The following is a 61589-nucleotide window of genomic DNA, read 5'->3' as shown; positions in this document are numbered from 1 at the left end:
GTACTGAAAAACTTTTTAAAAAAGTTCTATGGTACATTAAATAGTACAAATGAAAAATACAACTCGTCCCCCAAAAAACAAGCCCTCAGACAGCTATGTCGATGGATAAATAAAGGAGTTATGAAAAAAAAAAGCGTAGTCACTAAGGGGTTAAATAATTGAAAAAGAGAGCTGCTATTCAGTTTTACCAGTGGAATCAGCGGGTTTTCATTTTACAGAAACTTTCAATTACTTTCATGTTTGAACACTTTTTAAAAATTTGTTGCACAGGGTTATTGTCCCTTGGAAAAGCGCTTTAAGTGGCTCTGTGGACAAAACCTTGAAACTTTGGGTCCATGACCAGGAAAGTGTCCAGATCTCCATCCCATTGAGAACCTGTGATCAATCCTTAAAAAGCAAGTAGACAAAAACACACATTCTGATAAACTCCAGGCACTGATTAGGCAAGAATGGGTTGCTGCCAGTCAGAATTCAGCCCAGAAGCTGATATCAGCATGTCAAGGCAAATTGCAGAAGTCTTGAAAAATAAGGCTCAGCATCTGTATATATTGATTCTTTGCATAAACTTAATGTATTTGTCAAAAGTTCTTAAAAACTTATGAAATCCTCATAATTGAACTTCAATTAAGTAGACTTTAAGCTCTTAAACTGAAGCAGCAAAAAAACAAAATTGATCTGTCTCAAAACCTTTGGCCACGCCTGCATCTGGGTACACAGGGGACTCTATATAGGGACACGGGGGTGTATAGGGACAAGGCTCTATTACTATACAGAGACAGTGCATTTCATTATAGTATTGTCTAACTGTAATGCATTAAATGTGATAGAAACAGGATTGGGACCTACCTTTGGGGAGAAGTAAAGAAATTCCAAAAACGTTGTGTACATGATGGCCTTCTCTTCTGTCCATTTTTTAATAACCAAACCTCAGTTCAGATTCCCCCACCAAAACCCCAACCCCTCAAAAAGTGCATCCATTACAGCCAGCTATGATCTGTGGTGTATGGACCGTTTTAGGCCGCCTTCACACGGGTCCAAAATGCTGCAAAATTTACTGTACAAACCATGTGGATAAAATTTAAGGAAATCTTCACATGGTGGGTAAACTGCTCACAACGAGTCTGCAGCATGCCTATTACTGTGGAGTACTGCTGTTGATATCAACCATTGAAATACAAGGGTTAAATACGGCAGCAGATCTTCAATATGCCGCCATATCCGCACCATTTAGGTAGCGGTTTGGCCACCCCAGAAAGCCCGCAGTAAGTACACCCCGTGTGAAGGTGCCCTTGGGGGTTGAAAGAATTTCAAAATAATCAAGTAAATCTTGTCATTTGTAACGAGCCAACTTATCCGCAGCACTTTCAAGAAATGTATTTCCGGACAAATACGCCCTACAGAAGGTTGTGGTGCCTACAGATACAGTGGCATAAGTTGTCCATACGCTGCCATCTTAAACAGAAAGCTATAATACGTGGTATAGGAAAGTGCAGCAGACTATGCTTTACTAAGCTGCAAGAGGGGTATGATGACTCAGGCACTGGCGTCACGATGCACTATATTCTACCTGGTGTAGTGGGTGCGTGTTACGGGTACAGGTAGTTTTGCTTAAGTATTGACACTTATACTGCACTCTATATACCAGGGTGCTGGAGTCCGTCAGTTTGGGGCAGAGTTAGGTGAAATGTACTGAATCCAACCTCCGAATAAAAATGTTAAATATATGTTAAGCCTTTTATTAGGTTACTACAGATTATTAATAGAGATGAGCGAGCACCAAAATGCTCGGGTGCTCGTTACTCGGGACGAAATTATCGCGATGCTCGAGGGTTCGTTTCGAGTAACGAACCCCATTGAAGTCAATGGGCGACGAGCATTTTTGTATATCGCCGATGCTCGCTAAGGTTTCCTTGTGTGAAAATCTGGGCAATTCAAGAAAGTGATGGGAACGACACAGAAACGGATAGGGCAGGCGAGGGGCTACATGTTGGGCTGCATCTCAAGTTCACAGGTCCCACTATTAAGCCACAATACCGGCAAGAGTGGCCCCCCCCCCCTCCCAACAACTTTTACTTCTGAAAAGCCCTCATTAGCAATGCATACCTTAGCTAAGCACCACACTACCTCCAACAAAGCACAATAACTGCAGACTGTTGCACTGTGGACTGGAATACAGCGGTGATGTAACAGCCAACACAGAGCCAGGAAATAATTTTGCGCAAGCCTGCTGTAACACTTAGCTGGCTGCGTATGAATTAGGACAACTACCCCCAGCACAGACCCAGTACACTGAGGACAGTCACAGGCAGCCCAAATAGATTTTTTTCCCCAAATGTTTTTGGAAGGCCCTCTGCCTATATTCAATAAATATGTCTTCTGTCCCTGCCTCACCACCACTACTGGCCCTGGACTATGTATAATTACTGCAGGGCGCAATGCTCAGCACGGCCGATATCCCCCCCCCCCCCCCAAAAAAAGTGCAACACTGCAAAAAGCAGCCTCCACAGTACTGCACACGGTCAGATGTGGCCCTAAGAAGGACCGTTGGGGTTCTTGAAGCCTACAATAACTCCTAACGCTCTCCCTATAGCAGCTCCAGCAAGACAGCACTTTCCCTGAGCTATGTCAGAACGCATCTGTGGCGAGCCGCGGGAGGGGCCGATTTATATACTCGGGTGACACCTGATCTCGCCAGCCACTCACAGCAGGGGGGTGGTATAGGGCTTGAACGTCACAGGGCGAAGTTGTAATGCCTTCCCTGTCTTTCTATTGGCCAGAAAAGCGCGCAAATGTCTCAGAGATGAAAGTGAAAGTAACTCGAACACCGCGTGGTGCTCGCCTCTAGTAACGAGCATCTCGAACACGCTAATACTTGAACGAGTACGTTCGCTCATCTCTAATTATTACACACCAGTCATGTATGATGGAATGAGTCAGACTGCTGTGTGGTACCGTATACTCAATGTATCCTGTCTATATGTCCTTGGCGTGTTCATGTCGGGACACTTGTTGCTATAGTTGATTCTATACGTATGTCATACACTATGTTTCATGTTACACTTCACAGACACTACGGGCCCAATACAGCCAATTTCCTTATTTTCTTTAGCGATCATCTGTCTGCAGTAATTTTTTAAAGCTGCAAGAACCTAGCAATCTCGGGAAATGCACCCATTTTCGCGATGCATGAACACAAGATGCCCATCTGGTTACCATTGACTTTGCTGGCACAATAACCAGATAAAACCACATTCACGTTTTTTTTTTAACGCAGCATGAAAAATCAGCGCCCGAAAACTATCGCCGATGTTCGTGTTTTGACGGCGTGATTTTTTTCATGCGACCGAAAATCGCTCATGTGAATGAATGCCTTGGAATCCAATGCTTCACATGGTCGCTATTATCGTCCGACGTTTTATCGTGGCTAACGAAGGCCTGTTTCACTTAAGCGTATTAAAGGTGGATATCCCACTCTGAACGTGGATCTACTGACCCCAACTCAGAGAATCCCTATGTGAGTTCAGGGCAGTACATCTGCGGTCGAGCTTAGCATTCATTGTATTATGAGCACATAAATGTGCTGTAATACATTTGTGTGAAACCGGTCTATGGCTAGCTTCACAGGGGCAAGGGTGATATCCGGGCCATGAGTCATGACCAGATATCGCACTTTCCACCATGTGAAAGCCCCGGGGATGCGAGACTGGTCCATGTGAAAACAGCCTCGCATCACTATGGGGAATCCCTTCATCCCCTCGGGCTGGAGGGATTTCCCCAGCCACAGCTGAAGGGATTTCCCTGCAGTAACGGCAGAGAATTGCAGAGTTCTCCCATTGCTTTCAAAGAATATCGCAAAAAGATAGAACGTGCTGCGATTTCTCCCCCCCCCCCCCCCCCCCGGCAACATCGTGTGAGTGAAAAATTGCGAGTGATACCATTGAAAATCAGAATTCTGTGGTTTCACTCACTCTCGCAACACACAAAAAAGTGTGACTGTTTCGCCCGTGAAAACCAGCCTTAAAGGAGTCCTGAACAGGAAACCCCTCCTCCACTATTATCTTTGAATTCCCTAGAAGGGTATTTGGAGTTGCGTTTTCTAACCCAGAACATTCTTTTAACAAGAACATCGAGCACTCGGATAGGTGCAAAATATCAACTCAAACGTTACAATAGTCAAATCATAATAGTTTATTAATGTCATACAATGTAAACCTGCTTAAATGCAGCAATAATGCAGCCGTCGGCACAGATCATGGATGACACGTACCGGTGACATCATCAGCTCGATCAGAGACCGGCTCTCCAGCACCTGAATGTTAATAGGAAGCAGCAGTTCAGAGTGACCATCTATTCCATAAGCTCCATTCCAACTGGTGGTTATTATTGGAGATTTTCCGGTTTCCCGAAACTTTGAGAGAAGTTTTGGTTTCAGGTTGGGGCGGTGGAAGGGGAGTTTTTTTTCTTTTTTTATCCTAGCATGTTGAATGGTTGTGAAAAAACCTTGTTCCTCCCCAACAATCGGGGTATTCGCTGGTAAGGCTTCAGTTATTCACAGCTTTTACAGTTTGCAACAACTTCTAACATCTCCTTACTTATAAAGGATCTGCCAGGTTTACGGTTTTTCCCTTGCGGCAAGAAAAGTTCTGCAGACCACATTTTGGCCGACTTCACATAAACCTATGGGCAACTGTGCATCTTATATGAACTAAGCTTTTTTTTTCTGCGTCCATTGGCATAGTTTGCTGCACTTTTTTTGCCCGCAGTGAATGTCTTTTTGCGCATGGGACACCGGAGCATATTCAAATGACTAATTCATCTAATTAGTTCCAGATGTGTTCCATTGACTTCTATGGGTTACTTTGGTATGCAAATGTGCAGAAAGCGCATGTTCTATCTGTTTTTGCACGGCCGAAATGCGCACGCAAAATACAGAAATTTGTACAAGCTCATTGAAATCAATGGGTTCTATTCTCTGCATATTGCCTGTGCAAATACATCCATGTGAGGCTTTATTCACACCAGCCGAAAATCACGACCATCTGAGGCATTCGATTCCAATGCATTCGTTCACATGGGCGATCTTGCGAAATGTTTCTTTCGACCGATATACGCTGCCGGCTCCCATAGACTCCTATGGGAGCTGGGGGGGGGGGGGAAGGGAGGGGGAGGCAGTTTAGCTGCATCCAACACAGGGAAAAGCTTACAAGTGCGTCTGTTTAGGCATTTGAAGTCATTCTGAGGATTTATGCGGAGCGAGGGATTTCCGGGCTGCAGCGTATTTTTCCGCTAATACGTCGCACCCGGCCGTGTGAATGGACAAGAAAACGCTAATTAAGCTCCGGCTGTGATCGCATCTTTTCTTCACGCGATTTAATTGCGCATCCAGGCGATTGTCAAACCGCATACGCTCGTGTGAAGGAGCCCTGAAGCAGGCCTTTATCTAGCATCAAAAAGCACCATAACCCTGACAGATGGGGACTAGCGTGGGTGTCAGAGGCGTTAAAGGGGTTTACCTGGATTAGAAATAAGGTCTTGTCTTCTAGAAACAGCCCCACGCCTCTCCATAGGCTGCCCCTGGTACTGCAGCTCCACTGTATTCAAGATTATGGCGCTAAGCAGAAATAGAAGGTATAGTCCATGAATCAGTCTGGTGCCATTTCTGGAAGACCGCCAGACCATATTTGCCAATCCTGGTTAATCCCTTTAGAAGGCGACCAGTCGTAGTCAAGTCACCACCATCTGCCCTGTGATTCTGGTTTACACTTGAGCTTGGAGGCTAGGGAGAGTATTCGTAAAACTAACACGAGTGATGATTGCCATGTTGGCTGCTCAATGTGCCGCGCCAAAGATGGTTCATGTTCAAATATATAATGGATAAAGCCATATAAATAAAACCGCTCATTAAAAAGCAACAAGGGGACAAATCAATGCAACCGTACTGGTGGTGGTCTACAGTCTAAAAAATAGGCCTCCTTTTCTCGGTGCCACTTTTGTCCATGGGCTTTGTCTAGTATTGCATCTCAGCTCAATTAATTTCAATCAGGCTCAACTGCAGTACCAGCTGCGGCCCATGGACAAGAGTGGCGCTGTTTTTGGTGGGTTAAAAGAAAACCTTCTTTGTAAATCCCAGACAATCCCTTTAACTCCTTTCTTGAAGTCATCCGTGAAAGTTTATATTCCTCTATTTCTCTTTGAATTGGGCTTTTTCACATCTCCTTATTCCGCTATTTCCAATCCATACAACCCTCTATCCACATGTATTATTACACACTTCTCCAGCTCACCATCAGCCTATTAGACTTCCTCCAACTTTTCCTAATCTGTTCTTTTCCTTGTGCGCTTTCTTTTACTTCACACCAGTTTGGGGGATATTATATACAATATCCATTGTACAGAGATCAGTGAGAGGACGTCTGCCATGAGGATTTACTACCCCAAAGTAATTCCATATCTAAACTTATCCCTTACTCTACTTCATTTGGTGCTTCAAGTGCTGCTATGTCCCAGAAATCCCGTTTTTTCTAGGGTGCAAACAATATACAAAATTAGCTCCGAACAGGCCGATGGGAGGTCTGAGCTCGCTCCCTTTGGTCTTCCAAAGCCCCACTCCATGCTGAATGACTGCTATCTCTAGCTTCTGCTTGCTCCTTACATCCAGGACTTGGCGCATGCGCACACCAGGATAAGGGAGGCCAATGCCTACAAACCGTCAGTGTGCCTGCACCTAGTCCCGCATGGGCGCTGCAAGCTGAAGCTGGAGACATGTCATTTGGCAAGGGGTGGTGTTTTGAAGATCCAGGGGGAAGATCCCAAACCAGTGAAAGCCTGTGGACCACCCATCGGACTGTTTGAAGCATCCTTTTGAGCACAAAATTAGGTGCATTTCTACTGGCTTTCATATCGCTCACCAATACTTGGGATTGGTTTAGAGAGTTAAATCCCTATGACAGAGTTCCTTTACACTTCATGGGATAGGAGCGTCACCCCTGTAGTACGAGGACTGTACCTACCCAGAGATTCGGGGCTGAAAAGCAGATGTAATGGGCAATAAATTAACATGAAAAATATTAAAAAACACAATTCAGCTTAGTTTGACTCTGGTTTTCAGGTGTCAGAACAACGGCATGATGCATTACCAGTCATTACCCATTATATAAATATGGTCGTAGTTCCGAGTGTGAATGCTGGGTTATAATGAGGCAGCCTGGGGACGTCTGGGTATTTACACTGTTTGCAGTATGTAAAATGTGGGGTATACGCTCTGGCTTCACGCATAGTAATTATACCCTCAGGATAAACTGATAAAGTACAAGTGAAACTCAAGCTGATGTGCAATAGAATAAAACCCCAATAGACATCAGCAAAACTTCTTATACGGCATCCTTACAGAACAATTATAGCATCTCTGCTCTTCAATGACTACTAACCTGCTTATAACTATAGGCAGAGCAATTGTGCATACGAGCGCTGAGCAGTGGTATAACAAGTGGACTGGCACTTGCTCAAAGGACCATAAATTGGATAAGATCACCTGAAGAATCATTTAAGTACTTGTGATTGATCATGCAGTTGTTTCCACGTTTGTCGGCAGTAGATTCCTGGACACACGAGGGGAAGTCATAAACTAAAGGATTGTGTTGCCTACAGAAAATGCCCGATTGGACAAATGAGTGTTTGGCCCAACCGTCAGGAACAAAGATTTGGTCGAACATTTGTTAAGCGTTTCTCAACTCTCCCAGCAAGCGAGGATTTGAGAATATCCTATAGAAGAACACCGCCGGCGATTTCTGGGGTACAGACCATAAGCATGGGACCGGTGTAAGTCCTCGGATACACTAACTGTGAGAGTGAGTTGTGTCTGAGACGCTCGGGCACAACCCGCATTGGATAGCAGCCTGTGTGCTTTCCCCTATACACAAACACAATGCATTTACATGCGCGGGCATGCCTGTTTCTTGATCGTGAAGTGGATGGGACATGCCTAAAGGGGTTGTGTGCGGTCCGTGGATTAGTAAGGACAGCACACGGCCCACATACGGTACTGTGCACTTACCTAAAACAGGGGAAATCCTGACATGACTTGCTGGGGATACTGGAGTTGAGACACTGCTGTATAGCAGTGCATGTAGGGCTGCCTTCACACGGCCCAGAGAAATCGTAGAAGATTGGTGCGTTGTGAGATGGTTTCCTGCATGGCATCGCGATGCAGGAAACAAATCACAGCATGTTCTATCTGGCTGCGTAATCTCGCATCACAGCCCCATTGTTTTCAACATGAAACTGCCTTGTGTCCACGGGGCTTTCACATGGTGGGGAGCGCGATATGGGGACGGAGTTCACTGCTCCATATCGCGCTCGCCCGTGTGAAGTTAGCCTGGGTTTATCTATATGTGTCTCTAATTGCGGATAGCAGGAGTATTCAGCTTGTCTGAATGCACCCTAAGAGAAATCATACGCTGGTCCGTCCTACTGATAAATGCCCGAACCGTCCAATGAGCGACACGGCTGAGAAAGAATACAAGTGGAGCCCCATCCTGCGTACACAGCGGACTGTGGTGTATTCATGCTTCCATGAAAGGAACAATATCATTTCACTGGGATTGCAGCAGAGACTTTTAATTTTGCAGATGGAGGAATCTGGTTTTGACACCATTTAAAAAGGTATTCCAGGACTAAGATATGGATGACCTAGCTTGATGACCTATCAAATCGGTTTTGGGTCCACCGCTCAGGATCCTGCTGATCAGCTGTCTAAAGTGAGCGCCGCAAATACTTTACTGCAAACAAGGCACAGCGCCATACATTTCATAGTGGCTGTGCCTGGTATAGCAGTTCATTCCTATCCACTTAAATGGGACTGAACTGTTCTTAGGCTATAGGACCAATGAATGTGACGTCCCAAGTCTGAGTAGTGACTGCAGCGCTCAGCTGAGCACCATGGTCTTTTCAAAACAGCTGATTGACATAGGTCTCAAGAGATAAACCCCCCACTGATCAGATATTGACAGCTCGTCCTGAGGATAAGTCATCACTATCTTAGTCCTGCAAAATCCCATTAAAGTGGAACTCTGATGCGTCACGTGGTGCGCTGAGGCTTATACTCCTGGTGGGCTTGTGCTTATACACTGCAGCCAATCAGAACAAGCGGAGCTGTAATATAAACCATGAAAGGAAAGGGACAGAGCGGGATCCTGGCCCACCAAAGACAATAAGTAGTAGTTGAGGCTCCCCCAATGGGTATTGCCTTACTGTTTTTTTTCCCTATGGGCTCTAGTTTAATTGTGACATTCAAAAAGCAGCAATATACCGCAACAGTGACTCTTAAATCCCTTTGACTGCTGGTTGAGTTTGAGCAGATATGCAAAAAAAAAAAAAAAAAAAAAAAAAAAAAAGGACCCAATGCCACCACATTCCATCAAAGTCATTCAAATGGTTTTCTTATATTTGTGAATGTAACACACGCCATCCTGTAATGCCCATTTTAAAGGGCGACATACATCTTAGGAGCTAGGTGCTTAAAATCAAGCACTATTCACGCAGGAAAAATTAAAAATAGCCGGGGACCAAAATGCTGCAGCCGTTCCGCAGAGCCCTCCGCTGCTCAGATCAGCACTTTGTGGTATTAAATTATTAATGATCTGTCTCTTTAAAAGCATCCAAGAAAAATAATAAACCATAAACCTTGAAAAATCCAAGTATAGATGAGTCCACTGCACTTCCCATCGCCTAAAAGGGAGAGTCCTAATTTACTATTTTGTGATATGGCAGCAGTTTTAAGGTGCTGGTAAAGCTGCGGATGTCATTGATCTGCACGGTGTCGACCATTAGAGGAGACGCTGGGAGGAAAATAAGGTTTGTGATGTTTCCGTAAGAGGATTCAGGTTCCCCTGATGGAGTGTGAGAGGTGACAGCATCCGGTTCCTTCTCTCCAAATCCAACCACCTGCGAGGAAAATAATCCGGATTATGTACAAATCTGTGGTAATCAACTAGTTTCTGAGAATCATCAAGTGTCTATATAAGGCCCAATTTTTTTGAAGCTCCTGCTTTCCCAAAGAAACCACAGACCGTCTGCAATGCAATTGCGGACAGGCCGCGGATCGGACGGCTTCCATAGACTTCAATGGAAGCCTCCGTGCATGAACAGCACTGAATTGGAGCATGCTGCGATTTGTGGACCTTGTTGGTCCGGAAAACAAAACAAATCCAAATGCTTTAATTCAGCTGCAGATGCCCATATTTCCCTTGAACTGCAGATCGTCCGCCATTGGACATTGGAATGGAATTTTTCTGCGGATAGTCTGCAGAGGATATTCTACAGTAGATCCTGCAAAATCCTGACCGTTGTATTTTTTGTAACCGTGTGAGTCTTACGGGATGAGATCAGCGAGCCTGACTACAATGCCATACAAGAACACTCACATGTACACTCAAAACCTTCCGGTCGCAGCCTCTATGAACCTGGAACCATCTGACCATGTCTTCTTTATTAAAAGTCCTCAGGACATCGATCTGAAAAAGGACAATTAAAGAATTATGTAAAGCGAGATGAGAAACGGCGCGGTTCGTGTTCCAGAAATGCTTGGAGGGTATTTCCGCTCGGGGCAGATTTGCTGCTGCATTTTCTATGACCGTCTCATTCTTCTGAATGAGGTTTGCAGAAATATGCGTTTTTGCTGCCAAAAAATCATCAAATGAAAGGAATGGCTTTTCAATCATCAAAATTACTGCAGCAGATCTGCTGGGAGGGAGAGGAGTATATATTGGTGTATATTGGCTGTAGTTGTTGTTCTCTGCTGTCCCTCCGATCAACTGGTTTTGGGTCCTGTTGTTGGCCATCCAAGATGGTCAACAGTCTTCAGACTACTCAACCCCCACAGTTAGGGTACTAGTTCACTATATCTGTCTGATTGGTCAGACCTGCTCATGTGATCAGCACTAGTGATGCAGAGAATATTAGGAAGATAGAAACTTGCTGCAGATATCTTGGACAGACGAAAATGAAGTCCAGAAGGCGTGATTGGAGGGGCGGCAGAGGAGAACTACAGGAGGTAATATAGCCTCCCTCCCTCTTGTTCCTGGACAGAAGTTTGTCCCGAAACTGGAGGATCACTTTAACTGTAGTCATTTAGGTCCACCATAACAATACAACCCAGAAGTGAAATCGTGTGGCTTACCTCTTTTTCCAAGCGGTCGAAGAGGTATTGCTGAGTGAGGACCTCTCCCCAGTTCCTGTCCACCTCTTCCCCAAGGTGCGTGTCCTCACATTCCTTCAGCTTTATCAAAGCCTTAACCTAGAAAAAGACAGACAATGCCTGCGCTCAAAACAAGAGCAAAGTCCAAATGGCATCTCTTAGGTCACTATCCCAACAAGCATTAAGGTTTTCCTGAGAATTCCCGGGTTGAACTTGTGAGTGCAGCCCGACAACTAGCCCTAAATGTTCAGCGGTGGCGGTGCTGTGTAATAGCGCCCTTAAAGGAGTTATGGAGTCTTGGAAGAGGAAGACAAACGCATCGCTGTTACATTCAATATAAGTTTCCGGATCTTCATTATTTGTAGTCGTTCCAGGATGCTCAGCAAATCCTCCTACAGTTTCCACTTCCTTAGTGATATCTGGTAGAATACGCATGTCCAGCCGGTCAGATTTGGGGAGGCATTACACAATTATCACAGGACAACTGGAGGCTCCAGACGGCTGCTGGCCATCCGGTATCAAGGATCATCACGCAAGCGCTCAACAGTGTTCTGCCCATTTAGTGGAATGCTCCAGGTTAGAGTTCTTTTATCTGAGCTGACTAGCGGCCGAAAAATTGCTCAAATGAGCGATTTCCAACAGTTGGGTCCCACTTTTCCATGGAAAAGTGGGACCCAACAGGGTACTGAGCGAGAAATTGCTCATTAGTTGCTTTGTTTCAGCTAACAAAGTGACTAATGAGTGACTTCTTGCTCTGTGTGAACAGGCAGTCGTTCATGCATGAACTGCCTGTTCCCTGTGAATGGAGGCGGACGGAGATCTCCATTCACTGATCATCTATCTCCTCTGTGAGGAAGCATCGGAGCGATAGTCGTTGGGAGGACAGTCAGGAGCTTAAAAGTACCTTAGTGTCAGTAAACCTGATAACCTCTTGTCTAAAACCTTACCGCCCTACGGAGTCCCTCCTCTCTCTTGTTTCCTGTGCGCACAGATAAGAAGCCCCCCACCCACCATCTGTGCTTTCTTTATTGCTCTATGGATTACAATGTCTTCTGCTGCACTATAGTAACAATCCAGAGTCGTCAGATAATGTACGGCCTGTCCCGACGGCCGCGGATCTACTCCTCAGCAACCATTACCTGGGTTTTAAAGGCATCATCCGTTAAATTCTCAATTTTTTCCCCAAAGCAAACCAGGAATTCTTCTATTTTCTTGTCCACCACTTCAGAGCTGCGAAGAAAAACAAAATTTATCGAGTTGTGAAAAAAGTTGTGAAAAACACCCATTTAATAGAGGCTTCTGCACAGAGCATGCCTGACGGAGCCACAGGACATACTCCTGCACAGGTCTCACTATCGGTCCCATGACAGGTGCAGGAATGGATGGGATGAATGGCAGAAAGCTGCGTGTAGATCTTATGTCAAATGTGGCAGGACAGGAAAGAGACTTGTCCCCTTCAGCTGATCCTCATCTCGGCTGCTTGTCCTTCATCTACCTCTCACACATTAATAGACTGCGTTTCTATGTAGGCCCTCTGTAATCGGACTCCATTGTACTACTGGGCACCGGTCAATTAATACTAATCCTAAAGTAATGCAAGAGTTGCTCCACACCCTCTTCTTTACCCTCACCTCTTCTACGCGCCCCTGCAAGACGTCTCCCGTGAGTCTCCCTGCCTCTGGAATTCACGATCACAAAACAACAAGCAATCCTCTCCTCACCGCTCACACGAAAGTATTGGAAATGCGTATAAAGCGGGCTCTGTACGCCTGTGTGATACCTGGTAGCTGGCAGGCGACCAATGACATTGCCTTACGCTGTTCCATGTGTCGGAATTGTGTAATCCGCGAGCGCAAAATAGATTGCAGCATGTTCTGATTTGTCGCGTACATACGCAAGATGGAGCCCATTGTTCTGTGTTGTCGTGAGCGCGAGTACGCAGTTATGCACAGATAGGTGGCAGTACGCAGGGTCACAGCTATAAATGCCGCGTGTGCCCCACAATGCTTTACGCTTACGGCCATGTGAGCCCATCTAAAGCTGTATTTATAAGAGCTATTTTCACGTACGATTCCTGTAATCGTAAAAAAGGGGTAAAACAACAACAACAATCATTCCAATGGGGGTAAAACACACTAACAATTATTCTCTTGCAGCAATAGTGCGAGATAGAAAAACTGCACCCATGTTTGGGCGATTCTTCTCATGAATTGCCCTGGACTTCACCGCAGTTCACAGTCCTATTCAATGAGCAGTCGCTGTGCAAGGATAGTTTGTGAAGGAGCAGCAGCACCTAATTAGCGCTACCCCTCTTTCACTCTGAGGATCATGGGGGTCCCAGCAGTTGGACCCCCAGTGGTCAGGCCATCGCTTGCTTTAAGTGCTACCTAAACCCCGCTTGTTAATATAGGCATTGAACCTTCCGTAAGCCTCAGCGTCTCTTGTGTACTGCCAGAAATTTGCACCGACTCCCTTCTGTCTTCGCATCGCCGCGACCGCACTGACCCAGCACTTCTCCGCGGACATAATGTGTCTGTACATTCCTGCCATAATTTATGGGCGGATCAATATCATTAATGGATCTTAGAGCATCCAGACAGAACATTCTGTAACTCCGAGCTGAATACGCTGCAGAACCAGAATGCTGTCTGGACACTTCAGCCCACTTAAAGGGCCACTTCGGGAATTTAGTTTTTTTTATTCCCTTATTATGCAGCTATCCCCGCCCCCGTATATATAAATGAGCGAGTGTTACCTTGGTTACGGCTCTTTTACACGGAAGGATTGTCATTTAAAAAAAATAAAAATCATTGGATCGGGGCGGATTTGAACAATAATCGTTCGATGTAAAGGCGGCCAACAATTGGACGATGAACGAGAGAATTCATTCACTCCTCCTCATTTATACAGGTATAAAAATAATTGTTGGCACGCCGTTGCGTGTGAACAGCGATCGTTTAGTCGCTCGCCTTTATTGGTACAGTGAATGTAAACAACTGAACGATATGCGGACGCGATGGTGACGCGTTTGTGAACGATTTGTCTGCCTTCAAGAGCGAACTCAGTCTTCATTCCTTCATTCGAACAATTTATCGCTCCGTGTAATAAGGAGCCTTAGTTATTCCTGCCTAAATCTCGTCCTCTCTCCTCAAAATGTCATGTGATCTCAGTTCTGACCGACTCAGATCTACTTGGGGTTAGGTGTTCATTTTCTAGTCATGTTCTCAGTTTGTGTGATGCTATTCCATCAATCTACCGCTTCCACCGCCTGCAGGTGACATAGTCATTCCTATCACAGTTACGGATGATGATCACACAAATTCTGTCACACAGTTATAATAGAGGAGATCACAGCTCATCCACGTGATTGTATATTTATGGTCTGTAGCTTCTTTAGGTGAATATAGAAGGTAATGACAATTAAACTGTCCACCCCTGCAGGCAAAAATTGCGTAGGCTTAACTAAAGGTTGGGCTGATGCATCATTGGATTGATTGAAAGTGAAAGCAAAAAAAATCTCACTCAAGGTGGGGCTTAATAAGCATCAGACAGTCATGGAAGTGGCTGGAATACATAGACTGAGCTACTCGTACTAGTCATACCATCCCACTGCATGGTGAAAGGAAAGCATACATAGGCTAAATGCAAAATACTATATACATAAAGCACTGTCTATTACTGGATAATAATAATCTTTATTTATATAGCACCAACATATTCCGCAGCGCTTACAATACAGGATAAATAAAACAAGACCATGGTTACATAGTAATCAGTTGATGGAGACAGTAGAGGTGAGGGTCCTGCTCCAAGGAGCTTACATACTACAAATAGTGATACAGAAGGTAAAAGGGCTGGAGATGTGCACAGTATAGTGAGGTGGAGAATGGGTGATGCTATACACACAGACAATGGTCAGGCCGTATAGTGGCTGAATCGGTATGACTGCAGGAGCGGTTTATGATGGCTAGCAGGGATTGCAGTCAATAGGACAGGGCGCATGTTATCAGGCGGAATACAGAGGGGTTTGGTATAGGGTATATGGTATGCCTCCCTGAAGAGGTGCGTTTTTAGGACACGCCTGAAGTTTTGTGAGTCAGGGATTGCCCGGATATTTTTTGGTAGCGCGTTCCAGAGGACTGGTGCTGCTCTGGAGAAGTCTTGGAAGCGGGAATGAGAGGTTCTAATTAAAGGGGCACTTCAGTCTGGTTTCGTTAGCAGAGCGGAGGGTGCGGGATGAGTGGTCAATTGAGATGAGGGAAGCAATGTAGGGCAGCGCAGTGCTGTGGAGGGGCTTTATGAATGAAGGTCGCGAGTTTAAATTGTATTCTGTCTTTGACGGGCAGCCAGTGCAGTGACTGGAAATTCCATCGGCAATTTTTATCCCGGAATAAAGCAGCAAAGTGGACGAGATTTGCAAAAATCCGCTTATAGACATCCAAACTTATTTTTTCCGTTTTTTTTTTTCATTGTCGCATTTCAGGAGCCACATAACCTTTTAATTTTTTTCGTTAACACAGCCGTATGAGGGATTGTTTTACAAAACAAGTTGTATTTTCCAATGGCTGCATTTTTGGGTACATATAATGTATTGTAAAACTTTTATACCTTTTTTTTGGTCTAATTTTAGGTGGATTGTGGGGGAAAAATAGAAACAAAACTATTTCTGATTTCATTTTTATGGCATTCAGTGTGTGAAATACATAATAATATAATACGATTCTCTGGGTCAGTACAGTGCTGGGGATACCAAGTCTATAATGTTTTGCAGGGAAAAAACAAAACAAAAACACTTACAAATTTTTTTAAATTTTAAATAAAGATTTGCTTCTGTGTCCGCGCATTCCAGGAGCCATAACAATTTATTTTTCCACTGACGGAGCTCTATGGGGGCTTGTTTTGTGTGGGCTGAATTCTAGACTTCATTTATCTGATTTTGGGAACATATAACATTTTGATTGCCTTCTGTTCCATTTTTTTTCTAGAGACAACACGAACAAAATCTCCAACTCTGGTATTTTTTTTTATTTTTAATATTTAACGCCGATCACCTGCAGTAATAATGATATGTGAAATGCTGCAGGCCGGTACGATTAAACCACTACCACATTTATATAGGTTTGGAGGTTTTTTTGCAACTTTTTCAGCCTTTTTTTTAAGTTTTTCGTTTTACTGCTTAATTCAAAGACCCCTAACATTTTTCTTTTTTTGGCAACAGTGCTGTGTAAGGGTTTGTTTTTTTTTTGCAGGATGAGTTGTACTTTTTAATGATACAATTTGTCGATGCCATTTTTCATGGCTTGCTCTGTGCGGGTTGAAAAATCTTTTTTCTCTGGGTCATCATGAACACAGCAATACTACATGTGGTATTGGAAAAAATATATATTTTACATAGTAAAGGGGAAAAAGGTGCGGTTTGTTTGTTTTTATGACTTTTTTTTTTTTTTCAATTTTTTATTCTACTTTTATTTTTGCCCCACTAGGGGACTTGAATATTACCATCGTTTTTTTCATTCTACAGTCAAGCCTCCGGGTGCCATAGTAACCCATTGGGGCGCCCAGATTACATCACTTGGTTCCGATGGGTGACAGAAGGAATCCCTGTCCCTCTGTCTGCCTTTTACATGCAGCAATCGCACTGACAGCCGCGTATAAAGGGTTAAATAGCAGGAATCAAAAGGCGTCTTCAGTTCCTGCTATAAGAGCAAATGCCCGGCTGTCATCCAACAGCTGAGCAACCAGCCAGGCTGTTATCCAACAGCCAAGCACCCGCACCGGGCTTCTAATGTAGCGCCGTTTCTTTTACGGTGCAGCAAATTAAAGCCCCTTAACGGCCGTCTAAAGACGTATAGGTTGTTAAGGGGTTATTTAAGCAAAGTAGGCATTTTGCACACACATACAGCATGTTCTGAACCCGCAGGGTACACATGGCCATTGAATCCACACATATTGCTCTACAAGTCTCCATCACACTATTATTATATATCACATGGATCTGAATATCATCAGTAATTGTATCACTTTTCACTCACTTGAATTTATTTGCTTGCGTTTCTACAGTGACTGAAAATCCCAGGATTCCAGATGTATTTCTGCAGGTCGGATATACATGATACCTGTAGATGGGGGAGACAGGTGTAACTAGTTTATAAGTTTGTATGATCATCTATAAAATAGGGAGCTTAAGAACCACTTATTGAATATTCCTGCCCCCACGGCATCTTACCCAAGAGTCTGCTTGGTCCTCAGGAAGTCGAAGCACGGTTCCTCCATGTGCATCTGCAAAAAGTAAAAAGTCCGTCCTGAAATCCCAATGACATGATAGGACCATCATAGAAGCACGGATACCACCACCAATATTCTGGAATCAGATCGTTTTCTGAGGCCGCCAACATGTTCTTAAAACATTAGTTATGTAGGAGATCTGCTGCGTCTTCCAGGGTCTGATGGTAATGGTTCCCTCAGCCGTCAACATCAGCGTATTTCAGTGGAAACCCCCCAAAAAATCTACTCTGCTTTCTACACTTCCCACCTCTGCTGTCCCTCATCCATATGAATTATTATGTGTACCTTTACCTTCAAAATAGGGCGGTTTCAGACGACCGTATGCGCAATCACGCACGCTGCAGCGGTGAATGACTTTGATTTGCACACATTTGTAAATAGTACTGCAGTTCTGTGCTCGCAGGCAATGTTCACACTTGTGTGCAAAACACCCCTCGCCCTGATTTAAAAGGCTATTTAGCACAATTAGATCTAGACTCGTTTTTTCCCAGCGGTTCTGCGCAGAGTTTCACACATCCCCTTGCATATTTGCACATCTCCCATAGACTTCTATGCAGGAAAGTAGAGCAGGTCAATAAGAACAAACCCACTGATATCAATGGGTTATATTCTCTGCACCCAAATACGTCCGTCTAAAGCCACCCTTGGGCATTTTGTAGGATTATAGTCAAGTGTGTGATCAAGTAATTATACCAAATAAACCAGATATACCCCCAAAAAATAATCAAGATTTACATTTTTGGAAAATTGCTCAGCCCTATTTCAAAGCAGACTGGAGTTTCAAGATGCGCTGCAGAAGTACTTTTGAAGCAGCACAAAAAAATGGGCAACGTTGAGGACTGAAGATGTGGTGGTCGGTCAAGGAAACTCAGCGTAGTAGATGAGAGACATCGTGCTTATGTCCCTCTAAATTGGAAGATGTCCGCAGTGCCATCAACTCAGAACTGGCAGAAACCAGTGGGACCTGGGTACACCCATCTACTGTTTGGCCAGAAGTAGTCTTCATGGAAGAACCGAAGTCTAATAGCCATAACTTCTCCGTAGAAACTAGGCCAAGAGACTCAACTATGCTTGAAATAATAGGAACTGGGGTGCAGAAAAATGCAGTTTGTTCGCTGAACAGCTGGGGAGTGGTACAATAATGAGTGTCTGCAGGCAGTAGTGAAGCATGGTAGAGAGCAGTACAATAATGAGTGTCTGCAGGCAGCAGTGAAGCATGGTGGAGAGCGATACAATAATGAATGTCTGCAGGCAGCAGTGAGGCATGGTGGGGAGCGGCACAATAATGAGTGTCTGCAGGCAGCAGTGAGGCATGGTGGGGAGCGGCACAATAATGAGTGTCTGCAGGCAGCAGTGAGGCATGGTGGGGAGCGGCACAATAATGAGTGTCTGCAGGCAGTAGTGAAGCATGGTGGAAAGCGGCACAATAATGAGTGTCTGCAGGCAGCAGTGATGCATGGTGGAGAGAGGTACAATAATGAGTGTCTGCAGGCAGCAGTGATGCATGGTGGAGCAGTAAAGTAAGTTTTGGGCTGCGTTTCAGCAAATGGAGTTGGGGATTTGGTCAGAATTAATGAGGTCTTCAGTGCTGCAAAATACAGGCAGATACTTATTCATCATGCAATACCATCAGGGAGGCGTCTGATTGGCTGTATGTTTGGGGTTCTTGTCCTGCTGCAGGATACATTTGGAGCCAATGTCATTAGTAACTATCTTGAGAGTAAAGAAGAACAAGGAGTCCTGGAAGTGATGATATGCATCCACAGAGTCCTGTGCTCATCATCATCCAGTCTTTCTAGGATTTACATGAAGAGACAGAAGGATTTGAGCGAGCCGACATCCACAGAAGATCTGTGCTTAGCATACCTAACGCAGGAGGAGGTGCGGAAGCGTCTAAAGAAAACTAAAATTGATAAATCACCGGGCCCAGATGGATTACACCCAAGGATACTAAAGGAACTAAGTGACGAGATAGCTAGGCCGCTATACCTAATATTTCTAGACACTATCAAGACCGGAGTAGTACCATTGGACTGGCGCATTGCCAACGTGGTTCCAATTTACAAAAAAGGGAGCAAAAGTGAGCCTGGTAACTACAGGCCAGTAAGTCTCACTTCAGTAACGGGAAAAATTTTCGAGGGGATTCTGAGAGACGCCATCGATGAGTACCTCAAGGAGAACAAGGGAATAACTCCTCACCAGCATGGATTCATGAAGGGTCGCTCATGTCAGACAAATCTGATCAGTTTCTACGATGAAGTAAGCTCTAAGCTGGACCTGGGAGAATCTATTGATCTTGTATATCTGGACTTCTCTAAAGCCTTTGACACCGTGCCACATAATAGGCTAATATACAAAAGGAGGCAGCTCGGACTGGGCGAAAACGTGTGTAAGTGGGTAAAAAATTGGCTCAACGATAGAAAGCAGAGGGTGGTAATAAAGGGTTCGTACTCTGATTGGACCACAGTCGCTAGCGGGGTGCCACAGGGTTCAGTACTAGGCCCCACTCTGTTCAACATATTTATCAATGACCTGATAGAGGGGCTGCACAGCAAAATATCAATATTTGCAGATGACACAAAATTATACAATATAATTAATGCAACGGAGGACAATGTGCGGCTACAAACGGACCTGGATAAGCTGGGGGCTTGGGCAGAAAAATGGCAAATGAAGTTCAATGTTGAAAAATGTAAGACTATGCACATGGGCAGGAGGAACGGATGTCACAAATACTCACTTAATGGGGTACCACTAGGGAAAAGTGATATGGAAAAGGATCTAGGGGTATTAGTGGATAATAGACTAAACTGGAGTAACCAATGCCAGTCAGCTGCTGCAAAGGCAAATAAAGTCTTGGGGTGCATCAAAAGAGGTATAGGGGGGAGGGACGAGAACATTATCCTTCCATTATATAAGGCACTTGTCAGGCCTCACATGGAATACTGCGTACAGTTCTGGACACCGGTGCTCAGGAAAGATGTCACAGTGCTTGAGGGGGTTCAAAGAAGGGCAACTAAACTAATACATGGAATGACGGGACTGGAATACCCCGAGAGGCTATCCAAATTGGGTCTATTTACTCTAGAAAAAAGAAGGTTAAGAGGCGACCAAATAACCATGTATAAGTACATGAGGGGACAACACATGGATCTCTCCCGCGATCTGTTTACACCCAGGACCACGACGGTAACAAGAGGACATCCGCTACGATTAGAGGAAAGTAGGTTTCATCACCAACACAGAAAGGGGTTCTTTACTGTAAGAGCAGTTAGACTGTGGAACTCTCTACCGGAGGAAGTGGTGATGGCAAAATCCATAGAGGAGTTTAAAAAGGGACTTGATGTCTTTCTGGAGAAGAAGGATATTACAGCATATAAATATTAGGTTAAGTGTCAATCCTGGTATAGAGGCAGGTAGGAACTATTAGGGGTTGATCCAGGGAACAGTCTGATTGCCATTAGGGAGTCGGGAAGGAATTTTTCCCCCAAAAGGGCTAATTGGCTTCTGGCCTTGGGGTCTTTTGCCTTCCTCTGGATCAACACAGTAGGATAGACAGGCTGGACTAGAAGGACAATGTCTTCATTCGGCCTTACATACTATGTTACTATGTTAGCTCTCCAAGATGTCTTAGGAACAACCTCCCTGCCGGGTTCCTTTCAAAAACTGTGTGCAAGTGCGTCTAGAAGAATTAATGCAATTTTGAAGGCAAAGAGCGTTCACACCAAATATTGATTTGACTTATATTTCTCTTTTGTTCATTCACTTTGCATTTTGTTAATTCACAAAAAAAAACTATTAACGTTTCTGTTTAATCTATTCTTTCTTTGCAAAATGTCTTTTCAATACCCGCCTAAAACTTTTGCGCAGCACTGTACAACATATTGACCCAACAACCCTTAAATGACAAACTGATGTTTGTGTGGAAGTGGGAATCAAGCCTGCAGGCTGAGTTACTTAGAGATAGATGGCATCGTTGTTGTGACACCATTAGGAAAGCGAGCCATCAAGTTTCTCTTATGGAGACCTTAATAAAGATTCTCCATAGAACTCACTTAATTCCCCAACATCTTCATCGCTCCTTTCCTTCTTACTCTCCTCTATACTTCTGCGGATGCCAAAATATTGGTTCTCCACCGCACATCAGGTGGACGGGCCCCGAGGTAGCACAGTTATGGTTGCAGGTCCAGAGCATAATGAACAGTTTGTGAATCTGGTTCCCAAGTCTACAGCAAAATGTCTTCTAGGAGATTGTCCTCCAAGATTTAAGTATCAGGCTCATAAGCTTATTAAATATATATCTATGGCCATAAGTATACATATCAACCACCTTGTCCTTCTTTGAGGTTAGTAATAATAGAGTTTAAACTATGATGGCATAGGAAAAGATTCATGCAGAGCGGACAGACACCATGACCGCCTCATCTAATGCCTGGCAACCCTGAATTAATTAGTTGGATATATCGGATATTAGGTAAACTATCTCCACAATTTAAAGTGACACTTCGGGCCTGGACAGTCAAAGACGGCCGAACCATTTCTCTGACTACCTGATGCACATTGTGTATAGTATGCCTTGGTAGTCTAAGACACTACATGCTGCTTTGACTGGACAGCACCGCTCCTGGAGGACAGCACCGCTCCTGGAGGACAGCACCGCTCCTGGAGGACAGCACCGCTCCTCGAGGACAGCACCGCTCCTCGAGGACAGCACCGCTCCTCGAGGACAGCACCGCTCCTCGAGGACAGCACCGCTCCTCGAGGACAGCACCGCTCCTCGAGGACAGCACCGCTCCTCGAGGACAGCACCGCTCCTCGAGGACAGCACCGCTCCTCGAGGACAGCACCGCTCCTCGAGGACAGCACCGCTCCTCGAGGACAGCACCGCTCCTCGAGGACAGCACCGCTCCTCGAGGACAGCACCGCTCCTCGAGGACAGCACCGCTCCTCGAGGACAGCACCGCTCCTCGAGGACAGCACCGCTCCTCGAGGACAGCACCGCTCCTCGAGGACAGCACCGCTCCTCGAGGACAGCACCGCTCCTCGAGGACAGCACCGCTCCTCGAGGACAGCACCGCTCCTCGAGGACAGCACCGCTCCTCGAGGACAGCACCGCTCCTCGAGGACAGCACCGCTCCTCGAGGACAGCACCGCTCCTCGAGGACAGCACCGCTCCTCGAGGACAGCACCGCTCCTCGAGGACAGCACCGCTCCTCCAGGACAGCACCGCTCCTCCAGGACAGCACCGCTCCTCCAGGACAGCACCGCTCCTCCAGGACAGCACCGCTCCTCCAGGACAGCACCGCTCCTCCAGGACAGCACCGCTCCTCCAGGACAGCACCGCTCCTCCAGGACAGCACCGCTCCTCCAGGACAGCACCGCTCCTCCAGGACAGCACCGCTCCTCCAGGACAGCACCGCTCCTCCAGGACAGCACCGCTCCTCCAGGACAGCACCGCTCCTCCAGGACAGCACCGCTCCTCCAGGACAGCACCGCTCCTCCAGGACAGCACCGCTCCTCCAGGACAGCACCGCTCCTCCAGGACAGCACCGCTCCTCCAGGACAGCACCGCTCCTCCAGGACAGCACCGCTCCTCCAGGACAGCACCGCTCCTCCAGGACAGCACCGCTCCTCCAGGACAGCACCGCTCCTCCAGGACAGCACCGCTCCTCCAGGACAGCACCGCTCCTCCAGGACAGCACCGCTCCTCCAGGACAGCACCGCTCCTCCAGGACAGCACCGCTCCTCCAGGACAGCACCGCTCCTCCAGGACAGCACCGCTCCTCCAGGACAGCACCGCTCCTCCAGGACAGCACCGCTCCTCCAGGACAGCACCGCTCCTCCAGGACAGCACCGCTCCTCCAGGACAGCACCGCTCCTCCAGGACAGCACCGCTCCTCCAGGACAGCACCGCTCCTCCAGGACAGCACCGCTCCTCCAGGACAGCACCGCTCCTCCAGGACAGCACCGCTCCTCCAGGACAGCACCGCTCCTCCAGGACAGCACCGCTCCTCCAGGACAGCACCGCTCCTCCAGGACAGCACCGCTCCTCCAGGACAGCACCGCTCCTCCAGGACAGCACCGCTCCTCCAGGACAGCACCGCTCCTCCAGGACAGCACCGCTCCTCCAGGACAGCACCGCTCCTCCAGGACAGCACCGCTCCTCCAGGACAGCACCGCTCCTCCAGGACAGCACCGCTCCTCCAGGACAGCACCGCTCCTCCAGGACAGCACCGCTCCTCCAGGACAGCACCGCTCCTCCAGGACAGCACCGCTCCTCCAGGACAGCACCGCTCCTCCAGGACAGCACCGCTCCTCCAGGACAGCACCGCTCCTCCAGGACAGCACCGCTCCTCCAGGACAGCACCGCTCCTCCAGGACAGCACCGCTCCTCCAGGACAGCACCGCTCCTCCAGGACAGCACCGCTCCTCCAGGACAGCACCGCTCCTCCAGGACAGCACCGCTCCTCCAGGACAGCACCGCTCCTCCAGGACAGCACCGCTCCTCCAGGACAGCACCGCTCCTCCAGGACAGCACCGCTCCTCCAGGACAGCACCGCTCCTGGAGGACAGCACCGCTCCTGGAGGGCTCATGGAGGACACCACTGCTCAATCAAAGCAGGTGTAGTGTCTTAAGATGTCTTAGGGTGTTTTTACACGGAAAGATAAAAAAAAGATTTTAAAAAATGAAATAAAAATGTATCCCCCTATAAGTGAATGAGAAGGACTGAATGATCGGTGTTTAAAAAGATTGATTAGCATACGAGCCAATGATGATTTTTATGCTTGCATGAAATAGACAATAAGCGCACAAATTATCGTTCAATCGCTGACTGCGTTTACACTGAAGGATTATCATTCAAATTCAAACAATTCAACGATTTTTTAGACAATAATCGTTCCATGTTGAAGCACCTGAGTGACTCTCCGATGCACATTGTGCAGAAGTACGCAGCAGAGAAGCTAGCGAAGTCATCTTCCTTTGTCCAGGGCCGAAAAGTCGCTTTAACCTTGTACGGAGATGAAAACAGAACTTTAAATTGATCCTTGATAACCCTTTGATATCCTACTCCGTTTTTTTTTTGTTTCCCCCCTAAAAACCTGTTTGGATTAGATCTAAATAGGGATGAGCGAGTATACTCACTAAGGCACTACTCGCTCGAGTAATGTGCCTTAGCCGAGTATCTCCACGCTCGTCCCTAAAGATTCAGGTGCCGCCGCGGAGCAGGGAGCTGCGGGGGAGAGCGGGGAGGAACGGAGGGGAGATCTCTCTCTCCCTCTCTCCCGCCCGCTCTCCCCTGCTCCCCGCCGCAACTCACCTGTCAGCTGCAGCGGCCCCCGAATCTTTAGGGACGAGCAGGGAGATACTCGGCTAAGGCACATTACTCGAGCGAGTAGTGCCTTAGCGAGTATACTCGCTCATCCCTAGATCTAAACCTTTCCTTTTCCATATTATATCTCTCTATTCTGTTTGGTTGTTAGAATGGCGCCCCCTGTGTGTGGATGTATTGCTTGAAAGTTTATTCTTCTTTCTGCTAAAAAAACAATTAAACCTTTTGAAACTAAAAATCTACTATGCGGTGACCATGTACCTGGCCTCCAGGGACGAGGATTCGGAATACTTACCACCAGCAGCTCCATCAATGTGTAATCCCGTAAGTTCCTGGCACCAGACTGCAAAAAACCCCAAAATACATAATTAAAAAATAATTGCATATGATGATCACCCCCTTCCCGTTTCCTGCTTATTGGTAAGCTCACGAATCTCACACCTTCCCACCTGGTAATATACGGTGACCTCAGAGTTGGAGTCGCCTTTATTCAAAGACTTGATTTTACACAGATGATGTGAAGTTGGCAACTCAACTACCTGGAACTGAACCGGAAACTTGTTCTTCAGAGGCAGAAACTTCAGCTTGCTACAGAATAAGAGAGCTCATGTCAAATAGAGGAAGGAGAACTCAAAAAGTCATATCAAAGCTCACCAATGCCACCCAATGCTTCATCCAGCCACTTTTAGATTCTTCATTAGACGCCCGAGTGTAACGACTGGACTGCAGTTATAATTCCCCTCCATCAAAAAGTATTAAACTGACTGTCAAAGTAACTTTTTTTTTTACGAGGACAGAAAAGAAAGGATATTGTACATTCTCCGCAATGCAGTATGAAGAGATCTGGTTTGAAGGACTGCATTCAACTCTAGTTCTACTTAAATTATAGCAAAGCCTCGTGTTATAATTCAAAATGCTCAATAGAACAATTACACACTTCACCAGCAGGGACTGTAAGGTGTCATTGGTCAAGTGAAAGGGACTCGGCCCACAGTAGCATGCAGGCCAACACGCAACGTACAGAGCTGTGTGCTTCTGGCACCAAAGCAGCTCCATACATTATAACATGGCCTCAGCGATCAGCTGATTCATAGGAGTCACAGGCAGCGGACCCCCACCGACTAGCTACCGATCACCTATACTGAGAATGGGCCATCAAACCTAGAAGTGGGGCAACAAGATTTACGTACTTACCGTAAAATCTGTTTCTCTTCTTGTTCATTGTGGGAGAGGGGTGGACAGCTCAGACTGTGGGTATAGCTACTGCCAATAGGAGGCGAACACTAAGCAGAAAAAGTTTTAGCCTCTCCTAACTGTACCCCTCCTGCAGGCACCAAGCTAATCAGTAAGAGCAACAGAATAGGATATGAAGGAGGAAATACAGGTAGTGTAGAGTAGAAAACATTAAACCGTAACACAGAGAACCATGTGCAACTCCAGCGAAAACATTCCAACAAAAAAGGAGATAACAGACAAGTCTCAGAATGGAAACTGGGTGGGTGCTGCCCCCCATCCCCAATAAACGAGATGAGAAAAGGAGACTTTTGTACTTGCTGTAAACTCTCTTTATCATCTGTTTCATAGGAGGTGACAGATTGGACCATGGGACGTTCTAGAGCAATCCCGTGGGGTGGAGAAAATATGTAAGAAGTCATGCGGTCAGTTATATGGCCATCTGCAAAATGTGCCGACCAAGAGAGACGTCAGTGGATGCGAAAGTGTGAACATTGTAAAATTTTGCAAAGCTGTGTAAAGAGGTCCACTTGGCTGCTTTGCAGATCTGAAGGGCAGAAGTGCCGTTAACGCTCCACAGCCCAAGTCGAATGTGTAGTAACACGGAAGGGAGGATCCCTGCTCTTTGTATGCATCTACCATGGTTGACCTGATCCAATGTGAAATGACCACCTTGGAAGTCACAAGGCCCCTTATAGGACTGTCCAGAATCATGAAAAGGGAGTCAGAGCGCATGAAAGTTGAAGTTTTGGTCAAATAGATTCTCAGAGCACAAACTGAATGGAGCTTATGAAGAGAGCGTGGCCTCGGATGAAAGTTTGCAGGACAGAAGTTTGTAGAACAATGTCCTTATTGATGTGGTATGATGAAACCACTTTCGGCAGAACGGAGGGCAGAGGAGGAGGCTTGGCTCTGAGACTTGCGAATGGAAGTGACAGCCACTAAAAATGCCACCTTGTATGCCAAAAGGCGTGCTGGGATGTCTCACATAGGTTTAAAGAGATGTGACTATAGTGCATCTAGAACTTAGTTAAGGTCCTAAGATGGAGCTGGAGAATGATAGGGAGGATCATGTGCAACCTTCTGTATGAAGGTGCTGATGGCCACTTTAAATGCCAGAGGATGCTGAAAAAGGATGGACAGGGCCGATACCTGCCCTTTCAGGGGGCTGAGGTCCAAATCCATGTCTAGACTTGCCTGGACAAAAAAAAAAAAAGACAGTAGGTTGGAAAGAGAGAAGCACATGGGGTGAAAGCCACGATTTCCACACCCATTGGTAAACCAGAGGAAGAGGCGGATTTCTTAACTTTCATCAGTCTGGATGACAGGTCAGTAAAATCCCGAGCCCTCAAGATCATAGCTTCAACTGCCATGCCATTAAACGAAGCATGGCTAAACTTGGGTAGAAGAGTGGTCCCTGCAAGAGAAGATTGTCTGATCGTCTCAAAGTGGTAGACGCCACGGAGTTTTGCCGATTAGGTTCACTAGATCCACGTACTATGCGTGTCAAGGCCAGTCCGGAGCAACGAGCACCTCTGAAAGAACTTTCTATTTGATCTTCTTGAGGACACAAGAAATGAGTGGGAATGGGAAAAATATGTAGGGGGAACTTGAAACCTGTCCACAGAATTACAAAAGTGTCTACCACCCACACCTGGGGATCCTTCAACCCGGACACGAAGGTTGGAATTTTGCAGTGGATTCGGGAAGCCATCATAGAGATGTCCAGATGACTCCATCTGCAGCACAGGACTTGAAAGACGTCGGGATGGAGTTCCCCATTTTCCCAGGTGAACTTTCTCTCTGCTTAAGAAGTCTATTTAGTTGTCTATGCCCGATATGTGGACCTCCGAGATCACAGGGAGGTCTGCTTCCGCCCATGCTAGGATTCTTTCCGCTTCCTCCATGACTGAGCTGTGGGTTCCATCTTGATGATTGATGTATGCAACCGCCGTTGCGTTGTCCATCTGGACATGGACTGGGAACCCCAACAGCCGTTGTGAAAAATAACAGTGACAGTAATATGGCCCGAGGCCCCAACACATTAATCAGTAGGGACGACTCCTGTACTGTCCACATCCCCTGCGCTATGGATTTCTGTAACGTCCCTCCCCATTCGGGGAGACTGGCGTCCGTGGTCAGTACCAACCACTGCAGTGTCAGAAAGGATTGCCCCTGGCGAATCAGAGGGAATTCCAGCCATTCCAGTTGATGGGAAGATTAAGCATCTAAGGAAGTTGGATTCTCAGATCCAGTGAGATTTGTCCCATCAAGAGAGGATTGTCCACTGGAGAAGTCGGGCGTGAAATTGATTGAATGGGATCGTCTTGAATGAAGGGGTCATTAACCCCACAACTCTTATGAAATGTTGAATGGGCATTAGACGGACAGGACACACGCACGTACACACACGCACACCTACTGGTGTCAAAATACAGGAAAACTGTGGGAAAAAGACGGAAAAGATGGGCAAACGTTCATTCAGTGATGAAAGAGAGAAGTTAGGAGGAAGGAGAGAAAACATCCCACAGTGAAGTATACGCACCCATCCGTAGAAGTGACTCATTCTCCAGCAGCGTGTGCCCCACTGCTCACCTACTCTGTAGAAAAATGGAGTATTATCCACTGGTGTTAGACCATTCCTCCTTTTCTTATGAGAATCGGGCATAGAGCAGGGTGGTTGGCTCCATGCTGTGAGACCTCCTCAGTGGGGTAATAGGGAGAGTCTAAGGCCTGCCCTGTATTCCCGAAGGTTGTTGTAGAAAAAGGACCAAAGACCGTTAACGGAGAGGTCTGCCTTCTATGGACACCAAGCTAAAAACAGAGTAGCTTGGTTCCCTTCAGGAGGACTATAGCTGGTAGCAGGAGCAAACACTTTTTCTGCTTTGTGTCACCTCCTAGTGGCAGTTGCTATACCCACGATCCCAGCTGTGCCCCCCAATGACATGGACGAGAAAAACCACTATGATGTGGCTGCTGCACGGAGTGTGGACAATACGATAGATATGGGGCATTCAATAATATTAAAGGTGCATTCCAAATAAATTAACTAAAATAACAGGGTTGCAATATCACATAAATTGAAGGTGCTCATTCCTTTTTTTTCCTCTTACACACCTCCATTCCTAACCTGGTGCTGACTAGGACCAAAGCTAATTATCAATGGATGTTTATAGGAATACTTCTTAAAGGGGTTGTCTGGGACTTTGGGCATTTTTTTCTATCGATGGATAGAAAAAAACTTAAAGGGGTTGTCCCGCGCCGAAACGGGTTTTGTTTTTTTTCAACAGCCCCCCCGTTCGGCGCGAGACAACCCCGATGCAGGGGTTAAACAAGAACACCGGACAGCGCTTACCTGAATCCCCGCGCTCCGGTGACTTCTTACTTACCTGCTGAAGATGGCCGCCGGGATCTTCTCCCTCGGTGGACCGCAGGGCTTCTGTGCGGTCCATTGCCGATTCCAGCCTCCTGATTGGCTGGAATCGGCACGTGACGGGGCGGAGCTACACGGAGCCCCATTGAGAAAAGAAGAAGACCCGGACTGCGCAAGCGCGTCTAATTTGGCGATTAGACGCTGAAAATTAGTCGGCTCCATGGAAACGAGGATGCTAGCAACGAAACAGGTAAGTGAAAAATTTCTGATAACTTCTGTATGGCTCATAATTAATGCACAATGTACATTACAAAGTGCATTAATATGGCCATACAGAAGTGTATAGACCCACTTGCTGCCGCGGGACAACCCCTTTAACTTTAAGGATAGGTGATAAATAGATAAGGGGCAGGAGGCTGCCGATTGGGATTTCCACCGATCAGCTGACTCCCGGCACCAGTCAGTAGAGGCAGTGCAGGGAGCCGATCGCACTGTCCATAGTGCAGAAGTACAGGTTGGTATTGCAGAGACGGGTCCTACTGAATTCAATGGGAGTTGTGCCTGCAATACCAAACAGGGCCACTGCAATGTAGACAGTGCTATCTGCTTCCAGAGACGACCACACTAAAAGCGGTGCTGGGAAATAGCTGACTGACAGGGATCCTGAGCGGCAGATCCCCACCAATCATCTATTGATGCCGTATCCTGAGGATAGATCATCAATACAAAAAAAAAAATCCTAAAAGTTCCGGACAACTTCTTAAAATTTTCCAACTAAAGAAAATCCTCTGTCAGTCACAGAAATTACGCATATCACAGTTTTATATAGTCTCACCTTATAACATAATTCAGGAACTCTGCAGACTCCTGGATGAAACAAAACATATGATAAAGAACATTACACAAAATGTATCATCTGATAGTTATATAATTGCATAAAGAATAGGCTGCAATGCAGAGTAAATACTGCTCATTATACAGAGGCGCACATAGCAGCTGATTGGTATTCCAGTGCTTCACCGAGCGGAGCAACGTCTCTTACCTCTGTATCAATCAATGTGCTGCAAACTGGAAATACAAACAGCCAAATATCTACTTTAACTCTCTATTCAGTCTAGAAATGAATGGATGAAAGAAATGTATAGATTCTATAATATATATTCTATATACAGGACAATGTGCTCTGAAGGTGCAGAGTTGTAGAACTGCCATCCACCTTACACTCACCTTATTGGTGAAGTTGCCCTGGACCAAGCCCTCTACATATAGCCGAGACTTAAACTGTTCGACAAAAGAGAGTAGTTGTTCCAAAGTCAAGCCGTTCAGAATAGTGTGGTACTTTTCTATCATGGACCAGCGATCATGTTCCAAGATCAGGAGCCGCACGTCCCTGTAAGAGAGGAAATCTGTTAAGGCTGCCTGTCCACGGGTGATTGTTCATCGCGTTACCCACGCAGCTGAGGCATCCACGAGTGGAGAATCATAGCGATTCTCCGCTCGCGGAATCTAAATCCAGATAGGCTCACCACTGAGACCTGGCAGCGCTACCCCCTCGTCCCCCGTGGCAGAATATCACTGGTGCTATTCCGACGGCCATGGACAGGGGGCCTAAATCTCAGCATGCCGATGAGATTGCCTCTACTGGAAATTTGGGTGCTGAGCTGCACCACTAGTACTTACAATAAATTAGTGCCACCTTCCGTATACCTCCTGGCAAAGGCGGACACTAAGGTTGGGTACACATTGTGTTCTGGGCGCATTTATGCTGCAGTACCATGGACGCATGTCTTGGCCTAAACTCCAAGCATCACGTATCCCTATGATGCTCAGAGTTCGGGTCAGGATACCCGTGGTCAGGTCGGGAAATTTGTATATATTACAGCCACACAAATGTGCCCAAAATAAGCGGGCATGTCGCCGACCTAAACCTTTTTCTTGAAAAAGTTACTTATGAACCAAAGATCATTTTATTTAAGGTCTCAATACCCCTTCAACAGATTAGTCTACCTGCACATCATGTACTTACTTTCCAAGTTTCTCGGGTTTGATGAGAATGTTGTAGTAAGTCTTTTTAAGCTGTTCTGTGATCATCTCATAGACGTCAGAAGAAGCCATGAAGTCAGCCAGGTGATCGATGATCAACTCAAAAAGTAGCTAAAACAAAGTGGTAAAGAATGATGGGGGAAATATCAATATCTTATATTACGATACAATGCCTAATGTCTACTGGGTAAGAAGGTGAAGCCTTGAACAATCCTTCAAAACAAAGACCTATCCCATTTCAAGAAGCTTGTACGATTATGTCAGAGAATTACATAAATGGCAAATCCCTTGTGATTAGTGCAAAAGCACCGGTTAGCAGTGTTGGCATTCCGACCGGTCAGGGTAAGTTCACATATGGCAGATTTGTTGCAAAAAGGTCTGCAACTGTTCCATTTATGTGAATGCAGATTGAAGAAACCCATGCGCTTCCTACAGACACAACCCCATCCAGATGAATGGAACAGATTCTTAATTGCAAAAATGTATGCCAGCCGCATGCATCTCTCTTAAGATCAGAGCCATCGCACCCCTGAACCAGCTCTATGGGATGGTCAGGAGTTCCAGAAACAAACAAGTAGGCTGTTTTACATAGTTTCTATAACTCCCATGGACTGATGTGAGAGTTATGGAAACAGTGTAGCCCTGCTCTGCCGTTTTTGTACTTCTGGCCACCCTGGATGCAGTTTACTGAGCAGTATTCCCATCATGGCCACAATGGCCTGAGAGGGCATTACCCAGTTAACAATGATAAGTGTATGGGTAACTGATAAAGAATGTATTAGAATACACAAAGTTAAGGTTGCTCTAAAAGCAGTTTAATTTTATAGGCAGTAAAATAATCTTAAAGGGGTTGTCTCTTCACGAACAACACCTCTAATATCCGATGCAACGATCAGGTGATTGACATGGATCCGACTCCCAGGACAATCAGCATTTACATTTTCGGATGGAAGATGCAGCCCAACAGGAATTTCCCCTGCAGCCTCCACTACAGGAAAAAGTGTAACATTACATGGTGAGCAATGAAATGAATGATCCTTCATGTAATGCATAATAAGATTGCTATTACTAACTGCAAAACCTCTTTCTCGTCTTGCTCAATAAGAAACACGGCAAGACCTTAGTTGTTAGATAGCCCCTGCCACTAGGTGGCGGACACTAAGTAAAATGAAGTGTTAGCTCCTCCTAGCAGCTATACCCCTGAGCCAAACTAGTTTGTGTACAAGCAGTAAGAGAAACAGTACATCAAAATGCACAAGCCACACGGCAGAACACCAATCACCGCATTGCGGCTGGCAAACGCAAGGCCGCATGAAACGCGAAAAAAAACGCATGGCGAGCACAGTGGCACAGGAGTGGGTCCATGTTACAGGGCAGGGCAGAAAGGGGAGAGATACTCACTTATTTACTTACCTACTCTGCTGGGTGTAATGATGCTGGGGAATGAATGCTTCCTCATATCCAGCAGTGAACCCCATCTACTTGCCGACCTATGGAGAGGGGGAGTGCTCCAGGATGGGGAACCCCCAGGCTGGCGGGTCACTATCAAGCAGAGTTGATGTGCCTCCTTTTCTTCTTGGAGGAGGTCAGACAACGTGCTATCTGCCCCCCTGGTGTGGGAACAGCGAGCATCCTGCCTGCTAGGTGTTGTCCACATCCATGTGGTCCTGAAGACCGTTAATTGAAGAGGTCTGCCTCCTACAGACACTAAGCTTGGTGCCTGCAGGAGGGGTATAACTAGGAGGAGGAGTTAACACTTTCCTGCTTAGTGTTGCCTCCTAGTGGCAGAAGCTATACCCACGGTCTTTAGCAGTGTCCCCCAATCATGCACATGAGTAAATGAACCACTAGGAAAAATGTGGAAGACTTTTAAGGAATGGCTGGAGACACAGAATAGAAAAGCCAATTAGAAGCCAACTTAACTGCAAAGCCTGAAGAGACCACCTTGTGCATCCAAGATGTGCGAGAGCCACATGTCCTAAAAGAATAGGAGCTGCTGCCCCCCTCCCGGGAGTTTGAGGTATGGACCGCCATTCATGTGTAGCAAGGGTGCCAGGAAGAATGTGGTAAAGGAGAAGGAAAGGGGGAAGAAGTGTCCAGAAGAGGGAGGAACACATGTAAGAAATGGTGGCAGTAAGAGGTGAGGGAAAACTGCAGTGTGAGGAAGAGCAGCAGGGTCAGATACTCAGCTAACTGGGATACAGAAGGAAGAGCTACGGGGACTCCAAAATCCAGCAACCCCTCACCTCCCCTTGGTGAGGGGGGAGCATTCAGGATGGTAGCTCGCCAAGGGTGACCCTACAGTTGACGTGTCAAGTAAGAACCCAGCGGTGATGTCTAGTCTAAACGCTCTGCATTAGCGCCAACAACCAAGTGGTGACATCGGCGCTCGTGCGGTCCTTTAGACGACTGTCGTCCCGTCTAAACAGAACATAAGCTAAAACCGGTTTAGCTCAGTATCTGCAGGAGGGGTATAGCTGGTAGCAGGAGCGAACACTTTTTTCTTCCTTAATGTCCGCTCCCTAGTGGCAGCAGCAGCCATTGATTGATTATCTGTTCAGTCTCATCCGACCCTTGGTCACCCCATGGTCATAGCGTGTCCACCAATGACAAAGATGAGAAAAAATAAGTCTAATCCATCCCCTTCCCTCTAATCAGATGAGAACAGCCATCTTCCTTCTATACGATCACATCATGTGATCTTGTACTCACCGGCAACTTGTGATTGAATCCCTTTACTTTAATAACGAGCCCATGTTCTCCGGCCACAAGTTTATACTCTAGTTGAGCCACATCTGCCTCATAGGCCGGCTCTGCCAGGGTGTGAGCCAAAATATTAACAAAGATGTCAAAGAGAACCAACCTAAAACAGCAACAGAAAGCAGGAAGAGAACGTCACTACAGGCATTTACCGCCAACTCCACAACCGCTGCAGATGGCAAGAGCTCGGTTTTCGATCCGGTGCCATCCTTAAGATGGAAGTTTACGTCCTGTTGCCTTAAGTACCAGGCAGCCAGGACATAAACTTACGTCCTATACCATTAAGGGGTAAAACAGTTAAAGAGGTATTCTCATTTTATAACATTTATGTCCTGCAGGCCCAACAGGAACTGAGTGGAAGTCGAACATGGGTGCCACAGCTTTATATTGATTACGAATGGGGGGCATCACATATTACTGGGCACTTGTATTTGGCAGTTTCCGCCGCTCCCACTGAAATGAATGGAACAGCGGTGCGTGAGAACAACCTCTGCTCCATCCATGCAGGGACCTCTATTTGAATGGAGCAGTGGGGGTCCAAGTGGCCGAACCCCCCCCCCATGGATCATAAAATTATCCTCTGTCTTGTGGTTAGAGAATAACTTTATAACTTGGCACAACTCTTTTTTAATTTTTTTCAAAGTTCATCATTTCTAGAGCTCGTCTTCCTGTCACTGTAAAAGCAACACTTTCTAGGAAACTGCTATAAGGGCGACTTCACGCACAGCATTCACCCATGTTTTTAACGGCCTACTTACAGACTTTTTTCGGGGGGGAGAGGGGGGGGGGCTCAGGCTCAAACATGTCCAGATAAACTGCATGAACACCACTGAGTACACAGAGGGAACCAAACATTTCCTAGCTTTTAAACGGGATGCTCCTGGGAACCTCAACAGTCACACCTAAAATGTACTTTTCCTATATTTATGTACTTTCTGCTTCTGTCTGCCCAAACTAATGTAAAATTATGTGCAGAGGCGGCACATAACTATAACTTTACATCCCATGGCGAGACGTCCTTAAACTTACGTTTCAGGCGATTGCTGTATCAATGGAGAGATCAGATGAAAGCGGATGTATGCTAGAAGAAAAAAGGATTTAAAGATAAGAGTTACATAGCTGGCATGATCTTCACATCCAACTAGAGCTGCAAGATTTACTAAAGCCAATAAAACAAGAAAAAGAAAGAACGAGGAATTTTAACCCTTTGCAATCCAATTTTGGATTCAGGGTTTCCTAGGTGGATTCCTCTTTCTGCCATTATACAGTGGCACCATCTGCTGGCTAGAGCCAGTACTGCTGTATGAGACATGCTGGAGAGGCCCCCGACAACAGACTAGGCAGTAATATACAGTAAGAATGCCCTGCCGGATGTCTTCCGACATCGGAGCTGTACAGGCTTCAATCAGAATGTCTTCAGATTTCAGACAGTGGATTGGAAAGGGTTAAGGATCGTTTCTTGAACATATTCCATACCTTTAGGGATCTTAAACTTGTTGTCTTTCTTGTACCACAGACAGCCCTGCTCAAGGTCCAGGATCTTTTCAGGAAACTCTGTGTCTGGGCAGTCTGCGATCTTCAGGGTAAAGTCGGTGGCTGTAGATGTGATGAAGAAACGACTGTAAATCCCTTAAGTAGGGGTGATGCCAAGATGGAACCAGGAAGCGAGTCTTATCCCTGCATTACTCACCAATGAACTTGTTCTCAGCTGGGAGATGAAGACCCGGGTTTACAAGAAAATCCGTGGCCCATAGCTCCTTCCATTTTGCATCAATTTCTGCAAGTAAATACAATGTAAAGAAGATTGAAACTATGGAAGTGTTATACATGGACGACTGTTATACTTTTAGGATATAGCTACCTTCAATGTTATACTGCGTGCCAAACCATTTCTCCTTCAAGTTACATTTGCCCTCATTGTCTGGGGAAAGGAGCAGCAGGTTTGCTTTCTCGGGGGTCAGTTCCCGAAGAGCATCGGCAATCACCTGTACATACAAGAATGTGGTTATTCAATCTGTAGGAGCAAAGCAACCAAGAGCCTCAGACAGTAAATGCCCATTTACACGTAACGATTATCGCGCAAAATCCGTTCAAACGACCGAAAATGAGCGATAATCGTTACATGTAATCGCGGGCATCGTGCACGTTTCACTTGAATGATGATTTTAAGGTGAACTTAAAATCTATTGTTCAGCTACAGAGAAATAAAGCAAATACATTGATCTCCTAATAGACCGCACGCTGTTCTCTCCAAGGGAGTCGGCAGATAACAATGTAGCCGTCAGCTGTGAGCAGGACAACGCAGCAGTTTGCACGGCTGGGCGTGTGATTAAACACACACTGGGCTCTGCAAACAGCTCCTGGAAGTCCTTTTACATACAAATGAAGATGTTAAATGTGGTAATGGCCATTAACGCTTTATGCAAATAGATCGCTAAATCTTTCAGTCCTTTGAAAGATTATCTTTGCGTGTAAAAGGGCCTTAACTCACATCAGGGTTGTAATCGAAGAGAAGCTGGTCTCCAGTCAGGAAATCTTCTTTAGGAAACAGCTGCATGTTCTCACAGATATTCTCAACATATTCTATAGGATCAGTCTAAAAAGAAAAAGAAAAAAGAAAAACAAAAAACTTTAATATTCTGCAATGTTTTAGATCTGAGACAGAAACCTCCAATAGTTGCACCTCACGTCCCATATATGCTCTATGTTTTAACAGCAGGAGCGATCCTAACCCAGTGTCCAAAGAGCACAGTCTGGTTGGCACTGCTGCGTCTGTCAAATGTATTCAATAGAGGAACCGCCTCAGTGATGGTCTCCTTTGAAAAACAGTCCAAGACCATTGAAATACAGATATGGAGCACTCACGGATCTTACTTACAAGGGTTTTCAAGGCAAAAACTACCAATGACCTAAGAGAAGGGTAGGTCACCAATAGGAACCCACCGCACGAGATCCTGGAGATCAGCTGATCACTCGGACTGATGCAGACATAGTCATCAGGGTCAGGACAGGTAGTGCCATGGCGGGCTTCACTCCCATTGAAATAAATGGAAGCTGAAGCAGCTATTACACTTCCACGTTCGGAAGGCGGGAACGCGAAGAAACACCTCAATCACTCAACTAACAATAATTCTCAATACCTGCTCCTGATAGTGAAATTCATTGGCCTCAATTTTCTGAATTTCCCGGAAGATCCTGACGGTAGAGAATGAGAAGGAATCAGATAGTCAGAGGTAACTGGATAGATATCGTTTAATTATATGGAGTAACACTCACCTCTCCTGAGGGCCGAGCTGCTGCAACATCTTCAGATACTGGAATACTAAATGAGAAACCTAGGAAACAAATGATGTAAAGTCACCTTCTAAACCTGTAAGTAACGTGTACACGCAGTGCCTGGCAGAGGTAATCCTCCTCCTATACTGCATTATCACCTGGTAATGTAAAATGGATTTCGGGGCGGTTTTTTGCCATTTGATTTACACAACATGCCAACCACTTTGAAGGTGCAATATATATATATAATTTTATTATGGCTCAAACAGTAAAAACGCTATGAACACCTTTTCTTTGGGGGAGGGAGGTAGATTTTTTTTTTTTCACACTTGAATGCAAAGCATTTTGGGCCGACTCATTTTTACTATAGGGTGTAATGTAACATTTTGCAGCGTCTGTCTTCTGCAGCTTCTACATATCACTGTTTATAGACACTGCAGTCTAAAGGCCCAATTACACGGAGCGGTGATCGCTCAAAAAAAAAAAATTGCTAGAAAGCAATCGTTTCAACGATCATCGTTGTGTTTTAAATGTTCGGCCAGCGTGCATTTTTAGTGCACTGCTAGCTCATCGTTAAAATTCAGGCCAACCTAAAAATCTGCCTTATCAGCAGTTCTCCGTGGGTAATTCTGACAGCATTATTTCCCCCTGGAGAACAAAAGAACTGAAAGCAGATAAGAGCCCTAAAGAGTTTAATTACACACTTAATTGCTCTTAAAGGGGTTGTCTCGCGAAAGCAAGTGGGGTTAAGTACTTCTGTATGGCCATATTAATGCACTTTGTAATATACATCGTGCATTAAATATGAGCCATACAGAAGTTATTCACTTACCTGCTCCGTTGCTAGCATCCCCGTCGCCATGATGGATCTTCTCCCTTCGGCTGGTCTCGGAAGCATCAGCGTTTTGGCTCCGCCCCCTTGTACGCATCATCGCGTAGCTCCGCCCCATGACGTGTGCCGGTTCCAGCCTCCTGATTGGCTGGAATCGGCACATGTGACGGGGGCAGAGCTACGCGATGACGCGTACAAGGGGGCGGAGCCAAAACAGCTGCTTCCGAGCTGAGCCGAAGGAAGAAGACCCATCTACGCAAGCGCGTCTAAAAAAGCAAGAAGACACCGAAATTAGACGGAGCCATGGCGACGGGGACGCTAGCAACGGAGCAGGTAAGTGAATAACTTCTGTATGGCTCATATTTAATGCACGATGTATATTACAAAGTGCATTAATATGGCCATACAGAAGTGTATAACCCCACTTGCTTTCGCGAGACAACCCCTTTAAGTAGCCGAGTAGCTACTTAAAAGTTTATGCAAAATGATCGCACAATGTAAATGGGCTTTAAGTCTCTGTAAAAATCTGTCAGTGAAGCTGGACTGACTTACAGCCCTTTTACATGGACATGATTGTCCGGTGCTTAAGCACCCAACTGTAGTCCCATAGAGGATTGCTCCTGTGCTTTCAAACAGGAATGATGATCGCTCAGTGAATGCAGGCGGAGGGGGGCAGAAATGGTTTACTCTATTCAGAGTAAACAGGCAGTTGTTCATAGATAAATGGCTGCCTCCTTACACAGGCCAATTGTACCTTCATTTTTACACCTGCCTAAACTGAAGATAAGCAAATGAATTATTGGCAGGGTTTACACTGAATGGTTATCGCTCAGATTGGCACGGTCCGGCGATATTCTGAACGAGTTGTTCAATGTAAAAGGGTCCTTAGTTTTCAGTTGTTGTATTTATAGATTAGCATACATTTATTACTAGATCTCTTTTTATAGGTTTCTCACATTAACCTATACAAACACGTGTATATGTATATTATACGTGGTATATCTTCCTTCTTAGTGAAAAGCTAGCATATAAATGGTTAACTTGTTCTTGTTATACACTGGCATGTATAAGATGCTGGCACATACTCCTACATATCTTTCCCTGGCTTAGGAATGTCCTGAGATAGCGGGTTCTGATCCCCCTCCATTCGGAGAGAAGCTATTAGAACAGTGAACACAGATTAAGCCTATTCTCCCTCTTAGCGCTTATTCACACAAACAGTTTTCACCGCCGGCCGATATACGCTACCATCTGATGCATTGGATTCCAATGCATCAGATCAGACGGGGGATTTTCCACCGCATAAAAAACGCCCGGCCGGCCAAGCTAGCGCATTTCGGCCAGGCAGGAAAGATAGTCCTGGAACTATCTTACTGCCCGGAAAACGTCGGCTGCTGCATAGACTCCTATGGGAGCCTATGACAGCTGCTGGAGTTTAGCTGCGTATATGCGCCAGGCCGTCTGAACGGACGCACAAACGACAGATTTGTGTACCTGTTCACGCATTTTTATGACGTCAGCGGGCGCACGTAAAAATGCCTACACCCGTGTGAAAGAGCACTTAAGTTTCATTTCTTAAGGCCCATTTACACTGGACGATTATCGCTAAAAATTTGCTAATCGGTGATCGTTTTAGCGATAATCGGTGTGTGTAAATGGGTGCGGGGCACCTGCATTTCTGGCACTTTTTGGTGATCGTTAAAATCAAGCTCACTTGATTTTAGCAATCAGTTTTATCCGTCGTTCTCCACGGGTAGTTGCACTCAGGGAAAGCTTCATTTACATACATAATTGGTATTTAAGTAGCCGAGTAGCTATTTAAATACCAATTATTTTTTATGCTGTCACTCAAACTGTTGTTTGAGCGATCTTTGAGCGATTATCTGCTCGTGTAAATGGGCTTTTATGAATCACGTGTTTAGTAGTAACTCACCTTAAGGCATTGACATATGTAAAACCATTAGCACCTAGAGCCAATCATAAGTTCTTATGATTACAGGGAGGCATGTATTTCTAATGCTGGGTAATCTAGAGTATATTTGTACCGTGACGATGTTAATAAAACAGAAGAGCATCATTGTCAGATGATACTGGCTGTGTCATGTGTCAGTGATTTGTGTACACAACTTCTCACATACCATTTGGATGAGACGATAACAGTCCTTTGATCTTCTCTCTTGCACTTTTTCCCAACTAGTTCATGACCACAACAAAGATAAATGTTGTTGTAATCATTAAAGGGGTTGTCCCGCGAAAGCAAGTGGGGGTATACACTTCTGTATGGCCATATTAATGCACTTTGTAATGTACATTGTGCATTAATTATGAGCCATACAGAAGTTATTCACTTACCTGCTCCGTTGCTAGCGTCCTCGTTTCCATGGTGCCGTCTAATTTTCAGTGTCTAATCGCCGGATAAGACGCGCTTGCGCAGTCCGGTCTTCTTCTTTTCTCAATGGGGCCGCTCGTGCCGGAGAGCGGCTCCTCGTAGCTCCGCCCCGTCACGTGCCGATTCCAGCCAATCAGGAGGCTGGAATCGGCAATGGACCGCACAGAAGACCTGCGGTCCACCGAGGGTGAAGATCCCGGCGGCCATCTTTACCAGGTAAGTAAGAAGTCACCGGAGCGCAGGGATTCAGGTAAGCACTATCCGGTTTTCTTTTTTAACCCCTGCATCGGGTTTGTCTCGCGCCGAACGGGGGGGGGCTATTGAAAATTTAAAAAAAAACCCGTTTCGGCGCGGGACAACCCCTTTAATTAGCTGATAAGAAAGTGCAGGAAAGAAATCTAAACAGTCAGTCCAGCCTCAATGACAGATCTCCTACTGAGACTTAGACTGCACTTTCTATATACAGGGATATGTAAATGCTGCAGAAGACAAAACGGTGCAAAATTGTTAATTAGATTTTATTTCAAAAAGTGTCAGCACACTTAATTAACACAAAAAAATGTTTTCTTATGTTTTCCTCTAAAGGGGTTCTGTCATTAAAACAAAAATACAATTCTATCCTTACCTATTCCTCCACCTATTCATATACTATATGAAACACTTTTGGCGAGATATCATACATGAGCGCCAAAGCAGGCTGTCAATGTCTCGGTATTCTCTGCTAGGCAGGGAATGCTATGTCACTAATTACATAGTGTACAATTACCCTGCAGGAAGTGAACTGCAGCTAATGGACGCTCCAAACAAGGAAGAAGAGGATACGGATGGCTAAAGGTCACGTGACCCGGGGAGTCGGGAGAAGATGCATTAAGAAGACTGAGGGGAAGGAATAGGCAAGTATTGATTTTTTTTTCCTAATGCAAAACCCCTTTAATCAACAGCATTTTTCCTGGCCACTCTTCCATAAATCCCCACTCGGCAGTGTGTACAACTTATAGTGCCCTACAGACAGATTTTTCCATCTCCTTTGTGGGATATACAGCTTGTAATGGTCCTATGAACAGTTACTTCCATCTCTGTTGTAGATTTTTGACACTTTTTCAGAGTTATCGTTGGGGTCTTTGTTAAATGTCTAATTAATGCCCTATTTCTCCGAACTGTGAGTTTCGGTGGGCGGTCCTCTCGTCAGGTTTGTACTTGTGCCAGATTCTTTCCGTTGTCTTATTATGGATGTAATGGAGCTTCGAGGAATGTCCAAAGTTTGGGATACTTTTACATAATTCAACCTGATCTATACCTCTCCACAACTTTGTCTTTGACCTGTTTGGAGAGCTTCTTGTTCTTCATGTTGCTTGCTTAGAGGTGTAGCTAATTCAGGGGGGGCCTTTAAGAACCAATGCATTTATACTGACATCATGTGACACTTTGATAGCAAACAAAGAGGGACCATATTCAAGCTGCCTGAGCTGTGGACAGCAGGGTATAGTGACAAACGCACGGAGTTTAGCAGTCTGTCAATGACACTGGCAGGTTTAGTGGGTTTGCAAGTCTTACTTTTAAAAAATGTTGCAGAGACTGACTTGGAGAGTCCAATGAATAGCTGGCAAGCTCCTATATAGACACAGCCCCTCCAGATGCCGATGCAGGTCCCGCTATGTGCATAGTAACACAAAAGGACCTGACAATCAGCGTCTGGGAGGAGGAGGAAGATGGGAGTGTGTATACAGTATATAAATATACAGGAGTTTCATTGGACTCATTACAGTCAAGCCCTGCAAAGTTAGAAAGCAAGATTTGCAAAACCACTAAACTGCTTGGTAAAAGTGATTGACCAATGTAATCAGCATATCTGTCAGTACAAAACAGAAGAACCTCTCTTAAAGGGGAACTCCAGTTGCTACACAAGAGAGGAGATATTTGATATTTATCATACCTCATAGAAGTGCTCATATCCTGCATCCGTCAGCGTGATGGAGATACTGAACACAGAGTATGTTGTATTCTGTTCAAAGCCGGTCTCACTGTTCCCTCCAAACAGAGCGAGGGCCCAGCACCTGCGAGGGGAGAACAAACAAATAGTTCCATTACCCTATTTATCACTAGCGGAGCTACAGTCTGTATTATAGACAACAGCTGCAGTCACAATTTTGGAGGTTTCAAAGTCGAAATCCTCCAGTCTTCTAATATCTGTACAGTCTGCTTTGATGAATTGCAAACTAGGAAGTATAACGGATATCAAGTATTGTAAATCAGATTACTGCATTTATATCAAGTGCAGTAAGCTGATGTAGGGATAACCATTGAGTTACAGGCGCTCAGTTAAGTTGGCAGGGTACGCTTGCAAAATTGTTGCAAAACACATTCTATGCACCTAAATGGAGGAGTTGTGCCCCATTTAGGTTAGTATGAAAGTTACAAACATTTCTGCCACAAATGCGGCACGCAGTACAGTATATTACAGACTTACTTCTTGCGCAGCAGGGACAGGATGCTGCCTTTCCCCTCGTGTCCTATCAGCCATGATATATAGTGAAGAGGTTTCACCCTAAAAATAGATTACAAATAGAGATGAGCGAGTATACTCGCTAAGGCACATTACTCGAGCGAGTAGTGCCTTAGCCGAGTATCTCCCTGCTCGTCTCTAAAGATTCGGGGCCGGCGGGGAACGGGGAGCGGCGGGGGAGAGCGGGGAGGAACGGAGGGGAGATCTCTCTCTCCCTCTCTGCTCCCCGCCGCAACTCACCTGTCACCCGCGCCGATCCCCGAATCTTTAGAGACGAGCAGGGAGATACTTGGCTAAGGCACTACTCGCTCGAGTAATGTGCCTTACCGAGTATACTCGCTCATCTCTAATTACAATATATCAGTAAAGAGCAAATTAAAATGTAGTTGACAAGATAAAACCATGACCAGTGCTCAGGTGCCAGCTACATGCTAGGCACTGGACTACGATTCAGTACAGCAGATATTGCAGAACTGAAGTTCTCTCATTCTTGTTATTATAAGGGGTATTCACATCTCACAGGAAGTCATCCCTTATCCACAGCATAGAAAATAATTTGCCAATTAGTGGGGGTCCAACCGCTGGGACCCACATTGATTCAAAGATATCGCCTTTGCACGTCTCTGAACTCTGACAGCAGTGGCCGCGCGTGCAAGCCGCTGCGCCATTCACTTCTATGGGAACGATCAGAGATAGCGAGTTCAGGTACTTGGCAATTTCTCATGGTCCCATTCACTTTTATGAAATTTTTCTGGATAGCGGAACTTGCCGAGATTGGAATACCCCTTTAAAAAAAAGTCTATGGAGACATTTTATAAAGTATGTAAGTATCTATGCAAGTCCGATAAAGTTGGGCGACAATTAATTTGATCACAGATTGGATGTCGCTCAGCTTTCTCCCATTCCTGAATTCCCCTTTAACAGGCCAGGCTCACACAGTGCAGGTTTTAAATATTTTTAAATATTTTAACCCCATAATGACCAAGTCTGTTTGAAATTTATTCCCAGACTATATATTTTTTTTTTTTGCCTTTTCTCATTTTAGCAGCTACAAAACTTATAACATTTTTGTCACATCAGTGGCTATATGACGCTTGTTTTAGGTAGGGAAAATGCCCTGATGCAACCTGACTGCCCCCAATATAGTCAAAAAGCTCCACTGGGTACCATTCGGGTCCTGGGCTTCTGGAACTTTCATTGCTTGGCTACTAAGATGAAGCCGCACAATGGAAATCATACCAGAGGGATGAAGATGATGTGAGCGTGGCCTAACTTGATTGAAGGGGAGTAGGCCCTTTCTTCATGCTGAGGCCACTTTTCCAACTCCGGTGATAAAAGGGTTAAAAGGCTAGGATTTGGCGAGCCAGAGGACATCTTATACTGCATTTACACAGAACAATTATCATTCAGAAACAAGCTGAACTGAGCGATAACCGTTCAGTTTACACGCGAGTCAACGGCTGAACGAGCGACAATCACAAGGCTCTCTTCATCATTCAGTTTCAGCCGCCGCCATAAAAATCAGTGCGGCTCGTTCACTCGTCGGGCAGTTTAAACAGTGATTGTTCAGGGTTTCATATAGGAATGTGAAAAACTGAACAACAAGGAAGCGAGAACTGCTAAACATGCTGCTGGAACGCAAACCAGATGGTGAGGACGTCACCAGCTCGTTGGCTTGGGCAAATGAGAATCTTGAAAAAGGGACATTAGGGTAAGAAAGGGGGTTAGGCAATGAAAAATGGCTAAAAACTGGAAAGAAAAAAAAAAAAATCTGCTTTTCAACTGGTCCTAGTTTTGGCTCAAAAGCGAAGAAAAACCCCACACATTGAAGAAAACTGCAGTATGTGAAGACAACGGCAAAGTGAAAACTTCTAATGACAAGCTCTCTACACCAAAAGGGAGCACAAGGAGACATAGCTAAAGCCAGATGGATACTTACTTGTAAAACTTTTCCTGGGGTGGAAGGGCCCAAGTTATAGTGAGAGCATGAACCTTCTTAACGGGGACAACTACACAAGAGATGGGACACGTTACCCCGAGTGCCTACTGGTCATCAGGTTAATAAAAACAGCATGACTGTACATTAGAGATGAGCGAGCACCCAAATGCTCGGGTCATCGTTAGTCGAGTTGAGCTTTTCATAAAATTTGAGAGCTCTACTCCAGTAACGAAATCCCATTGACTACAATGGGAGACTCGAGCATTTTTGTATGTGGCCCGCCGGGTGCCGAGCTTTTTTTTTTTGTTCTCTCTCGGAAGAGTACGTTTGCTCAACTCCACTGTACATTATAATGAGTAATGTATACAATTTACAAAAAAAACTTTACATATATCTGTGTTTTATCACAGACAACAACCTTCCATATAGGAGGCCACCATCCGCTGCAGGTGACATGTAAGATTACACAGCGGCCATTCAGATAGCAACAGGGAAGACGGACGACAGAAAAAGACCACTCGGTCCATCTAGTCTGCCATTGTATTATTTCCTTTGACAATAGATATATATGTATCCAAGGCTAAAGGCCCGTTTACACGCAACGATTATTGCTCAAGATGTGTTCAAACTATGGCATATAAGTGATCATCGTTGCGTGTAAATGCTGTCCTTGTTTACTTTTCGGGTGAACAATGATTTTAAGGTTGAGCTTAAAATTCATCATTCAGCTGAAGAGAAGATGACAGGGACTGCATGCTGTCTACATTGTATTCTGAAGACAGCCTGTGTGAGAACAATAGAGCTGTGTGCGGAGCTCAGACCGCATGCTGTGCTCTGCAAACAGTTCCAGGAGGCCCTTTTAAATGCAAATTAAGCTAATAAAATGCTAATGGACATTAGTGTCCATTAGCACTTTATGCAAAATGATCGGGAAAACTGTCAATCTTTCAATCCTTTGAACAATTGCCTTTGCATGTAAATGGACCTTAAAACTCACACTTGATTTTCCAACCATGTTTGCTGGAAGTTTCTTCCAAGCATTCACTACTCTTACAGCAAGATACTATTTTCTGAAATTGCTTCTTCCCAACTAATCTCAGAATCTTGTGCCCCCGCAATTTCACCATATTTGGAGTCAGTACAAAATTTGTTGTTTTTTTTTATACAATATCTCCAAATAATAAGTAAATTAAAAGAAAATAATTCTATACTGTGTAAATAAATTATCTTTACATGACCACATCTAAAAGAGCTTTTAAACAAAAAAAAAACAAAAGTCTACACACACACAGTGTAGGATTTTTTTTTTTGTAAAGATATTTTAGATGTGGCCTCACCAGAGCTCTATGCAACAGGATCACAATCTCACCCCTTCTACTGGTTATACCTCTGAGGCGTCCCTCACACAGGGCGTTTTGTACAGCGTTTAGCGCTGCCTTTTCAGCCCAGCGCTAAACGTTGTACAAGGCTCTCATTCATTTCAATGGGGCTGCTCACGCAGGGCTGAAAACGCAGCGCCTTCCAACGCTGCGCTTTGACAGTGATGCAAGTTCTATTTTTTGGCGTTTTCAGTCTTGCGTCGCTCTTTGAAATGAATGGGCAGCGGTTTCAGCACTCTATTGCTGGAGGCGGGGTTCTCAAACCTGGTCTACGGCAACAGACTTGTAAGTGCAGAAGAAGCCCGGATCAGCAGCAGAGACCAGCGGCCGCGACCCGGACTGCAGCAGCTAGGCGAGTATTGCTTTCTTTTTTTCTTTTCAGCATCCTTGGCTGCGTTTTCAGCCGAGCTGAAAACGCAGCCAAAACGCTGGCATAAAGTATGCCAGCGCTGCTGAAACGGGGCGGAATCTACAGTAAACGCAGCGTTGAAAAACGCTGCGTTTCTGCAAACGCCCTGTGTGAGGGAGGCCTGACTATACTGACAAGCATCCTACTTGTTTTCCCTACTACCTGGCTGCAGTGATAAATGAACATCAATGTTATTACATATACAGATTGAGTAGCTCTCCATTCTGGGATCCAAGCGGCAGATGCCCCTTTAGTGACATTTGTATGCCCTACAGGGCAGTCTTCATGAGACAACCCCTTTAACAATGGAGCAAGAGGTTTTTTTTTTAATAAACCATGGGAAGTAGACAGCATTCAGGCACAGAACAAAAGTAAAAACAAAAACACAAAACCGATGATAATGAACATGTCCAGAATACAAACCTCTATAGAGCGAATTAAATCCTGGGGTGTCGAAAGGGTCACTCAGGTGGCTAAAATCAGGTTTTTGCAAACCGCTATGGGGAAAGAGAAAACCAAAGATACTTTCATTGTGCTGTAAAAAATGTTGTAAATGACCATTTGGGGATCGGAGCAGAACACAGATCACATGACGTGAAACCTCACGAAATACTTACTTATTTGGGATCTTGCTAAAAATCTCCCTCACCCATTCTTCCAGCGTATCGAGATTTTCTGAAGAGATGAAAAGACGATGAGTTACAGGTCTGAGGCTACATCCACACAAGCACAAAACTCGCGCCAATATGGACTCCATTCTTTTGAATAAAGCCATACACATGAGCGACTTTTTTCCCTCACAGCAATGCTGCTGGGTTAGAAAATAACTAAAAAAAAAATTGCCGCATGTCCTATTTTTTCACGTCCCTCAGAATGCGTCGCCCATTGTTTTCTATAGGACAGTCACACACATCACATGCCATGTGATGTGCACACTAATGGGGTTTCCCATTGAAATTAATAGGAAACACTTGCCAATCCTCTGACACACGAAAAACACTGAAGTGGCGTGAGGCGCTTTTGCATGAAAAACGCCTTGCAGCGGTGATATCAGGCCGTGTTTCTCAGCCTGATATCGCGCTCGCCCGTGTGAACGTAGCCTAATGGTACCATCTTATACTGCCAGTTCTGTGCCATGCATCCATACCATTAGACTGCACCGCCAGCGTCATGTAGTGGGCAGAGTAGTACGTCCTGTAAAACTCTCTCAGCCGGACGTGGGTGTCAATGTTCTTCTGTTCAGGTTCGTACTTCAAGGTCTGAGCATTTCCTGCGAATTCAAGAGAAGAATAAGACATCCACAAAGGATAAGCAGCAGATATACAAGCTGCTCATAAGACAACACCTCTTCAGACAAAATGTGTCACCGGTGTACAATTCAATGATCCAATTATAAGATATGAAATACAAACTACTGAACACTTCGTATTAATTACTAAAATCGTATGATTAGAACACTTTCTAGAATTTGTTATATATAGTAAAGGACTCACCCCAGAAAAACTTTCCCATTGGATGACCAGGTTTTGCCAAACTCCCAAAAAGCATTTCCTTGCGGTTAGAATCCAAGGGCCGAGCGAGCTCATATTCTGTAATATTAGGTCATAGCAAATTTAGGTCTATAATAGGAAAAAAAAAAAAGCAAAAACGAAGGAAAATGCAATAGGAGAAAAATAACACTTACCGCTATCGACAGCTTGTACTTCCCGGTCTATGGCATCACTGACCATCAGCGGGGAGATAAAGAACTGTGCCCACCTGAGAGGACAACAGAGCAGCGTAATATATATGAATTATATCTGCTGTTTATTATAAATTCAGTAAGGTATGGAGGAGGACGGCTCCACCGCATCGTAGGCTTATAATGTCTCAATATGGATAAAATACTTCTTCTGGCCCTTTCGCATCTGTTGGAGCAGAAGTGATCAACCACAGAAAATGGCAATAGGCAAAAAGGTAAGAAATTCCAAGATTCCTAATTTTCTCGCGCATCACATAGTGGTGCGGGAATTTAAAAAAAATTTAAAAATCCCAGCATGTCTTATCTTGGAGCGTTCCCTCCGAACGCCTCGCCCATTATTTTCGATGGGGCCGGAAAACACATTGCACTTGTCGATCCTCCAACGTGGCTGAAATCTGCAACTGAACTGATGGGAGGCGTTTCTGACACAACACCTCGCATCCGCAGGTACGTAGCATTTTTTCAATCGCCCGAGTTTCACGTCCCCATATCACGCTCGGACGTGTAAAACTAGCATAAGTCAGCTCTGAGCTCGAAACGTAGCATTGTTTGGGAAGCGATGTAGCAACGCTGTATTGGCGGAGATTACATATATATATCCTCTCCTTCTCAAAACCAAGGGCCTCCCACCTATTGCAGGTGGAGGATGGCTCTGCATCCGCAGCACAGGATTATGTGGTTTTAGCAGACAGTAAATAGAAGCTTACAGCTAACATCTTACCGGTCCAGCGCCTCCTTGAAATGCTTTCTCTGCACATCGAACTGAAAAATAGTGCGCTCGCAGTCTGTTGAGGCGTTATCGCTGCCCCCGTGTTTTTTAAGGAAAACATCAAAGCCGTTCTCATCTGGGTATTTTTCACTGCCCATGAAGACCACTGAAAGAGATGGAGCCGCAGATAAATACACGGGCTACTAGCCACTTTATATAGACCTTAAAGATCATTACTCCGCACTCTGCCTCCTCAGTTCTTCCCCTGAGGGTATGGTCATAGAAGATTACACTGCAAAAAGATTTAAACCCTTAAAAAGGACCAAACGCGGTAAATATATGGCGCTTGCCATGGTCTATAATCCCTGCTGATAGCAGATGCGCAGCGCAGGATTGAAGCCCCTGCAATTAAGCAGGCAAGGGTCTGGTTGTCAGCTATTAGTCACAGTTGAGAACCCGGAGAAGAGGTTTTAAACCCCTTCTGTAGAGATGAGCGAGTATACTCGCTAAGGCTAACTACTCGAGCGAGTAGTGCCTTAGCCGAGTATCTCTCCGCTCGTCTCTAAAAATTCTCTCCCTCTCTCCCCCCCGCAACTCACCTGTCACCAGCGCCAGCCCCCGAATCTTTAGAGACGAGCGGGGAGATACTCGGCTAAGGCACTACTCGCTCGAGTAATTAGCCTTAGCGAGTATACTCGCTCATCTCTACCCTTCTGCCTTCTCCTTTCCCGGGTACACAGTGCTCAATGAGCGCTATATACTACAAAGCGAAAGGGGAAGTATTATTTCCACTGTGCGACCCGGCGATCACGTGACCGCCAAGAGCCCAGTTACAGCAGAGCTGCAGGGTTTAAGCAGACCCTGATCAGCTCTGCCAGTGACTATTGTCACTACAGGGGGATGTTTTCCCTGTAACTGAGGCTCCTATGGATGCCCCGGCTACAGTGGGAAAGTGTGAGATAAGAAAAAAAAACCAAAAAAACATTTACAAAAGACCAAGTGAATGACTCCCAGAAGTCTTATATGACATCATGGAGGACATAGATGGTAAAAAAAAAAAATTGTTACAAAAGTAAAAAAAAAAACCGCAATAAAATGAGATAAAGATATATACTGCTACATGAAAATGTATATGTCACAGAAAAAGAAACAACAGGGCAGTAAAACCACCGCATGGGTGAAATCCCTAAAAGGGATCCCTAAAAGGGGTCTGGTCCTTTGAAAATGATCTGTGAGACTCACTGTGTTCCAAGAAGTGCGCTAATCCAGGTAGATCTTCTGGATCGCTGAAACTTCCTACTCCGATGCAAAGGGCGGCTGCGGACTGTAGAGAGAAGAACAGCAAATGAGCAAGTCATTCCAAGGTCTTCAGTAAATGGACCGAAAACGCTGAGCACATCCTATAGATTCCATCAAATATGAGCGCGGCGAGACAAGGAAAGTATAATCACGTAGCGCAGCATAATATATATTACTCTTACAGCGGGCCGTGTTCCCAGAGGATCCCGTCAACTAGGATTAATTACTACAGACTTGGTTTACAAGCAGACAGCATGCAACCTCTCCAGCCAATCAGTGGCCAAAGTAGTCCGGTGCCTTACTACTGGCGTCATGGCTCCCATCACTGAAAGGTAACTTGCTGATTGGTTGGAGGGGGGGGGGGGGGGGGCTCACCATCGAGAACCCCCACCGATCCTGAGAATGGGGGTCCTGTGTCCCCAATCCTAACTGCGGGGCTTACAGCTCCCCATACAGCGAGGAGGAGCAAAAGTAACACTGGTTGCACAAGCGCTCCATTTATTTTCAATGCAACTGCCGGAGATAGCCGATCAACAAGCGCACAAGTATTTCCGTCAGCCCCACTGAAGTGAATGGAGCGCTTACCGCACATGCTCAGCCAGCACTCCATTCAGTCAGACATTACTGTCAGTGGAGAAGCAACCCCATTGTGACAGGCAAAGAAGGGACACAATGGGGACATGAGATTGGCAGGGGTCTCAGAGGTAAAACCCCCACCAATCAGCAAGTTATCCCCGATTGTAAGGACAGAAGAGAACTTGAAATTCTGATACAAACCCTTATTGCATCAGGCAGTGCCAGACCCCCGAACGTCATTCAGGGCATTGAAATGCCACTATCAGAACTGATGGCGGCATTTAAAGGGTTAATAGCTCCGATGAGCGGCGCCGATTACTGGAGCTGTTGCAGGCGAGCGTCGGGTGTAAGAAACAGCCAGCCCCGCGTTGTATGGAAAGGGTTTGACCCGCGATCCCCCTCCATACATACCCCGAACATCCATGATGTAAATGTACGTCCCATGGCGTTAGGAGGTCATACACGATGATTGTTCAGCGTTTCACGTAGGAACCTGCAGTCTAAACAGTCAGCCTTAGCGAGCAACTGATGACATCACCAGCTTGTTCGCTGGGGTAAACAAGAATCGTGAGATTCTTGTTCTGTCTATGAGAGCCATTACAACAGCGGTGTCATCACTCCAGCGTACCAGCTTCTCGGTGCAGGCCTTCTTGTCTTTAGTACACTGGCTGTCCGAGTCCTCATTCTCATCCTCCTCTTCATCTTCTTCAGACTCCTCCTCGCTCTCCTCTTCAGAGTCCCACTCCTCTTCATCATCGTCATCATCATCTTCTTCATCGTCAGAGGACTCGTTGGCAGAGTGACCCATGGAGGCCATATCAGAGATGAGTAGAGCTCGGAGGCCATTGTCCAGCTGAATGAACCTACAGGGATAGAAGAGGAGATCAGGAATGAAGAGGACAGACTATGGGGTTATAAACCGGAGCGGTCGGACGGGCGGGCGCGCGCACACACGCACCAAGGCATCCATCCAGACACTTCTGGCAGCAGCTTATCTCCCAGGGCATGTTGTATCACGATAGTCAAGGCAAACATCAAGAAACTGTCCGGCGGACACAATACACATTAAAGGGGTTGTCTGGAAACTATTTAAAAAGTTAATGAAAAGGTACAGATGTGTGAAAATAACTTACCCTTCCTCGGTGATCCAGCGCTGTGGCTGTCCCGGTCTCTGTTGAGGGTAGTAGTCAGGTGATCACCACCTGCTAGTCAGAAGCTGCATGCAGCGTCACCGTTCAGAACTCATTGGTGCCCAGGATGTGAGCACTGATGCCAGGAGAACAGGCGGTGACGCTGCCACCTCTGATTGGCAGGCAGCGGTCATCTGACTTCCACTGTCAGACAACTGCCGTGCTGACCGCTGGGGCTGAGGACGGGTAAGTACTACTGTATTTGCTATTTTCACACATCTGCACAGGTTATTACATTTTCAAGGGGTAAATGGACAGCCCCTTTAAATCATCAGTCGGGTTCAGCTAACTTTAAAGTCTATGGGCCGCTTTAGGGCGTAAGCACGCTGGAAAGCTGCGAGCGCAGAACCTCTATAGACGGGAGTACAGAGATCCTTAGTAAGGACACGCAGAATATAGCGCACTGGATTCTTGCCTAGTAGCCAGAATTCTTTTTCTGCGGCGAGATCCTGAAAGTCACTTCCGTAAATCCACATGTAATATCACGCAAATTAATGGAGGTTACAAAGATCCGTAGAAATTGCCAAACTGTAACAAGTAGGGCTTGCTATGGTAACAGCTTACATCAGCCGCAGCCCTCCTATGTCAGCAGCAGGGGGTCCGCAAAGGTGGAACTATTAGTTTTCTGTCACATCTCTGAGCACCTTTCACAAGTTTCCTTAGGCCGCCTGCAGACGAGCGGGTCGGATCCGGCAGCGAGAATTCTCGCCGCGGGACCCGACCCGAGAGCCTGCAGAGACGAGCGCGTACTCACCCGCACCTGGCGGTCCCGGCTCTTTCATGTGCCGGCTGCGGCGCAGCCGGCGCATGCGCAGACCGGAGCCGGCGGCCGGGTGAGTGCGAGCCCCACACAAAAATAGGACATGCCGCGGTTTGTTTGCCGCGCGAGATTTCGCGCGGCCGTCTGCATAGGAGTGCGTATTGTAATGCACTCCTATGCAAACTTTCAGTGGCGGAAATCCCGCGGGAAATCCCGCCGCGGGATTTCCGCCCGTGTGCAGGCGGCCTTAGTCTGGATAACCCCTTACTGCCCCAAACAAAATCATCACGTGGGAATACAGGAAGATACACCATCCTACCAAAAGTAATTGCACCCCTGAGCAAGAATCTAAAATAGTATTTAATCCAAATAAATACCTAATGGCCCTAATGACATCAGATATACTTCAGCTGGAATTTCCCTCCAGTCATCCTGTAAATGTCTAGAGAGTTCTCAAACCAACATTAAATCAGCGATGGATTTGTGACAAGGCTCGTTGTAAGTATGGCCGACCATTCCCAGAGTATTATTACATTGTCAGCAGCACATTATTGTATAGCATGTCAGGTACACCTCCGTGTTCATTGTTATTGCCACTACGACCAAAAGACCAAGACCATGCCAAGTAACACATCTCGAGGCCATAACGGATCCTCCACCGTATGTAACTGTTGGCACAACGCAGTCAGGTAAAAGGTGTTCCCCAGCATCCTCCACATGTAGGTCCTGATCTGAAGATAGAGTAGTGCGATTCACCACCCCATAGAAAGTTCTTCCATTGCTCGACTGTCCAATGACAACACTCCTTTCACCGTGGCTTCCCCAGGAATAACAGTAGATCAGCAAGGGTTAAAGGGTTGTTCCCACCACAGCAAGTTATCCCCTATCCACAAGATTGCTGGGGGTCCGACTTCTGGGACTCCCACTGATCCTGTGTGCCCCGTAGTGTGGGCAGCGGAGGACGTGCGTGTGCCTCCACTCCAATGGGACTGCGGGAGATATCCAAGCTCCTGTAGATATGGGATAACCTTCTGTGATGGAAATACCCTTTAACTAAGTGGACTGGGTGATTACATCCAGAAAGAGGGTTTCTTCTAGTTGGACCAATTAAATCTGTTGGGAATTTCCACCAGCGCTCCATTTAGTCTCCTCCATACTGCGGAGGGTGCAGTAACCCCGCAGCAAGGAGGATGGGGGACTCGGGTCTCTCGTTCTGGAGATCAGTAGGTTACCTTATCCTGTGAATAGCGGATAACTTGTATTTTGGGTACAACCCCTTTAAAGTCAGTAAGTCCCAACATTCTCGTCTGCATCCAGAGGCTGAACACGTGTGCAGACCCAGAGTAAGGGTGGTCTCACATCTGTGCCGGGGAATCCCCATGGCCAAACGGCTCTGCAGTGCAGAACTGAACAGTGTTGAACGAACGCCATTGACTATAATGGGGTCTGTTCAGTTTCCGCCCAGCCGCCTGGCTTTTACCCTGTTTCCCTGAAAATAAGACATACCCTGAAAATAAGACATAGCATGATTTTCCAGAATTTTTGAGGATGCAAAATGATTTTTCAGTCTTTGAGGATGCTTGAAATATAAGCCCTACTCCAAAATTAAGCCCTGCTAACAGTTAATTTAAAAAGTCAATTTAAATAGTGTCCAGGCAGCTATACATGTAAAAAAGTTAAACCTTTTTGAACAAAAATATAAGACACTGTCTTATTTTTAGGGAAACACGGTAGATAGAAGAAAAGGCGCTGCATGCGCTGCAGCGCAATTTCTTCAAATATTTTGTACCAGATCTGCGACAGGACCGCCGGCCAGAGCCCCCAACACAGATGTGAAGGCATCCTTCTGCTTCTACAGCCTATACAATCCTCTGCAGGGTAGCACCATCAGCAGCACAGACCTCTCTCCAGACCGTACAGTGCGTTACAATGTATCAGTCTGCAGTCGGGATTGTCTAGGCTGGACACAATTGTAACAAAGTCTCATCTACCAGAACCATTAGGCCCCCTGCACACGGACGGCTCGGATTCCGCATGTACCTGACTTTGATTTCTTCTTTCTGTACTGCGGACGGTCCGCACAGCGAGCCTTCAGATATGCACAGTACAGTTTATTGTTTTTTTTTTTTAATCCTGGCTTTTCCTGCCTCCTCACTAGGCGATGGCGCAGAATCCGCAACCTTTCCGAAATGTCATTGGGGAAGGGTTGCAGATCAGACAGCTTCCGCTGTAAGCCGTCCTGCGGAATCCGCACAGGAAGAGCATGCTGCGATTTTTCCTCCGCACGCGGAAAATCGCAATCGCTTTCCGGTCGTGTGCAGAAAAAAAGCGCTTTTACATAGCGTGCTATGGGTGGTACTTGCTGCGGAATCAGGCGGGCGGGCGGACACCCGCTCCCATTTCCACAGTGCAAATGTGGCCTGTGGAGGGGTTTCAAGCTTCTAGATGTAAACAAGAATGTAACAGTTCACTGACAGCAAGCAGAGATCTTGAAAATTGTGAATAAATGTAACAAAACACCAGAAAGTTTCACAACGTTAAATAAGCTTTATTTCTATAAACACAGAACACTCCTAACTGGCTACGATACGCGGGTCTATAACAAGGACGCACAACAAGTGCCAGCAACTAGACTGTAGTAATAGAGAGACACTAGAAAGCACGGAAGGGGCAACGGGCACCGAACAGGGGCAACCTGCCCAGCAGTAACTGGGACAAAGCAAAAGGATGGGGCAGCTACCGATGCGAAGCAAGGGCACAAGTAATGGGCAGCAGCTAGAAAACAGAAATGGCATAAGGAAGGAACCAGACTGGTACTGGGCACTGAAACAAGGACATGGCAGCAGGTGGTACAGGAGCAAGGCAACAACTGGAAAGAAAGACAGACACATGGACTGGTGCAGCAGTTACAGCACCTGGCATACACTCCTCAGACTGGTACGGAGAAGGGCAACACCTGGCACAAGATCCAGGAATATGAAGGAAGCGGAGAGCAGCACCTGGCAGATACAACTCAGATGGGTACAGAGAGGGGCAACACCAAGAATAATAGTCAGGCATTGGAAGGGGGTTCAGCACCTGGTGCAAGACTTAAGGATGGCAGCACCTGGCACAAGACCTAAGGATAGGAAGGATGGCAGCACCTGGTGCAAGACCTAAGAATAGGAAGGATGGCAGCACCTGGCACAAGACCTAAGAATGGCAGCACCTGGCACAAGACCTAAGAATGGCAGCACCTGGCACAAGACCTAAGGATAGGAAGGATGGCAGCACCTGGCACAAGACCTAAGGATAGGAAGGATGGCAGCACCTGGCACAAGACCTAAGGATAGGAAGGAGGGCAGCACCTGGCATACACCATCAGATGGATGCAGAGAGGAGGCTCCTCTGGCACAAGATCCATATATATGAAGGATGGCAGCACCTGGCATGCACCACTCAGATGGGTACAGGGTGTGGCAACACCTGGCACAAAACCAGGGAATATAAAGGAAGAGGAGAGCAGCACCTGGCACAAAATCCAGGAATAGGAAGGATGGCAGCACTTGGCACAAGACTGAGAAAATATGAAGAAAGGCAGCACCTGGCATACGCCACTCAGATGGGTACAGAGAAGGGCAATGCCAAGAATAAGACCCATGCACTGGAAGTTGGGAGAGCACCTGGCACAAAACCTAAAGATAGGAGAGATGGCAGCACCTGTCAGACGGGTACAGAGAGGGGCCATGCCAAGAATTATACCCTGGCATTGGAGGGGGGTGGGGGCTTTCAGCACTTGGCACGAGACCAGGGCATACAATGGAAGAAGGTATCACCGGGGGCAAGATCTGAGAACAGAAAGGATGGCAGCACCTGGCAGACACCATCAGACGGGTACAGATAGATAGGAGGATCTCCTGGCACAAGATCCCTGGCATGCACCACGCAGATGGGTATAGAGTGGGGCTGCACCTGGCACAGGATGGAGGGCTGCACCTGGCACAAGGGTTGGGAGGGCGGGCAGCACCATCAGATGGGTACAGAATAAGGGAGCACCTGGCACAAGACCCTGGCATGGAAAGGTAGGCAGAACACAACACACAGACTGGCACAGAGGGAAACAGCTGGCACAAGCCCAGCACCTGGCACTGGGGGCAGCACCTGACCAGGAAGGGGGCGGCCCTGGCACAGCAGCACAGATAGTATACAGCACGAGGAAATCCCGCATGACGTCAGAAGCTTGTAACCATTACGTCAGAAGGTGCGGCGGGACGTCACACAGCGACTCACCGGTATTTCTTGGGATCACTGGGAGATTTAATGATGTGTAAATCCTCCGCATTGCCCCCGGCTTCCGGTTCCTCCCGGCCGCCGGTGTTGTCGCCGTGCGGGGCCGGGCACGGACAGGCGGCTTTGTGAGGATTCCTTGCGGGCATGTCGCACAGATGACACGGTGACACAGTTCTCAGACACCCGCAGTGCCAGGCCTCACAGAAGCCGGGGATCACCACTCCGTCCAATCAGGAACTACAGCGGCGATCACGTGGCCTACAGCCAACCTGTCACCTGCGAGAGCGCGGTAGCGGGGCGGGGCTCCGTGTCATTAGCCAATCAGAACGGTCTTTGTTGCTACGTTGTGAAGTTATTCAGGAAGTTTGGAGTTGTTGAGAGGAGAACACGTGGGGAGCGGATGTCGCGGAGGATCGGGGGGTGGGCATGTCGTGTGCGATCGCACCTAGCGATTATTGTTGCCAGTGGCGGTATAGCTGGCATGGAGTGTTGTTTGGTCGGACGAGCTAGAGCTCTGCTGTAGGGTGTAGATGGGTGTTACTGGTTTACTTCTGAAGAGCTCGTCCAGTTGGTCAAACTACTTATTAGAGGCTAATTTGGGTCTTTGTAGCAGACCTGCAGACACATGGTGCCAGTTTTTGCAGATACTTTATTTTTCTGTTTTTAACCCCTTAAAGACTGCCCCTGTTTTAGTTTCCCTTTTCAGGTTTTCCTCCCCACTTTTAACAAATCTTAGTAGTCCATCAGCGTAGATTTCTGAGGTCTTGTTTTCCAATGCTAATATATAATGCACTGAAAAAAAACGTATAAAAACTCTAAGTGGAGTGAAATGGAAAAAATGCAATTCCGCCATCTTTGCGGGGGTCTTGCGTCTATGGTGTGCACACTGCAGCAAAAGTGATTTGATAACTATGCAGCGGGTCAGTAGATTACTACGATACCAGATCTAGGAAGTCAGTTTGTTTTGGTTTGCTGAATTACTTTAAAAAAAAAAGTTTTGGAGAAAAAAATGTTTTCTGCCGCCATCTTCTGACAGATGTAACTTTTTTATTTTATTTTTCCGTCAACATAGTTGTGTAAGGCCTCCTTCACACGGGCGACACCGCATCGCTGCACCGTATGATATCGCTGCGATTTTCTCGCAGCAATACCGCGATTTTGTAGCGCTACAAAGTCGCATGTGACGCTACAAAATCACACGACTTTGTAGCATCTGCTACTGCCAAAGTTGCATCGCATCCAAACCGCGTTTCCATGCGATGCAACAGAGAGGAAGGCTCCATAGAGAAACATGGGCTACAAAACCTCGCGTGTCGCGTGTATATCGCCGGACCTGCCAGGTTTGTGTGTCGGGTTGTCGCAGGCTACAAAGCATCTTGTGTGAAGGAACCCATAGGAAAGCATGGGCTTCACATACATGCGATTTGTAGCATCGTAGCAACGCTACAAAATCGCACGACTTTGTCGCCCGTGTGAAGGAGGCCTAAGGGCTTTTTTTGTTTGTTTTTTTGTGGGACATCCTTTTGTTTCTGGTGGTGGAATTTTGGAGTATATATGACTTTTTGATCACTTTTTATCACATTTTTTTTATTGTAGATGGGGTGACCAAAAAAAGTACAGTTCTGAGGTTGCATTTTTTTCCCCTAATGATCTTCACCGTGTGGGGTAAATAATGCGTTACTTTGGTAGATCAGAGTTTTATGGGCGCAGCGATACCAAATGTGGTTCAGGCTTTTTTTTTTTTTAATATAAGGCTGGATTCAGACGACCGTATATCAGCTCGGTTTTCACGCCGAGCCGATATACATCGTCCTCATCTGCGGGGAAGGGGGGGGAGGATGGAAGAGCCAGGAGCAGGAACTGAGCTCCCGCCCCCTCTCTGCCTCCTCTCCGCCCCTCTGCACTATTTGCAATGGGGAGAGGTGGGACAGGGGCGGGGCTAATTCACGCCACTTAGCCCCGCCTCCTATCATTGCAAATAATTGCAGCACGTTCCACTGCAGATCAGCCGTGGAATGCCTGCTTTCATAGCTGCGCCATTTGGTGCGTGTTTCATTACGAATTCCTGTGCGCAATGCACCCACCTATTGAGAAGAGACGGCGATAAAATTGACATGCCACGGATTTGAATTCCATACCGCAAGTCCATTTCCGCACGGGTTTTGTGCAGGTTATTTTCTCGGCTTGTGATCGAGATTTTCAAAATCGTGTCCACTTTGCGGCTACTATAAATGCAGCGGAATTTCCGTGCGGAGGATCTGCCTGAAAATTCTGTTCTGTGCGAAACCTCCCCTAAGGGATGCGTGAGCCCAGTAAAAAAGCAGATTATGAAACCAATGCTTTACACCGGATTACTTCCCATTAGTGATGTTTTCACTCGAGAGCAAAAATAAATCGCGGCACACTCCATCTTTCTGCGGTGTGCGGTTTTTTAATCTTCCATGTTTCCCAACGGAGCCTCCTTTTTATTGCATTAAACTTGCGATGTAATTTTAACATTAGAAAGTCCTATTGACTTTTGTGATAAAATTGCGTGATTTTTACCGCGGGCAGCAGCGAGGCGAGATTATTCTGAAGGAAAAAAAAAAAGCTAACTCACAAAAATCACGGCAACAAAGATGCGATTTTGCCGCTATTTTCTCACAGCAAAATCTTGAGCACCCGTGTGAAACCAACCGCAGGGTCCCTTCACACAGCAGGTTAGGCTGCAGAATTATTTTTTTTGTGCGAATTCCACCTGTACAGAGCGACATTCTTGGGTGTAACGCGCATCACACGGACACCCCGTCTGCGTGCCGTGTGAGACATTACACATTACATGTGCGAAATGTGCATGAAAATCGGATATTCAGTGATTTTTCAAACTCGCGCCAATGTTTCTTTTTTTTTTTTTAATGGGTTCATTAACTATGTGAGTTCTGACAGAACTTGCATGAGAATATCAGTCAGGAGAATGAATGAAGTTACATTCAGATGACGCCCGCCGTTGTTTTTCTGGTGACATCTGCCAGTTTGATACATCACACACCTACCTCCTGTAGAGCTGAACCCAAGATGCTGGTATTCAAAATGGCCGCCATGTTGGTGACATAGTGCCCACCCCCCTCATCGTTCCCGTGAAGTCCATGCTCGGTCTGTGAATCCTCACTTAGTCTACGGCGCTGTTCTGAGGTGGCGGGTTCCATTTCAGTTCTACTACAGGTTTTCGCCCTCCGCCGCTTTGTAGTGAGGTGAATGGCACGTAACCCACGAGGATGAGGAGGATCCAGTATGTCTCTTGTGAACACACATCCTCAGCCTTCAGGCTGCCGTCACACGGGGTGTTTTTCTTGCGGGTTTTAATGGGAGCTCTTCTGTAATATATCGAGCCGCCGACGTGCCATGTCCCCGCCGATGTGAGGCGTTTTTGTGATAAAACCGCCCCACATCATTCTGGGAAGTAGCGATCCTCCGCTGTGGTTTTTAGGCGCGGAGTGCTTCCCATTGTTCTCAGTGGTTAAACCTCACATCACACTTGCATGCACCTCACATGCTATGTGACGCTTTGCCCGCGCCATTGAAAACAAGCCTTCTGGGGAAACGCCCAAAGATAGAGCGTGATTCCTTTTTTTCTTTTTTTTTCGCACCACGATGAAGGAAAAAAAAACCATGGGGTTCTAATAATTGCGAAACTTGGGCGTCTCGCATAAATCTTGCACGATTTTCTCAGCTGTGTGAAAGCGGCCTGAGGCTACATTCGCACGAACACAAAACTGGCGCGAATGTGAACTCCATTCTTATAGATGAAATCGTACACGTGAGCGATGTCGTTTCTCACTTGAATGTAGCCTAAGAAGGCATTTACAGGGGTGAACGCAATATCGGTCTGAGGAAGTCGGACTGATATTGTGCGTGTAAACCTGCGATGCATTTTGTGAGAAAAGCGCAACATCGCTGTACATTAAAAAGAGCGGTGCTTAAAAAATCGGTAATTCCACACATTCTCCATTGGAAGCGTGATCTTGTCATTGGCGGCTGCGGCTGTGTGTAATCGCAGCTGCAAGCCCGTACTAGCATGGGAACGCACTCTAAGGCCAGATTCGTACGAGCGTATGCGTAA

The 61589-nt window shown here is 46.2% G+C and overlaps 1 protein-coding gene across 1 annotated transcript; it reads right to left on the bottom strand.

The window, feature by feature from the left end:
* Nucleotides 1-4173: 4173 nt before the first annotated feature.
* Nucleotides 4174-57724, bottom strand: NRDC (nardilysin convertase). Its single transcript, XM_066597600.1, has 31 exons — nucleotides 57491-57724; nucleotides 51900-52134; nucleotides 50639-50720; nucleotides 49409-49562; nucleotides 48631-48704; nucleotides 48440-48535; nucleotides 48094-48216; nucleotides 47564-47621; nucleotides 47370-47443; nucleotides 45159-45228; nucleotides 43184-43261; nucleotides 42650-42770; nucleotides 37496-37554; nucleotides 37360-37414; nucleotides 36711-36815; nucleotides 36081-36204; nucleotides 35910-35996; nucleotides 35696-35815; nucleotides 35249-35300; nucleotides 34172-34322; nucleotides 31443-31570; nucleotides 30644-30806; nucleotides 30252-30283; nucleotides 25260-25398; nucleotides 25106-25153; nucleotides 17421-17473; nucleotides 17227-17310; nucleotides 12334-12424; nucleotides 11177-11293; nucleotides 10422-10511; nucleotides 4174-9942 (listed from the first exon to the last, which is right to left on the bottom strand). Exons 1-31 carry the CDS (start codon nucleotides 57634-57636, stop codon nucleotides 9742-9744), a joined length of 3210 nt encoding a protein of 1069 aa, XP_066453697.1. The 5' UTR covers nucleotides 57637-57724; the 3' UTR covers nucleotides 4174-9741.
* Between the last annotated feature and the right edge of the window lie 3865 nt (nucleotides 57725-61589).

Source organism: Eleutherodactylus coqui, chromosome 3, assembly GCF_035609145.1.
Source record: "Eleutherodactylus coqui strain aEleCoq1 chromosome 3, aEleCoq1.hap1, whole genome shotgun sequence".
Taxonomy (NCBI): domain Eukaryota; kingdom Metazoa; phylum Chordata; class Amphibia; order Anura; family Eleutherodactylidae; genus Eleutherodactylus; species Eleutherodactylus coqui.
This window is presented reverse-complemented; position numbering and strand designations above follow the sequence as displayed.

What these genes read in the sequence shown, in the direction of transcription:
- NRDC (XM_066597600.1), bottom strand. Translation starts at nt 57,636, where the DNA reads ATGCCCGCAAGGAATCCTCACAAAGCCGCCTGTCCGTGCCCGGCCCCG. An exon ending in CAGCTCGGCCCTCAGGAGAG is followed by an intron (nt 37,415 to 37,495) that starts GTGAGTGTTACT and finishes CTCTACCGTCAG; the next exon opens with GATCTTCCGGGAAATTCAGA. An exon ending in AGGGCAACTTCACCAATAAG is followed by an intron (nt 30,284 to 30,643) that starts GTGAGTGTAAGG and finishes TGTTTCATCCAG; the next exon opens with GAGTCTGCAGAGTTCCTGAA.